Below are 63,292 nucleotides of genomic sequence, written 5' to 3' on the forward strand. Positions count from 1 at the left end.
TTGTGCCACAGCCATGACCCAAACTACAGCAGTGAAAATGCATGATCATTTAACCACTAGGCCACCAGGGAACACCTGAATATTTTAAAGAGTTTAATGCATTTTTTGTTTTTGTTTTTTTGCTTTTAAGGTCGCACCCATGGCATATGGAGATTCCCAGGCTAGGGGTCGAATCGGAGCTACAGCTGCCAGCCTATGCCACAGCCACAGCAGTGTGCGATCCAAGCTGAGTCTACGACCTACACCACAGCTCATGGCAACACCAGATCCGTAACCCACTGAGCAAGGCCAGGGATCGAACCTGTGTCCTCATGGTTACTAGTCAAATTCATTTCTGCTGGCCTCAACAGGAACCCTTTAGCAGATTTCTTTCTTTGTTGGGGAAGGGAGTGGGAGGACCTCATTGACATCACCTCAGAGCTATAGTGGAATGTAAATGCTTATACACATTTTGTGCAAATTACACACTCATCACCAACTTTCTGGAGAAACTAAGATTCAACACTTACATTTCTATTAAATCTTGGCTTTCATTTATTTGAGGTTTTTGTCATCAAAAACCTCATTGTGAAATGCAAAAACCATTGCCAAATACATAAATAGTTGTAGATTTATATCGTACAAAGAAACTTAAAAAAACCACTGTAGCAAAAGCCATCAGACTACTCTTTGTCACTGTGCATCTGGCTGGTACTCAAGTCTCCAGCAGAGGCAGCAGCTTGGAGCACTTCTCTAACCATCTGAGACAAGGAGGAATTGACTGCCTCTGGGTCCTCGTGTCCTAGCTCACTATAATTTTAGCAAGTGCCCTGAATGCTGTTCTTGAAAGGGAGGCATTAGTTAAGCTGCTGCTTCTAGAAAGAATAGAGAAAAGAGAGATGGTTCCTGGGGTCATCTTTCAGATATAAGCCCATCCAAGTGAGAGTGCCTTTCACCACACCCATGTTTACACACCAGCAGAAGAGATCATGACAGAAGCAGATGTACACCGTGGAGACCTACCCAACTTGGCCTGGTTTAGTCCCATGTAGCCATTAAAAATAATATTTTGGGAGTTCCCATCGTGGCTCAGTGGTTAACGAATCTGACTAGGAACCATGAGATTGCAGGTTCCATCCCTGGCCTTGCTCAGTGGGTTAAGGATCCGGCGTTGCCGTGAACTGTGGTATAGGTTGCAGATGCGGCTCGGATCCCATGTTGCTGTGACTGTGGTGTAGACCGGCGGCTACAGCTCCGATTGGACCACTAGCCTGGGAACCTCCATATGCTGGGGGAGAGGCCCAAGAAATGGCAAAAAGACAAAAAAAAAAAAAAAAAATATATATATATAGGTGGCTCAGCAAGTTAAGGATCTGGCATTATCACTGCAGGAGTTTGAGTTACTGCTGTGGTATGGGTTCCATCCTGACCTGGAGCCTGTGGGTGTGGCCAAAATATATTAAGTTACAAAATAAAAATCTTGGGAGTTCCTGTTGTGGGCCAGATATTAGAAGCCGACTAATATCTGTGTGGATGGGGGTTCAATCCCTGGGCTTGCTCGGGGGGAGGGGGTCAAGGATCTGGTGTTGCCATGAGCTGTGGTGTAGGTCGCAGATGTGGCTCAGGTTTGATGTTGCGTGGCTTTGGAGTAGGCCAGTGTCTACAGCAGCTCCGACTGGACCCCTAGCCTGGAAACGTCCATATGCTGCAGGTGCAGCCCTAAAAAGACCAAAAAAAAAAAAAAACAAAAAAACAAAAAACTCAGGCAAATGATAAACCAGAAAGGATAGAGGGAAAAGTGACATAAACTAGGCCACTCTAGGCCTGAGGGATGTTTGCTCATCTGTCAGGGATGTCACCCAGTCACAGCTACGTGTGAGCCTCGGTGTAACGAGGAAGCTGCTTTGGTAACATCTCACCACTTCAGCGAGGCTGAAATCTAGGAAAGTCCCATTCTCCAGCTGGTGATAATAATTACCTCTTATTGCATACATTATGTCACCATGCTCCTAGCAGTGATGGCTTTCTGCTGTTTCTGCTGACTTGGCCTGGCCACATCTGGTGTACACGGCCGGGCAAATAAAACCTAATACAGACACATCCCCACAATAAATGATAGCTGTCCTCAAGTAAGAGGGTTTGACGACACCTTATTATTTATTTAATTTTTTTTGGTTACACCGTTGGCATGTGGAAGTTCTTGGGTCTGGGGTTGAACCCACACTACGGCAGCAACCCAAGCCACTGCAGTGACAATGCCAGATCCTAAACCTGCTGAGCCATGAGGGAACTCCTTGATAGCACCTGTTAAGACAGACATTTGATAAAAAGGACATTTGATTCTTTTCAGGGGTGAAATCTTTTAGAAGAAAGAAAATGACGCTGTCCCACAACTTTCAAAGCTATCACAAATGCATTTGGTTTTTGGACTTTGTCACACACAGTTCATCCTAAATTCAACTGGTATTGGAGGGACCATCTGAATTAGCTAATTGGATTTATCCAAAGGAAAAATAAAACCTCCTGTATCTTTATGAGAAAGATAAAGATAAAGATCTTTATGAGAAAAATAAAACCTCCTGTATCTTTTGCTGCTTGGAGTTAGGCTCCTACCCTCCCATGGGAGCTGGAAGATGGGGCATCTTCCTTGGGGATGATATTTCAGAGCTGACTCCTGGATCCCTAAGGAAGACATTCCTGGGATGGAAAGCTGGCAGGAGGCTTAGTGAGTTTTTAAAAGGATTTATATACATTTTCAAGAGACAGACAGAAAACACATAATTACAGGTTTTCTAAAGTAAATGGTCCAAGAAGGAGTAGGGACTCTTATTCTCAACAGATGGAATTAAGTCTTTAAAAGTCTTCCTTGTTTTTTCATTTGTATTTATCCTTTCAGCTGTCTTACGCTGCACCGTAATTGCCACCTTACCTGAGCCATAGCAGCAATCAATGCCAGATCCTTAACCCACTGTGCCACCAGGAACTCCATAGGTGAGATACACTTGATTTAAGAATTGATGTTGGGAGATCCCATCGTGGCTCAGTGGTTAACGAACCTGACTAGGAACCATGAGGTTGCGGGTTCGATCCCTGGCCCCGCTCAGTGGGTTAAGGATCCAGCGTTGCCGTGAGCTGTGGTATAGGTTGCAGACGCGGCTCAGATCTCGTGTTGCTGTGGCTCTGGCGTAGGCTGGCGGCTACAGCTCCAATTTGACCCCTAGCCTGGGAACCTCCATATGCCGTGGGAGTGGCCTTAGAAAAGACAAAAAAAGACAAAAAAAAAAAAAAAAAAAAAGAATTGGTATACTGAAGTTACATGATGTGAAAAAAATTTTTAAGTTTTATAACATGAATATTTATTATACATAGGGGTCATTTCCAACCATGTTTGCCTCTCTTCCATTCCTTAAGGAGACCAGTTGTATCACCTAGAAAGTGTTTGGCTGCTGGTTACGAGGCCTAAAAGAACAGTGCCTTAATTATGATGGGGACATAATTTTCACTTTTTTTTTCTTTTCCTTTTTTTTTTTTTTTTTTTTTTGCTTTGTAGTGCTACACTTGTGGCATATGGAGGTTCCCATGCTAGGGGTCAAATCACAGCTACAGCTGCCAGCCTATGCCACAGCCACAGCCACAGCCATGCCATATCCGAGCTGCATCTGCGACCTATACCACAGCTCATGGCAACACCGGATCCTTAACCCACTGATAGAGGCCAGGGATCGAACCCGCAACCTCATGGTTCCCAGTCAGATTTGTTTCTGCTGTGCCCAGTTTTCACTCTAATAAAGTGACTTCCATTCTCTAGGCCACCCAGAGAGTGTTTGGATGCTCTGGCTGCTTTCAGTGTTCCAGGGTGTCACGAGACATGTTTCTACAATATTTTCTTAGCCTCTTTGCTGAAAACTCTATCTTGTCCTGCTTTACTTTACCCCATCTTCCTGCTTGAAAAACAGTCGCAGTGACGGTGAATGACTTAAGCTTAAGAACAAAGACCTATAGGCATAAGTTATTCATAGGGTCAGCTGAATGAGGACTTATTGTGTTGGTCTAGGCACACTGGACCTGTGCAGATTGGCACAGCACAGCATGATACGTCCTCTTAAGAATAAAAGAGGAGCCCCATAGCCCCAAGGAGTTTATGAGGGGTCGTTAGCTGGATACACATTGGCAAAGAAGAACCGAGGTGCAAACCTAGGCACACCGGGTTGCTGCAGATAGGCATGTCTGCAGAAGCACAATGGTGATTCTCTAGATGCTATGCATAGATAGCTGATGCCAAGCTTCCTCAAATGCTAATGATTGTTAAATGCCTAAAGGTCAGAGTAAAAGCTTAATCAGCACCCAGCTATGTGACTTTTAAAATAACTTAAAAAAACCTATATCCTGCACCTACAACCCCCTTCTCACTTGACGTAATCCTAAAAAACACAATAAAAGCAGTGTGGTTTCTTAAGGCGGTGCTCTTGAGACCGTGAGTGCCCCGGTTCCCACCTTTACTTAAGATAAATGTCTCTGTGTCTTGTTTTATGTTAACTTTTTTCCTTAAGTTTCCTTAAGTTTCACAGCACCCGTTCTTCAGCTCCATCCTGCTGAGCTGGTCTCGGCACCAGGGCCTCCTATTTGTGCTCTGCCACCTAGGTTTTTATTCCCAGGGTTGTACAGTGGCCACTGTGGATCCATTTGAAATATCTCATGTTACAGGCAGAAGGCGGGGAAAAGGGAAGGGGGAAGGGTGCCTGCCACTGAGCAAGTCCACTCAAAGAGCCTCCTGAAGGGCCCCCAAGGTATCTGCCTCCACATCATCCGGCCATCCTGGGCAGCAAGGCTGGGGTGGGAAGGTTCTTTCCACAGCTGAGCTGCTCTGCTATTACAGGGCTTCTGGGACAAAGAAGGACAGATGGAGGAGGTACTGGGGGCAATTAGTGGTTTGTGGTCCATGGTTCTTCCAGGTAGTCCAGGATATTTCAGATACTCTTCCCTGTCCTCCAGCCATCACCTCGGTGAAACTAATGTGTCTGGATCAAAGGTTTCAATAAATTCACTTTGGTTAGTTTTTGTGCTGTTCTTTACGTTTTTCATAGTGTTGCTCTAGGAGGAAACCTAGGGCTCATCAGAGTCGCTTCAGGGATTCCATAGATAAACATTTTTCTAGTAAAAGTCAAGACAACATTCTTGTGGAATACCTCTGTCATTTTTAGATCAGAAATTCTTGAGCATCTTGGTTCAAGGAGCTTTTAGGGGTTTCTGTAATTTTTTCACCATAGCCATAGACCGAAAGAAATACCTGCCAGTTCTTTTTATGAAGTAGTTAGGCCCAAATAATGTAATAAGCATTTATATTCTAATAACTCAGCAATAATTTGAAAAATACACGTTAAATTGAAAAGAACAGTAACATGTTATTCTATTCTTAGGTAACCACAGCCTGCTAATGGGCTATGTGCAGGAAGTCAAAGTTTGACAACACTATTCTCATTTCCTGTTTCACATGATTTTTCCACAATGCTTGCTTTTTTACCAAGCAAAAACCTAAAAATCCACCTTTATAAAGAATATGACATTATCTGAAAATACCACAGTATAATGTACTGTTGAGATGATTGAAATATCTCAAGCCACTGGTCCACAGGGTGTCAGAGAGAGGTCTAGCGTGGTTGGGTTTTTCTTGACATTTTAAATATTCCATGGCACCCTGTGAGCCTGCTCTGCACCCCAGGGAATCTTGCAGTGTTCAGGAACCATAGGTTTTATACATAGAAGTGCTGTGTGACATATTATCTGGGATGCTGCAGTGGCCCAAACAGCTTGTTGGCCTAAGAGGAGCAAACCCTGAAAGGGGAACATAGAAGAGAAATGAACAGGATGTGGCCTTGAATGCACTTGTGTGAAAATTCTATCTTTTATTTACTTTCCCGACACACATGATACTTTCTAATATAACCTTTTCTCAAGGTACTTTTATAGGAAGAGGAGTAGAATATAATACCCTAAAATGGGCCACTTTGGCATGTGTTATTTTGATAACAAAATGATAGGTGGTTGGCAGCTTGTTAAGCACAGAATGAAAACAAAGATAGTTCACTTTTTTCAAAGATTATTCCCATTAATAATAATTCATATTGGTAAAATTAATTTAACAGTTGAGTCCTTCACTTCACTCTCAGCTCTGGATAACTGATATTAATAATTATAATCAAGGATCTGTCACTGCCACATATTGACATATGACAAAGATCCTCCTGGACCAACTTTATTCAGGTCAACTCTGAACCCTCTTCCCAACCAGCTCTTGAACTTGGGACCTCAATGTCCATCTTTGTATCCCTTACTTTTTTCTTTTTTTTTAATTTTTAAATTTTTTTTTGGCTGCGCCTGTGGCATGTGGAAGTTCTCAGGCCAGAGATTGAACACACAGGTCACACCAGTGACCTGGGCCATGCAGTGACAATGCCAGATATTTAACCCTCTGAGCTACCAGGGAATTTAGGTTTTCTTTTTTTTTTTTTCTTTTTAGGGCCACACCTGCGGCTTATGGAAGTTCCCGGGCTAGGGGTTGAGTTGGAGATGCAGCTGCCAGCCTATGCCACAGCCACAGCAGTGCCAGTTCTGAGCCATGCCTGTGACCTGTGCTGCAATTCACAGTAACATTAGATTCTTAACCCACTGAGCAAGGTCAGCGATTGAACCTGAGTCCTCATGGATACTAGTCAGGTTTGCTACCGCTGAGCCATGATGGGAACTCTGAGCCTAGTTTTGTACTGAGATCTCTTTTCTCTTATTGCAATAGGTGCTGAGTAAAATCTGGTTTTAACACTTTAATTACAATTCAGCTTTGGTTTTCTTTAACACTTCATACAGTACATTCTTATTCTTTCTTTCTCTTTTTTTTTTTTTCCTGTCTTTTTGCCTTTGCTAAGGCCGCACCCACAGCATATGGAGGTTCCCAGGCTAGGGGTTGAATCGGAGCTGTAGCCACTGGCCTACACCAGAGCCACAGCAACTTGGGATCCGAGCCGCGTCTGCAAACTATACCACAGCTCACGGCAATGCCGGATCCTTAACCCACTGAGCAAGGCCAGGGGTCAAACCTGAAACCTCATGGTTCCTAGTTGGATTCGTTAACCACTGAGCCACGACGGGGACTCTAGTACATTCTTTTTCTGAAGCTCTCCTTTTGCTAGAATCCTTGCTACACTGTGTCCACCCTGTCCTTTTCTAATGGCAATATTACAAGGGGTAAAATCCAGGGGTTGGGTCTAGAAGGTTGAACTGCAGAACCATGTCTTCTACAGAGTGAGTTTTAACACACCAAGTTGGATAAAACTCAGTCCCTTAAGTGGGAAACATAATGTACATTTATACAGGTCACCATTGACCAGAACACAATTGTGACTTAGCTCAAGCAGAGCAGAGAGAGAAAGGGAGAGAGAAATTGGGTGTGGAGCTTGGAAACACAGGGTCTTTGTCTGATTTCCTGGCAGCTTAGTGGGTGTCGAATTCCTCTGATTACCATCTCAAGTTGGGAAGTGCACAGCTCAAAATCTGTAAAATAAGGTCAAAGTCTTGGAGGAGATAGGTTTTCTCTGAAAGTGAGGATTAAAGAGAAAATGAAGAAACATTTCTCTGTTTCTGTCAGATTTGATAAATTCATTATTTATCTTGCAATGATTTTTTTTTTTTTTTTGGCCATACCCATGGCAGGTGGATGTTCCCATGCCAGGGACTGAACTTGCGCCACAGCAGCAACCCAAGCCACTGTTGTGACAGTGCTGGATCCTTAACCTGCTGAGCCACACAGGAACTCCTACCTTGCAATAACAAAATGGTCTTACAGCTATTTATAAAACTATTTTTTTTCATATTTCCACAGGAAAAATAGCACTGTTATGGATCTGAACATCTGTAGCCTTTTTTAAATCAAAAAACAACTTTTATAACACATATTTTGGTACATAATTTTGTTAGGTAAACAACCATTGTCCAATTGTGGATGGCAGCTGTGCTCACCACTATACCACCAACACTATTCCATTGTCTAAATGTGGATATGAATTTATGTCCATCTAACTTTCTAGGTAGAATATGGAGATGTCCTGTTCTCACCAGTGTCATTCCTAATGTAACTTTTCCTATAGGTGATTCACTCACTTGGTACTAACTTTCAGTGACCCCTTTAAGACAATGCTTGCCATACCCTCTAACCCCCTTTATGCTCGATTCTCTCTGTGAACTGATATAAAATAGTACTATGTTTCACTGCCAATCCATATGGATTTATTTTTAGAGTGATGAAAATGTTATAGAATTAGATAGTGGCAATGCCTCCACAATGCTATGAATACATTAATCTAAATTTTACACTTTACCATATAGAGAAAATGTGTGTTTATGTAAGCTTCATTCAGACATAATATGTTGGCTGTGAGTTCAATGTTAATGAACCAGCAATGTATATTAAATACAGTGTTTTTGAAAAGAAACATTAAAAAAGTTTTTACACTTTGAATTTGTGACTATTATGATGTGCAAATTCTATCTCAATAAAATCAATTACTGTGTTTTGGTCAAAAGTGGCAGGTTAGCGACACATGCTTATTTTATCTACTCTTATCCAAAAAATTACTAAAATTATAGCAGCAAAACATTTTTAAAAGGGAAAGAATTTTAACAATTTTTTTTTGTCTTTTTTTTTTTTTTTTTTTTTTTGCTATTTCTTGGGCCGCTCCCGCGGCATATGAAGGTTCCCTGGCTAGGGGTCGAATCGGAGCTGTAGCCACCAGCCTATGCCAGAGCCACAGCAACGCGGAATCCGAGCCATGTCTGCAACCTACACCACAGCTCACGGCAACGCCGGATCCTTAACCCACTGAGCAAGGGCAGGGACCGAACCCGCAACCTCATGGTTCCTAGTCGGATTCGTTAACCACTGCGCCACGACAGGAACTCCGAATTTTAACAATTTTTACTCCCACATGGGCAGTACAGAATTTTTAAAAAGGTTTTAACCCATCCAAGAAAAGGAGACACCAAAAGATGAGTGATTATAACACAATTTTTGTCTGTTTGTTTGTTTTGGCCGTGCCTGCGGCATGTGGAAGTTCCTGGGCCAGGGACTGAACTGATACCACAGCAGTGACTGGAGCCACAGCAGTGACAATGCTGGATCCTTAACCTGCAGAACCATGTACAATTTGGGGAGATAGAAATGAGTGGAGGGCAGTAAATGACTTGGTTGACTGGAGGAAGTTCCATTTTAAGAGCTGGCAGGGTCATGCCAGAGAAAAGCATGTCAAAAGTATGTGTTGTCTCTACACTTGGGGCACCAGGCCTAGAAGAAAGCAGGGTAAGCCATGGAGGAAGATGCACATTCTGCTGGGATTTTCAGGTTCACTGAACCAACATGCCCTAGTTCCTGGAGGTTTATTATGGTGAAATTTCCAGACTCAGAAACTGTAGAGAGCCGGGTGACAGGCAGGGCTTAGAAAAGGGAACATCCACATACTCATATGAGCCCCTTGAGCACTCTGATCACAGCATGTCAACAGAAGATATTCAAACTCCCCTACCTTCCCTACCCTGCATGGCTGGAAAATAAATTGCCCTTTCCTGAAGATTAACTGAGGGGAAAATCCTCCAGCTACTTGGATTTTGAGGTCTGCCCAGGTGAAGGCCAGCCTGGCTGCCCTTTCCACCACACGTCAACGAGCCTTGGCTTCTCCTTGGAGCCACAGTCCTGTGACTCCCCCAGTGGCCAGGACTTCCAGAGCCCCTGCTCTGAACCACCTTACCTGACCCAGACCTCAAGAGTCTCAAGTTCATCCACTGCAGCACAAGCCAAGCCCTGGCCTCATGGTAGGAGTGAATCAGCCAGCATACATTCATAACTCCTTACTCAGAGGAAGAATATTTTGTTAGCCATGAAGTCAGAATACGGTGAGATTTATATTGGATTCTTGTAGTCTCATTAGTTTGCCTTTTCAAGGTTCCCTGAGTGATTCTCTTTTGCATGCAATGTGACATAAGCCTAAAAGGAAACTTGATGGCCATGGTGACATTTATACCTTACCATCACGCAGGGAGCTTTGGGAATTCGAGTGGCAATGCTGCTGTTGGTTGGATTAGTTTCAGGAGTGTCCTTATATCTTGCACATCATTAGTGTGTAGTTCTAAGTATACAAAATGAAGTTTTCCAGGGGCACTGGGTTATAGGATCCATGAAATGTAACAGAGGCACAGAGCTAGATGACTCAATGGTGTGACCCCAAATTTTAGGACAATGATAAGAAAACGCAAATGTCTACTATGTCTGCTACTGAAGCCAATATTATCACGTTAATTAAGTGAGATTCATTTACAGACATCATGTACAAAAAGAGATGTTTTTTAAAAGTTTTCATGGATTTGAATGCAGAGGGTAATTGTCACAGCATCTTCCCAATCCAATCTCTTGTTAAATTAAGTGTATGAGGACACGTGAATGTGAATGTTAGTCTTGGGTGTGTATTTGTGTGTGTGTAGGTATGTTAGGGAGGGAAGTGTGGAAGGGTGTTTAATCTGCATAGAGTATAGAAACAGAAGCCTAAAAATAGAGATTTGTCAGTTTGACTCCAACTCTGTTCACAGCTTGTGGTTTTGGCTTGTGGTGCATGGCATGGCACATGGCATGGTGAGATGAGACGGTTGCTATAGTTGGGTGGTGCATTGGTGGAAGCATGTGTGGTTTGGTGGGGTGAGCTGCTGTGTGGTGTGGTTGGATCTGGTATGTGGTTTAAGGGGGTACACTTGGTGTGGAATAAGCCTTAGTGAGGGGTTTGGCACAGAGCATTGATTATGTGGGATGTGGGAGGCCTGAGACCAGAATATGGGAGTGTGTGTATATGTATGTGGGTGTGTGTGAGACAAAGTTGTAGCCTAGCTTAGCTTTTGTTTAGATTTTCTTTGCCCTTTGTTTTGGTCTTTGTTTTTGTCTTTGTTTGGCCTTTGTTTTGTCTTTGTTTCATTCTTTGTTTAAACTTTCTTTGGCTTTTGTTTGGTCTTTCTTTGGCCTTTTGTTTAAACTTTGTGTGGGCTTTTTGTAGTCTTTGTGTAGCTTTTGTTTTTAAGTGGATCTTGGCTGAGAACGCATCAAAAACACCTTGTGTAATGCAAAATGTGAATATATAATCTGTCCCTATATATTCTGCACGCACTGAGGTAGCCTCAACCCCCCAGGGACCTAGTGCAGACGTGGAACCTGTTTCACACAACTGCGACCTGAAGGTAAGGGGATTCCATTGCATCTTACTTCACGTGGTGCTTCATCTCCAGGGGGCAAGTGTCTATTTTGTTTGGGCTCTTTTGTTACATCCCAGGGAAAGGAGGTAATAGCAGTCAGGATTGGGAGGAGGTAGACAGATGGAGGAAGAAAGCACAGAGGACACCAAGGTTATTCTGATGTGGGCAGAGGGCCCTCCTGGGAGGTTCTGGCTGGTATTTGGGATGGTCTGAGGCTGATGAGAATCGCCAAACCTTAACCCAGATTCTCTTGGGTTTAAATTCCTGTGTTACAGGAGCTAGATCAATAGCACTTGTTAGCTTCTTCTTCTTTTTTTTTTTTTCCTATTTCTTTTTTTATTGCTTGTCATAATTTGAAAATGAGTTTTTCCTCTTATCTAGGAAGAGCTGCTTCCTCCTACAGCTGGGTTGGGTGAGGTGTACTAGAGGGACAGCAAGGCCCAAGTCTGGTTAGAATTTTGCTCCCTGTAGACTAGCAAGCTTCAATGGAAAAATGCAAATGCTACTACATCTTGCACAGAATCTCCTAAAAATCAGTTTTTCAATGTTGTGGTTGGTAGAAAAAGGAATGAAAAAATTATGTGTCAGGGGAATAAACTAGCGAACTTGGCTAGAACATTAGGAGGAAAATCAGGGAAAGAATTTTGAAAGCTTTGTGAATAAAACAGGGAGGTGGAGAATAGACTGCTGTCAGATATGCAGCTATGCTAGTTTATGTTTATTTAGAATAACAGGATAATGCCTTGGTGAGTGGATTTAAAAAACTGTTTCAGATTTATGAAAAAGTCACGCATAGCATAAAAATTTCAGATGTACCTTTACCACATTTCCTTTATCACGCTCTCTCTGTGTACACACTTACATGTTATTTTTTTATTGAGCCATTTAAAGTTAAACTACAGGCACAATCCAAACCAGAAAATTAACATTGAGAAAATGCTATTATTCAATCCATTTATTTACAAATAAGGTGGTTGGTAAGTTTAGGTTCCAAATTGGTTGGTTTGCAAACCAAAGTCACCCTCACGGGGAAGTCATTTGCTATCTGTAAGAATTAGCTAGCTTAATCCTAGCAGTCTCTCCAAGATTAGCAAGGCTCTAGATGCCAGAGCATCAAGAATAGAGAAAATAAGAATATAATTAACACACAAGCAGAGACCACATTTGGAGTGAATGGGTATGACAAAGGAAAACAACATATACACTTGAGAGAGATGGCACTTGAGAGCCAGAATATCTGATATAGGTACGTTCAAAGAATGTGTCTATTTCTTATGCAAGTAAAAAAATTCATTACAAGGATAGAAAATCCATAAGTGGATTTTCAGTGATACACAGCAGTGAGTATAGTAGTTTTATAGTACTATGTAAAAAATGACAACAAACTTAGTGTCTTAAAACAATACTTATGTATTATCTCACAGTTCTGTAAATGAGACATCCAGTAGGGTCTCACAGGTTGAAATCAAGGTGTTGGCTGACTAAGGTCCTATCTTGGGCTCTGGTGGAGGATCTACACTCAAGCCTCCTCTGGGTGTTGGTTATTTCCTCATGGTTGTAGGACTCAGGTCTCTGGCTCCCTCTATCTTCAAGCTAGCAATGGTGGGTTGAGCTCTTTGCATGCTTCAAATCTCTTTGACTTCTTCCCTTGCCTTTCTCTTAATACAGCTGGAGAAAGTTTTTGATTTGTATGGCTCATGGGATTAGATTTGGCCCACCCAAATAATCCAGGATACTCTTGCTATTTTAAGGTCTTCGACCTTAATTATACATGCAAAGTTCCTTTTGCTGTGTGATAGTACATATTCACAGGTTTCAGGAACTAGGATTTGGAAATTGGTTGAGAGGACCACTTTGCCTCTCACAGGAGGTTTAGGATTAATAAATGTTGAGCACATTGGCTAAGGTGGTATTTGCCACATTTCTTCATTATAAAATGACTATTTTTCTTTTTAATTGATAACTATTTATTGGGGGAATATATTTTGAGACTATATCCCCTTTTTCTTTAAACTTTCATCTGCTAATTTTAGCACACATTAGTGAACGTTGCTTGCAGAAATTATTACTGTGCTGTTCGAATGGTGATTTTCTATTTCCTTCATTGCTTCTACATTTGTTAGTTGTAATTATTCTTTAAGGAAGACTGTCTCTGATACCTCATCTCTTTATTTACTCAGTTATTTATTTATATCAGTCTGAATCCAATGATATTTATTTTATTCTTTTGTTTATAATCCAATACCAGTGTCATTTATTTTCTTGCTCAGATGGCTCTGGTCTTTGGGAACTCTTTAAATTGGCTCCTGTGCCCTTTTGACATGTCCTTACCTTTTATTAACACTTTCCTTATTTTTTCTATCACTAAATTTGCTCCAAGACCAACCTGTATTTTCTCTGCTTTAGCCTGAAGTCTACCACTATTCCAAGGTGCCAGGGTTTCTTTTATTGGACAGTGTTATTTAGAAACCAAGATCTGGGTACTAAATGTATTCTTTGCTTTTGGGATGTCACTTCTAAGCCTTGTAAGTGAACAGAGATAAGAAACACACATATATATACTAATCTATATACACTCACATCTTTATTTATCTCTGTATCTCTGACTCCAAAACAGTACCAAAGGTTCATCCTAGTGTTCCTCTTTTCCTTGTTTGTAACTTCATTCCCTGACAGAAAGAAACTTGATTCTCATAGTCTACATATATTTACTTATTTGCTCAGTCCTAGTACACATATGAAGTAGTTTTAGAGCTGCTAATCTATAAACTTCTGTGAGTACTAGCAAAGGGTATATGTAACATTTGAGTATAGTTATTTTTGTCTTTAGCCTTATATTGTCCAGTTAAAATACTATTTTCCAAAGTTATTCAGGTCACATCTTTTCCCCCATTCCTTCAGTGGGGTTATGTAACTAATTTGTAATCCCGTTAGATTTATTTGCCACAGTCTGCATCCCATCTTTACTGCATCTTGACTGATTTTCTCCTTCCCTACATCCTGACTGATTTTCTCTTTGATTTTTAAGGACATTTTCTATTCTTTTTGAAATGCCTCATCTTGTCATGCATTCTGTTCATCTTTCCTTTAACATATCAATAATGTCATCTCTGAGTCTGCTCCTATTGACCACTTTTTCTCTTGATTTCAGTGTCCTTTTGCTAAATCTTCATGTGTCTTGTTATTTTATTGTATGCTGAACATTGTAGATAATAGATTTTAGAGGTTCTGGGTTAACTAATTACTGGAGGATCACCATGGTCCTGTCTAGGCTTGGTTTAGGCAGACCTATTTCACCTTTGCCCTTACTTCTAGGCATGGTTCCATCCTAGGGTGAGGTCTTTATGGGGTTTCAACTGAAAGCCCAAAGTGTTCACCAACATCTCACTGTTTCCCCCAGTAATGTGTAAGCTCTGATATTTCCAACTAGTTATCAACATCTTAGCAAATGTTTTTTCTTGGCCTCCCACAGTCTTATCCTGCAATTGCCCAACTTTGGAGTTAGCTAAGAATCTGAGAAAAATTGTGTATCTTCTTAGTAGATCCCTACTATTTGTTGCGCACCCCTCCAATACCTTCTGGATCTCTGTGGTCTTAGAAACCCCTAACTTTGATCTCTGTTTCTTCTCTCTGCTTGACTCTTTTCCCCGTACAACAGTTTGAAAAATATCTTTAGGGAGAAAACCAGGGTAAGTGTGGGGTTCCCTTCTCTATCTTTCTCTCAGGGATCATAGCCCTGCAATATTTGCTATCCACTGCCTGCAAACAATTCTTTTGTATATTTTGTTCAGCCTTTGTAGTTGTTTTCAGTGGAAATGTAAGTTCAATACTTGCTACTACAGCATGACTAAACAATTTTTTAAATAAGAAAGCTTGTAGAATCATATGATGTCAATCATTCTGTCAAGCAGATGGGAGAAGAGGAGTGTGCCAGTGATGTTCATCTGATTTATTAGAGAAATCTTACAGAGATTTACACAGTTAGAGTGGCCAATTACAACATTATTACTAGAAAAAGCATCAACTAAAACAACCAATCAGAATGACAGGTTTCTTTTGGAAGTCGTTTTTGTGTCTAGAATCTTCATAATTGCATAAGAACCCTTTGTTTAAGCAGCACTTCCAATATATGATATATGTTAAGAAAGAATGGAACAAATGGTATGAATAGTCACATAAATCTTTGGAGTGCGTGAGAAAACAATATTGATATTTTCTAGCAGTTCTCAGTTCTTTGATGCCTTATCAAAGTGGATTCCTTCACCAAGAGCAAAACACTGGAATTTCAGACATTAGTATTATAAGCAAGAATCAAGTCTGTAGAGCTCATGTTTACTAGGAGAAAGGGCTAAATATTTTTTACTTAATGATGGTGAATTAATTAGACTATACTGTTTTTCCTTTATAATTATAAGGTGGACTTTTAAAAGTTTGCATGGGATTTTGTGATTATATCCTCCTCCTACCCTCCAACTGACAGACAGTACCTAGATCAAACATTGTGATCTTTTCTAGGGCTGTGAGTGTGAAGCTCTGTGTATAAGACATTTGAGTTAACTACAACCTCAGTAATCAAAACACTAAATTAACCAGAATACATTCTACTGCTTCATTTTTAGGGAAAAAAGAAGCAAATGATACCAAGAAAAGCTCATAACAGAGATCTTTCAACAGAAGTGTTCGGATGAAAATACAGGTACAAGTGAATCTCATACTGTTTTGGATCAGCATCTAAATTATGGTATAATGATTGCTAGTATTCAGAATGTCAAAGTAGAATGAGGAATCAGCAAAAGACTGAACTACGAAACTTCCGATAAGAGTTAAATACTTTAAAACAACTATTCCAGGTGTCTTATAATATTCTGGGTTTTGGGAGTAGAAATATGGAAAAAACACTTCGGCATCGATCAGAGGAATTCTGACCCAAGTCACCATCTGCTCACCTTTGACAAACCCGCATACCACAGTGCAGAGTGAAGTGTAAAATGTGACCTTTACTCCCTGTATCCTCAGACTCTGTGCAGGAGATTCTTTCTATCTTGTTGTCTTAACTGAATCCAGCTGGTCTTCTGAGAACAAGGATTCATCTGTCTGCCTGTTAAATGCGGGCCGTTTTACACTCCAAGGAGTTCAGTTTGAGAGTGGGGTCAGTGTCCTCCCCACAGCCACTTTCAGGCCATTACTCCTTCACTCTCTAGTTATTCCTCCAAAATTGAAAGCTTGTGCTCCATTCCTTGTGTCAGTCTTCATCTGACTTCCCAGTCACTTCTCCTTCTTCACTGATAATTGTGTTACCAGACTCCCCACTCCCTCTCCACTTCAACTCCATCCATCAACTTGGATGACTGTAGCTTCCATGTGAATAACCTATTCACAACTCCAGTGTATTATTCACTCTGCCTCATCCATCCACTGTCATGCTGTGGAACTTAGCAATGCTTGAAATTACTCTATCTCTGAATGAAATAGTACAAACATCTAGCATCTCATTCATAACCTTCCTTTTTTTTCAACTTTAATTGTTGGGGTTTTTTGTTTGTTTGTTTTTGTATTGCTTTTTAGGGCCGCCCCAGTGGCATATGGAGGTTCCCAGGCTAGGGGCCTAATCAGAGCTATAGCTGCCAGCCTATGCCAGAGCCACAGCAATGCCAGATCCAAGCTGTGTCTGTGACCTACACCACAGCTCATGGCAATGCCGGATCCTTAACCCACTGAGAGAGGCCAGGGATTGAACCCACAACCTCATAGTTCCTAGTCAGATTTGTTTCTGCTGTGCCACGATGGGAACTCCTCAACTTTAATTGTTAAGTGCCCCGCTACAACTGTTCTTTCACTAGGTACTTCTGATTGACTTGCCCCTTCATCTCCCTATCCATTTATGAATACATTCACCCATGCATTCATCAATCACTCATTTCTACATTTGTCTTCCTATTATGGATAGATTCTAGGATTTATCACTTCAACTGTTCTCCTGCAAATTCTCTGGCAAATCCCGACCCTAGATGAACATATCTGTCTTCATGTCTCCACCCAGGCTTCTGAGAACAGTTGGAGCAAAACACAATGAAGCAGATTGGTGCCACTACAAATTAATGGTCGGTGACCTCAACTAGGCTATCAAAAATACCTGATAGCTTGGTCTTCAGATTTCTGCAAAATCTTTCAAACTCATTCTGTTCTTCTCAAGTCTCCAACTCTCTCTTTCTCAGCTGATAACCTTGCCTCCATTTAACTGGAAAATTGGTATTATTAGATGGGAACTTCATACAGCCGGTGTTTTTCCTCTTCCAACAAAAGACAACCCTTCTACATGTGTTCTGAACTCTATCTCTTCAGCTTTCCCTCAAGAACACTAACTGTTTTCTTTTGTATTTTATTTCAATCTCTTCCTTCCTATTAGACCCTTTCCACCAGCACTTAATGCATGGTCTCATCTGTCCCATTATAACAAAAACATCAACAAGTGAACCAATCACCACTTCCCCCCTCCAAAAAAAAAAAAAAAAAGAAAGAAAGAAAAAAGAAAGAAAGAAAGAGAGAAAGGACCCCTGGAAGTGACATTCTTCTCTAGCTACCACTAATTTCTTTCCATTTATTCTCAAATTTCTGGCCCAAGATGCCTATAGTTTTTCTTTCCAAATCTTCAGCCCCCTTTCCCTCCATAAACCCTCTGATCAACTGGTTTCAACCCCTTGGTGGAAACATTCTTGTTAAGTTCACTGATTATTTCCATATCCCTTCAGCTAATATACTCTTTATAGTCTGCATATCACACTGCCTCTCAAAATCATCCTCCAAAGTTGACCACTCCCTCTGTTGATACACTCCTTCCTCTGACTTCCATGATACCACATGCTCAGGTTTCCCTCCTTCCTCTCTGATTCTTTTCTTTACCCTTTGTCAATCACTGCTTCTCTATCCAATCTGCCAAATGGGAGTGCCCCAGACACTGTCATACTCTCTCCTCACTCTACGTTCTGTCATCTGGGCAATCCCATCCATATCCATGGCTTCGATCACCACCTATACTCCAACAACTTTCAAATTCTATCTCCTCCCCAGACTTCTCTGACTCTTCACTTCATGTCTTCATCTAGCTGCCCTCAAACACCTCAACCCAAATGCATCTGAAACTGAACTCATTATGTGACCTCTTCCCTCAAAGTTTCTCCTCTAGTAGATGCTTCCAACCACTTACCTACTTGCTCAACCTCTATACCCTCGAGTCACCTTTGACAACTCTTGCTTCTGTGAAGAGGTGAATGATTTCAATAAAATTTGGTAAGTACAAATTGCAGAATGGAACAAAGATAAGTGGCATTTCATCAAACTGAGGAAGTTTACCAGGGTCACTGCTATTGGCTGACTCAGATGGTGGCCTTGGACACAAAATGTGGGAAAAAGTGTGGTTGACAATGCTTATTTCAGCTTGTCTCTAGCCTGGTCTCTTTGTCTCCCTGAGATGGATGCCCTTGGAGAACCCAAGGCAGAACCCAACTCAGGTTAGAAGCTCTCACCATCCGCTAGCTGTCAGTGGAGCAATAAACCAGCCCATCAGGTAATTTCTCTTCTTTAGCCACCCCCATCCCCATCGCTAAGACCTTGGGCCAAATTAACATTTAAGTTGTTGTATTAGACAATGCAAATCTGGAAGGTTAATTTCCTTCTCCATCATTCGAAGGAATTAGAAAGGAGTGTGGAGTTCCTGCTGTGGGGCAGTGGGTTATGATCCGGCTTGTTTCTCATTCACTGAGTGGAAGGATCAGCAGAATCCTGAGGATTCAGACAGAAATCCTCTCTCAAAGAATTCAGCCTGAGATCACAGACATACAGCCACATTATTATAACATTACAGAGTGTGATGTGTTCACCAAAAGAAATATGTACAAATTATAGCCCAGGAGGGGAGGATCCTTTGGCAAAGTGAGACTTTGGCTGAGTTGTTGAGAATGAATAGGGGCTTACCACCCAAACATGATAGGGAAAAGGCATTCCAGGAAAAGGAGACAGTATGTTCAAAGGCACATCTTTCGATCATAGGATGATGTTTCTGTCCTCTAGCAGTGTGTAAGGGGGTAGGAGATAAAGGGGAAAGGTGGACAGGTACCAGATCATGGGGAGTCTTATGTGCCAAATTAACTAAGAAGAAAGGACTTTGCTCTGTCATGGGGGAGAGCCTCTGAAGATTTGAGTAGGGGAATGGATAAATGAGGAGACAGAGTCATGCTTTTGGTTCCTTCTTGGACCCTCTTGCCCCTGCCTGTAGAAAAGTATGGACTTATGAATTATTCATTTAAACACAGTTCTAGTGTAAGTCCACAGGATAAGCTAAAACGATGTATTATATAATTTTAGATGTAAAAAAATCCAGAACATTGTGCTTTTTAAATTGCATTCAGAAAATTACCGTACTTCTTACAAATTTATTTACCTCCACTATAATAAGAAAGGTTTTTACCTCTAAAACATTCTCTAAATACATTATCTTTGTGCAAGGATACCAACTTTGGGTCACACTTGTTCCCTTCCCTCAAATAGTCAGGGTTAGGTAGATTTTGTTCAACTAGACAGAGCTTTTGCATGAGATTGTGAAATAGTTGTTTCTGGCAGTGTAGTCCTTGGGCCACTTTCATTTGTCTTTGTCATCTGGAAACAAAGTAAAGGATCAAGGACTTTGTTTTGTCTTCCCAAATGAGTTGCCAACTTCAAGACCTCAGTATTCTCTTATGCTGTTAATTTTCATAGTCTCAGCAGTTCCCCAAATCAGTGCTGGATTTTGGCAACATGCTGCTCTTTGTGGAAAAGCACTCTGATTCAAAACAAATATCTGTATGAAATTTTCCATTACCAGGGGAACTGGTTTCCTAACAAGAATCTACTGTTCAACATTTGCTGTACTAATTTGTAAACATTTTGGTTGCCAAGGAGACAAATGAATAAATGAGGACAAATGGATAAAACCATCCTGAGAGACAGCATGTAGTAGTTATTGCATTTAATTGAAGCAAAGTTCACTTCCGACATTGTATTTTTTGCTGCTGTCAATTATCAACACGGAAGCCATTGTCTTTAACTGTGTAAATTCACTCCCAGAGGAAAGCTTTAGCCTCTGGCCTGAGAGGAATTAGCAAGGTTTTAGAAACTGTTCAAGATGTCTAAGGGAGATGGTGAATGTGGAGTGGATTTTCTCTCAGTGATAATGGTTTTCATAGCAAGATTTGTCATGCTGGGCAGCCTTGGGAAAGCTGTGGTAGGGGTAAATGAAGAAGTGGAAGCCTGCAGTGGAAACTTCGCAGCCAGGTTTTATTCAAGAGACAGCTTCTCAACAAAGCACTCAAGTGCATTCAGCAGCTTGGGCACTGACAGCCCAGGAAGGTGCTTTGAACCCTGAATGCACCAGTCCCTGTGCCCCTCCCCGCGCTCTGATTGGCTGCATTTTCCCCTCCTTCATGAATGTCATACCCCCACCCATTTTGGGGGGGGCTCAGAAGGAGTGTGAAATCGACAATCTCTTATTACAGTTATTTTCTCTTTCCTTGAGTCCTAGAGTTAAATGATTTCTGGCTTTTAAAGATTCCTCTCTATTGTTTACTTATTTAAAAAATTTGTAGTTTGTTTTTTTCCCAAACATTCTTATTATGAAATCTATAGTTTTATGTGTTTGTATGTTTTCTTCTCATGGCATAGGTCTTGTAACTTCTTGGTATCTTTTATTCTATAAAATCATAGTCTTTGATTTCCTTCCCTCATCCCCACATTTGCTGTGTTAGAAGCAAATGCTAAGATTAGGAATACAGACTAGTTTAGCTTGGCTGGAATCCTGGGGCTCCCATTTTCTCGTTCTAACTTCTCTGTGTCTTGGTTTTAATTAGTATAGTTTCTGATGAGTGTTGATGCTGTTGGGGTCTTCTGTCTACTTTCATTTTTATCTCCCTTTTGAGTAGTTTAACTATTTTCTGTTTTTTAAAAATGCCCCCTGTGTTATAAACTTTGCTTCTATACACAAATGTGTCTGCTTCCAGATTCCAATTTGTTCCATTGATCTATTGGTCTATTCCCAAGCCAGTATTCTACCTTCAACCCCCCCCCCCCTTTTTTGGCCATCCCATGGCAAATGGAATTCCTGGGCCAGGGATCAGATCCCAGCCACAGTTGTGATCTAAGCCACAGCTTCAGCAACCCCAGAACCTTTAACCTACCTTGCTGGGTGGGGATCGAACTTTTGTCCTGGTGCTGCAGAGATGTCACAGGGGGAACTCCTCTACTGTCTTAATTAGTATAGTTTATGATGAGTGTTGATACTTGGTTGAGCAAAACCCTACTCTAAATCAAAATTGTCTCAACTCATTTATAAGAACCATGAAATCATCATGAAAATCTGATGTTAATTGGAATTGAGTTAAATTTAGGGATTTGAGATAGACCTTAAAGAAAGTCTAAAAAAAAAAAAAAAAAAAAAAAGGAAGTTCCCATGTGGCACAGCAGGTTAAGGATCTGACATTGCCAAAGCTTGGCACAGGTCGCAACTGCAGTGCAATTTTGATCCCTGGCCTAGGAACTTCCACATGCCAGGGTACAGGAAAAAAAAGAAAGAAAGAAAGAAAAGAAAAACTTAAAGAAAGTCCAATGAGATTTCTGGACCCAAGATCAGTATATCAAAATCATTTCAATTGGTCAGGAAGATCCAATTCGAAAATGGAAAATAATTAAACAAAAGAAACCATTCAGGGTAGTTCCCATTGTGGCTCAGTAGTAACAAATCTGACTAGTATCCATGAGGATGCAGGTTTGATCCCTGGCCTTGCTCACTGGGTTAAGAACTCTGCATTGCTATGAGTCTACCTTGAGAAGGAACAGAGTAGGGTAAAGAATAGTCCTGACAGGGAGCTGAATTGGAATTGACTTTTTTTTTTTTTGCCTGCACCTGTAGCATGTGGAAGTTCCCAGACCAGGTATCGAACAAGAGCCACAGCAGTGACAACACCAAGCCCTTAACCATGGATCCACCAGGGAACCCCCTATAGCTGACTACTTATTAGCAAGAGAGTTTGTGCCAGAAGTGATGAAGTAGTACAAATTCAGAAGTTCTCCTGCCCTCTCCATTCTCCCTTCTTGTAGTATTGCATTAGTTATACAATTATAGAGTAATGAAGAGTTGTAATGGTGAGTTCCCTGGTGGCTCAGCAGGTTAAGCATCTAGCATTGTCACTGCTGTGATGCAGGTTCCCCAGCCTAGGAGCTTTGCATGCTGTGAAGGTGGCCAAGAAAAAAACTGTGTGTTTTTTTGTTTGTTTTTTATTTTTGATACATCTTAGCTGTTTCAATAAATCTGAAATTTCACGCGTTATTAACTGAAGAAATTTTCCCAAGTATATTTTAAATATCCCCTTCCTTTATCCATGTAACATATTAAGGGATCTTGTCCTCCTGTGGAATTTTGATATCTGAAGCTAGAACCTTGTTCTCACAGAGGGTTCAGGCCTGGGTAGTTAGGATAAAGTCTTGCTTCTTGCCCTTCCCATGTGGAGCTCTTTAGTCACAAGACAGGACAGGCCCTTTCTCACGGTTCCAAGGGATCTCGTAACAAGAGTTGGAGCATGCTCTGTTTTCCAAATTCTGACCTGCATCCACCCCTCTCTTGGCAGGGCCTGTACCCATTTCCACATCTCACTTCCTGTGATCCCATGCAGATGTCTCATGTCACCTTACTACCTGTACTGTCTTTCTTTCAGAGGGCCGCCCAGGACTAAGGGCTGTGGGCCGCTTCTGTTAAATGATTATTCCATGCCCCAGTCACCTTTTTAAAAAGATGATAGAAAAGAAGGGAGGATGTATGGAAGGAAGAAGATCCATTTTATGTTCAGGGTTCTCATTTCCAGCTGCAGACTCCTTAGGGGAGAGTGAGAGTGTGCTTAAAGATACCCCGACACGGGTGGGTCTGCAGAGATGCTAGCGCCATCTCTAGACTGTGTAGGGATGTCTTGATTCAAGTTTGCTAATTAATTTGCCTGAATTAGGAAAAGAAGAATTGGATTCACAACGTCTTATTTTTTTTTCCTAAGGAGCCCAGTTTTACAACTTTTGAGGTCAGTTAGAGAGGTCCTTTCCTGTGTTTCCTTTTTCACTGACGAGACTCTGTTGCCTGAGCTAGAGCAGGGGTCCCTGAGGGACATGGGACTGCTAAAGGGCCTCTGGGCACAGGCAGTAACAGGTCGAGGGCCCCTGCAGCCCATGTGAGAGGCACCCCTGGTTCATGCTCTCATTACTCAAGCGTCTATTGAACAGCTGTTCTGAATCAGGCATCGAACAAGGCTCAGAGGGCAGAATATTTAAGGAAACTATAGGATCCAGATGCTTCCCTAGAATTATGTACAGCACACATGACCAGGCACATAAGAGGGAGGAATGATTATTTCTCCTTGGGGGAACGGAAGGCTCTAGAAAGTCTCCCCAGGAAGTAAACTTGGCTTTGGGCTGAACCCCAGGGTGTTAGAAGCATTTCCTATGTGATTGTTGGGTGTAATTGAAGGAAGTAGGGGGGAAGGATCTTAAGGCTCAAGGTCCAAAGGCTTGAAATAATCCTGCCTCTTGGGGACCAGCAGAAGCTAGGGTGGGCTGGATGTACTCACCAGGGGACAGTCCCCCCTTCTTCTTCTCCTTCCCCTCCCCCTCCCTCCTCCTCTTCTCTTCTTCTCTTCTCTTCTCTTCTCCTTCTTCTTCTAAAATTGAAGTATAGCTGATGTAGGGGAGAGTCCCTTCTTGAATAAAAGCCTTTTTATTGAAAAAAGCCATCTTGTGAATTTTTGCCTTCATCTCCTTAGCCGGAATGTGATCACATGGGGAGTTGTAGATATTTAACTGGGTATACCATGCTGCCAACCAAAATCAGGGCATGTTATTGATGAAAGACAGAGTGGTTATTGAGTAGTCAGTGGCCATACTGGCCATTATGAGTTTTCTATTATTATTATTACTATTATTATTATTACTTTGCTTTTTAGGGCTGCACCTGCAGCATATGGAAGTTCCCAGGCTAGGGGTCAAATCAGAGCTGCAGCTGCTGGCCTATACCACAGCCACAGCAATGCAAAATCCGAGCCACATCTGCAACCTACACCACAGCTCACGGCAATGCTGGATCTTTAACCCACTGAATGAGGCCAGGGATCGAACCCGCAAACTCATGCTTCCTATTCAGAGTCTTTTCTGCTGTGCCACAATGGGAACTTCTCTATTATTATTATTACTATCATCATCTTACTATTATTGCTGCTACTACTACTACAACTGTGTGATTTTAGAGAATTTACATAATTTCTTCAGGTGTCAGTTTCCTCATCCCTAAGATGGGGACTGTAGATACTAGCTGGAGCAGGGAATTAGACATGACAGGTATAAAGCATCTGGAGCATAGTACATGCTCAATAAGTTGCGATGAGGGCTTCTCGTTCTCCCTTTGGTTCCTCTCCTTCACTTCCCTTTTCTCCTTCTTCAAATATCTGCCTCACTTTCCCTTCCTCTTTATAGTATATGAAGATGTCTGGAAACTCTGGAAGAGAATATATTTTACAGTTTCAAATTCAGTCATTTTTCTCTTCATTGTGCCAACTTATAATTATATTTGCTCTGCAATTAGATGGTATAGTTTGTGAAAACATCATGTAGTTTTTGGGTTTTTTTTGTCTTTTGTCTTTTTGGGGCCACACCTGTAGCATATGGAGGTTCCCAGGCTACATGTCGAATCTGAGCTGTAGCCCCCGGCCTATGCCAGAGCCGCAGCAACGCCAGACCTGAGCCATGTCTGCGACCTACACCACAGTTCCTGGCAATGCCGGATTCTTAACCCACTGAGAGAGGCCAGGAATCGAACCCACAACCTCATGGTTCCTAGTCAGATTCGTTTCCACTGCGCCATGATGGGAACTCCCAACAACATGTAGTTTTACAATGATTTTCTTTTAGCCACAAAAGTATTACGATGTCTTTACTTGGTTAATCATTTAATTAATGCTTGAATTAAATGCCACGTGAGATACATAAAGAGTATGTCTGATGAATTTAGGAGAATTAGACAGGTCACTGAATGAATTCTTAGTGAAAGGGAAATGGAATTTATGAAGCAAGTTATTTGTATTAGGTAGGACTAGGTTCTGTATCTACTTTATTAATACTATCAAAGGCCCTTTGAGTTGAACATTGTTATTATTCGTTAGTCCCCTCTGCTATGAACTGAATGCTTGTATCCTCCAAAATTCATATGTTGAAATCGAATCCCCAGTGTGATGGTGTTTGGAGGTGGGCCCTTTGGGACGTGATCAGGTTATGAGGGTAGAGATCTCATGAATGGGATTAGTGCCCTTATTACAGAGACCCCAGAGAGCGCCTTCACTCATTCTGCCAGTCACATATGCATCAGGAAGAGGGCCCTCACCAGACCCAGAATCTGCCAGCGCCTTCATCTCAGACTCCCCAGCCTTCAGACTGTGAGAAATCAATTACTGTTGTGCATAAGCTACCCAGTTTATGGTATTTTGTTGTAGCACCCAAACTGATGAAGACACCCTCTTTTAGATGATGAAACTTAGCATAATAATTCAGAATTTTATTTGACTGCTTGTGGCTGAAATAATAGTGGTTTAAACAAGGTGGAAGTTGGTTTATTTGTCCTGTAAAAGGTGTTCAGTGTTCAAGGGTCCAGGCCCAGAAACATTGTCATCAAGGAATCAGGCTCCTCTAGCTTTATGTTCCACGAAGTGGCTTTATGTACAAAATTGAGCCATGATCCAAAAATAAATTGCTAGATTGTAGTTTGTGCTCAAGAATAAATGGCTAGATTGTAGTTTGTGCCCAAGAATAAATTGCTAGCATGTAGTCTGTGCCCAAGAATAAATAATTGATAGATTGTAGTTTGTTCACATTTTTATCTTCCCCAATCCAACTTGTTTCTGGAAAAACACAATATTTCAAAGCACACATGGAACATTAAAAAATGCTGACCGTGAACCATGAAATTCAACCAATATCAAAGAGATATATACAGATCACTCTCTGACTAGAATGCCTTAAAATCAAATGTGAAAAAAAAAATCAAACGTAATAAAAATAACTTTGAACACTTGGAAAGTTTTCAACGACTTTTTACAAATAATTGATGAATCAAAGAAGAACTCATTCATATTTAAAGTGAAGAGAAAATGAAAAATTTATGGTAATATTGTGGTATGCAGCTAATGTTGTATGGGAAAGTTGTCATAAACGCATATGTGAGAAGCGTTTGACTCAAGAATACAGAAAAAGAAAAGAACATAAACCTAAAGAAAGTTGCAAAAAAGAAATAATTAATGCATTCAGAAATTAAAGGACTAGGAAAAAAAGAAGAGAAAAGATAAGAAAGAAAACCAAGAGGAGTTCCCATTGTGGCTCAGTGGTTAACAAACCCGACTAGCATCCATGAGGACCTGGGGTCGATCCCTGGTCTTGCTCAGTGGGTTAAGGATCTGGTGTTGCCGTGAGCTGTGGTGTAGATCACAGGCGCTCCTCGGATCTGGCGTTGCTGTGGCTGTGGTGCAGGCCAGTGGCAGCGGCCTCAGCTCAGAATTGACCCCTAGCCTGGGAACCTCCATTTGCTGCAGGTGTGGCCCTAAAAGACAAAAAAGAAAAAAAGAAAAGAAAGAAAGAAAGAAAATCAAGAGATTGTTTCTGAAAAGACTAATAAAGTGGATACAATCTGCGATCTGGCAAGATTAATCAAGAAAATGAGAGAAGATGCAAATATATAATATCAACCATAAAGGGGGCTATGACTATAAATTAATCACAGATTTTAAAAGCCATAAGAAAATGCTATAAGCAATGTTATATCACTATCTATAAAACTTAAAAGAATGAATGATTTTTCCAAGTATATAAACTTGGAAATTCCATAAGTTATGGTCTGACTTTTTATTAACTACATATTTACATGTAAATATTCTCAAGGCAAAAAACATTCAACTATTTTACAAGTGGTTAACTATGGGACAAGAATGAGGAATTTTAATTATTTTCATTCATCCAAGTGTTCTAATTCTCAATAGTGAATACAGGTCTTAAAATTTTATGAAAATATGTTTAATTGAGGCACTTCGCTATACAGCAGAAATTAACACAACATTGTAAATCAACTATACTTCAATAAATTGTTTTTTTCAAAACCACGTAAAGACTGGTGGGGGAGAGATGGAGGAAGCACCTGTGGGTCCCTCCCCTCAGGACCCTGATTGAGTTTACATTTTCTCCCCACCCCCCTTGAATCTTCCTACTCTGGCAGGAGGTCCTGGGATTGTCCTGCTGTCTCTAAACTCCATCCTCTACCATTTTTTCTTCAGGGAGCTCTTTCCCCACCTTTCAGTCTTTTTCACCCTGGGACAGAGACCCACACATTCCCTGCAGTCTTATCCCACCCCTGGGCCCATCTCCAGTCCCCCGAAGTCCAGGCTGGACCAATCACCTGGATGCCTGCTCCTCAGAGAGGAGGGCAGAGCACAGGGACCTCAGACAGTATTGAGCCTGGTCAGACAGCACCAGAGGCTGGAGTCACACAGACCTGGGTTCACATTCCCATCAGCCTCTTATTGGCCTTTTGAACTTGCACATGTTCCTTAGCCTCTCTCATCTTTAGTGTGTTGATGATAATGCCATATTATAAAAATGAGATAAAGTCAATAAAATAACCATCATATAATAGGGTCTCAGTGAATGTGAATAATAGTTATTTGCCAATAGTTTTGACTAATTTACTAGGTATTGTGGGAAAGGATGGCTCGTGTGTATATTGCTGTGGCTTAGCATGTGGACCTTAGCATTCCTAAACTGGGGCATGGTGTGGGATAGATTTGTTGGGAAGTAGATATAGCCATTTAATCACATACCCCAACTAAAGATAATATTTCTGCTCCCAGGGGCCATAGTAACTAGTGCCTTTTCACAGACTATAAACATTTTGCCAAAGGAAATGGGGAAATGCTATTTTAAAGCTGGGTGACTTTTCATCTGGTTGTCTGAGAAGAATGTTCCAGGGTTCCAGGGAAGACAACTGCTTTCCCATTAGAAACACCCAAGTGGTGAGGTTGCCCCCTGCTGGACATAATGGGTGAAGGCAGACAGTGAGGGGAGCTGTCAATAATTTGAGAACATTCCCCCCTGGGGAAGGGATGGTGAGTGGGAGTCAAGAGAGGTGCAGAGTGACCCACGCATCATGTCAGGAAGGTGGAAATTGAGAATTCAGTCAGAGCAGGAGTTCAGAGTCACAGGAGACAAAATCTCCCGTTTTATTCCATCTCAGTTATTCTTTTTTTCCTTCCGCCCTGCTTTCCTCCCTCCCTCTCTTTCTTTCTCTCTTTCTTTCTTTCTCCCTTTCTTTCTCTTTCTTTCTTTCTTTCTTTCTTTCTTTCTTTCTTTCTTTCTTTCTTTCTTTCTTTCTTTCTTTCTTTCTTTCTTTCTTTCTTTCTTTCTGTCTCTCTCTCTCTTTCTTTCTTTCCTTCTCTCCTTCTTTCCTTCCTTCCTTCCTTTCTCTCTCTCTCTCTCTCTCTCTCTTCTTTCTTTCTTTCCTTTTTAGGGCCGCACCTGTGGCATATGGAAGGAAGTTCCCTGGCTAGGAGTCAAATCAGAGCTACAGCTGCCGGCCTACGCCACAGCCACAGCCACAGCAGATCTGAGCCTCACCTGCAAGCTACACCACAGCTCACGGTGATGCAAGATCCTTAACCTACTGAGTGAAGCCAGGGATCGAACACACATCCTCATGGATACTAGTCGGATTCATTTCCGCTGTGCCACAGTGGAAACTACCCATGTCAGTTATTCTTAAAAATTTGGGGCAAGTTGTAGATTTTCTTTTATGTGTGATGAGTGTCAGAGCCATTTGTGGGAGATGACCCCCAAAAGGCTGGAGGAATTGGGGATGTCCGAGTTGTCTGTGAAAAGCTGAGTAACATCATCTCTGTGCTAGGAGCCTAAAGAGTGTGTAATTTCATTATATCCCAGGGAGAAGAAACTTGATCTGAACTTTACTACATGTGTAGGGTTTGGTAGGGATTTGGCAGATCTTTAGGTTCATAATTACAGTGACTCAGACCCTAGAAACTGACTTTAGGTTTCACTGGTTTATAAATGCTTATTTACACAATTTTTTTTTTTTTTTTTGGATACGGCTGACCATCTTCTGCTCATACAAATTTGGAAATTTCTCTTCCAAGAGGCTGCTTACTCCTCTCACCTCCCTGGCTGCCCCTGTTGCTCCTTCCTCCCTGGTCCCTCTTCTTGGGGCTGGAAGGCTCCCGGGAGCCTTCCTAGGCCTGGCTCCTCACTCCGCTCACACCCATCACATCCACTCCCAAGGCTGTGCTGGTCCATGAGGTGAAGGACTCTGGCATGTGGAGGCTGTGAGTGCCGTGAACTCATGATATCCCAGAGCGATGAGATGATCACCCTCCCCCTCATCTACTTAGACTTCTGCTCGGCAGATGGCATGACTGGGTTCCCACTCCCAAGGGCTTGCTCCTTCACAGTGATGATGGGTAACTCCCGTACTGCCTCATCACCTGTGTCCTGGCACCATCACTTCTTTCACACCACACTGGACTGGGTGGGCTCTCGGGGGGGACTACAGTTCACCCTTCTGTATCTTTGTTTAGGAATCAAACATTCCCATCGCTCCACAAACCCTTATGTCTGATTGTCCAAATCTCAGGTCCAGATGAAATGCTTCTACCCATGATGTTTTACCTGCTTCCCTAGCTCAATGTCTTGCCCTGCCTTTGGGGACTCTCCATGCCACTGTATCAGCACCTTCTCATTCCAAGCATGCCTTCCTTGCATTGCACTTACTGACATCTCTGCAACATTCTTCATCTATACTGTAAGCTCACTCTCAGCAGGATATTTATCTGATCCACCCCCTTAACCTCCCCAGAGACTTGTACTGTTGGGCTCAATAGATGTCTTTTGTGGCCAATAGCACACTATGAGTGAGCATCCTTGCCTGTCATTCCAGCTGGTGGATACGTTTCTTGAAGACTAGACTAAGCATGGTTCAGCTTTGCATCCACTATAGAGGCTAGCACTGTGCCTGGCACAACCTAAGAATATGATAATTCCTGAATCGAATGGTTGAAGGTGACCCCATTCTTCATTTAGTATTTACTGTACCTTGAAGAACTGTAACATGAAAAGTTAGATGGAAAAAGCAGATGAGCCTGTAAGAGGAACTGAGAAGGAAGGGCCAGAGATGGAGGAGAGAATCTAGGGGAATGTGGAGTGACAGGACAGGGAAGAGTTGACAAGGAGAGAGAGAGAGATCGAATAAGAAGACAGCTGCTTTAACAGCATGGCATCTCTGGGGAGGTGTGAGAACCATTTTGGGAGGACAGGAACACAAGCCAGATTGGAGTGCACTGGGGAGGAGATGTAGAGATGGAAAAAAGGACTTTTGCTAACTTCTCAAGAATATTGCCTATAAACATCAGGAGTTATAGGGAGGAAAAGACACATGGAGGTAAGATCCAGAGAGGATTCTCCCTCTCTTTTTTCTTTTTGGGCCACACAAGTGGCGTATGAAAGTTCCCAGGCTAGGGGTTGAATCAGAGCTACAGCTACTAGCCTACACCACAGCCATAGGAATGCCAGATGGGAGCTGTGTCTGCGACCTACACCACAGCTCACGGCAATGCTGGATCTTTAACCCACTGAGTGAAGCCAGGGATTGAGCCCACATCCTCATGGATGCTGGTTGGGGTCATTTCTGCTGCACCACAATGGAAACTCCCAGGATTCTCTTTTAAAATGGGATATTCGTGAGTATGATTTAGGGGCTTCTGAAATGGGGAAGACTTTTCTAACCAAAATTTAAAACTCTAAGTAAGAGGAAATGAAATTACATAAAAATTATTTTTTGCATAATAAAAGCAGATGAAGTACTGGGCAAGAACATTTGCAACATGTTTAACAAGTGTAAACATAATTTGAACTGTACACACTGAGGTGCCAAAGAATGTATTTTCTTTTTATAACTACACTCAGCTGGCTCCTCAGTCCTCACATCTCTCTGTAGCAGAAGACGAGTCCATCAGAAAACAAAAAAAAATTATACAACATTGTAAGTCAACTATACTTCAATTAAAAAAAACCCAACCAAACGAAAATCAAAGATCTCCTCAGAGTAACTTAGTTGTTTTTAATGTATTCATCCTTAAAACCCAGATCACCTACTCTATCTTCAAAGACTCTATTCTTTTCCCTGCTTTCCTTGGACTTTGTACAGACTTCTATGGTGTCTTGTAAATTACACACTGCAGAGTCTATGTGTTGAACTTGACCTTGAGTTTGTTGAAAGCAGGAATGTTCTCAGTGTCTAGTATATGTGATCACCTGTGTATATTTGTAGACTTTTGCTTATTAATAATCCTTTAAGTCCCCTGTGTGCTTCAGTGTTTTGGAGTGTTAGGTGAGACTATATCAGCACATGGCACATTCCTACAAAGGATGTTGTAGTAATTAATCCCTCTTTGGAATTTTTTTCAAGACTCAAAATTCCCTTTAGTCTCTCCTCCTTCTTTTTTAACTGAGGTAGACAGTCAAATGCATGAAAATTAAGTGCACAGCTCTCTAAATTTGTACATACAGATACATGAGGGCAGTCAGCTATCAGATCAGGATGCAGAACATTTCCTGCCCCCAGCAGGCTCCCTCCTGCCTCTTCTTAGTTAGACTGCACCTTCTCCAAATATAACTATGTTCTGATTTCTAGCACCATAAACTACACTAGTTTTGCCTGGTTTTGAACCACATATAGATTGAATCATATAGCCTGTATCCTTTTGTCTGGCTTCTTTTGTTCAGCTTTATCTTTGTGAGAGTCAAACCTGCTGTCGTATGTGCATAGTCTATTCTGGTGTTGTATTTCATTGTGTGGAGAGTAGTGATTATGCTTTTAAGAACAAATGATTCTTCTTTTAAGAACAAATGCTTCTTCTTCTTCTTCTTTCTTTCTTTTTTTTTTTTTTTTTAAGAGAAATGGCCTACCCTAAACCTAGAATGTCATTTTGCCACGGATGTGTCTGGCTTTGTAATATTTTTCCTGTCCTAAATGGGTGGTTAAAACATGAAGGGAAAAAAGAGTACATTTTCATAAAACATGACTTAAAAATACACAAATGAAAATTAATAGACACTTCCCCTGTATTGCCTAGGTACAAACTTTAGGCTACAGGAGTTCCCTGGTGGACTAGTGGTTAAAGATCTGGTTTTGTCATGGTTGTGGCCCAGATCTCTGCTGTGGTGCAGGTTCAATCCCTGGCCTGAGAACTTCTGCAAGTCATGGGTGTGGCCAAAAAATAAAAATTAGAAATAAATAAATAAGTACATAAAGGTAGGCTACAGAAATGTATTTTACGACATGGGGAATAGAGCCAATATTTGTCATAACTATAAATGGAGTGCAACCTTGAAAAAGTATAAACAAAAAATTTTTTTAAAAGAAAAAAATAAACAAATGCTTAAGTTAGTTCCTTTCCATAGTGTTGGACAGCAAATTGATCTAGATTAAGGGTGGAGGATAGCCCTGGATTTTTTTTTTAATGGTTTTTATTTTTTCCATTATAGTTGGTTTACAGTGTTCTCAGTTTTCTACTGTACAGCAAAGTGACCCAGTCACACACATATGCATTGCTTTTCTCACATTATCCTCCATCATGTTCCATTCCCTGGATGTTAATTTGGAATATGGGAGTAGCAGGGAGCGGGTTCCTGGAGTAGAAAGCTCCCTCACCTGATGTGTTGTTGTTTTTTTTTTTTGTCGCCCCACCTCTCCCCGCACCACTGATTTTCAGTGAGATGAGTCAGAAAGTAGCTAAGGAGGGCCCCAGACTCTCCAAGAACCAGAAGTTCTCCGAGCACTTCAGCATACATTGCTGCCCGCCATTCACCTTCCTCAACTCCAAACGCGAGATTGTGGATCGCAAATACAGCATTTGTAAAAGTGGCTGCTTCTACCAGAAGAAAGAGGAGGACTGGATCTGCTGTGCCTGCCAGAAGACCAGGTGAGTGGTCTACACTGTCCACCAGCGCCTGGGCTGGACGCTGGTCTTTGTCTCTCAGCTCGAATCCCCCTTCCTGCTCTACTTTGTGATGCTGGGGCTGGGGACCTGCCAATCGCGCTTCCCCCAATCGCGACCGTCGGCTCCCTGTTAGGCTCCGCCATTGGAAGATGCAGGAGGGAGATTGGAAGGTGGGAGGGGGAGCAGGGCCTGCCTACCGGTTTCCAGCTCCTGTCAGCATCCCTTAAGCAGCAGAGGAGAGCCGCTGCTCCAGCCTCCAGCTTCTTTTGGCCCTCTCAGAACCAGCCGCCGTGCAACGTCCCCTCAGAGGCCCAAGCGCCAGCCAGCTGCACCCCCCGCGGTGGTCAGAGCACCAGCCAAGCCACGGTCCCCTCCAAGGTCTGAACGTCAGCCACGCCCCCGCCCAGAAGCCCGACCTCCACCAGCCAAGCAGCGCCCCGCTCAGAAGCCCAAGCAGCCGCCGCGCAGCAGCCCAAACAGAGGGCCAGGCACCAGTCGTGGGGGGTCCCCCATCAAAGCTACTAGGTTCTGGTAACACCATCTCTTCCCTTTTGTTCCCTAGCCCTAAGGTTAGTAGCTGCTTCCTGTGTTAACTAACAACCGGTTGTCTCAATGGCCCTCCTTCAGCCTTACCAAACCTATGTACCCAATTCCCTGCATTAAATCCCCTCATTTGAAACACCTAGTGTGGCTTCTGTTTCCTCATAGACACTGTTGGTACAGTACTTCAGACGGCAGTGCTGGTTGCTTCCTTTGTCTAGAAGGACTGGAAGTGATTAATCTATCAATTCAAAGTATGGACTGGGTAACAGATTGAATAAATGAGGCCCTCAATGCCATGTCTCAGAGAGAGAAGGAATGGTGATGCTAAGAGTATCAGTGTATATGCAAAAGGAAAGGTTCAGCCAACTCATCCATCCCTCCTCCCAATACCCTTCATCTGATGTTAACCTCAGTGGCAAGATCATTCACTCATTCAGTCATTCAACAGACTTGATCGCATCCTATAGAGTTCCACATACCATGCTGGGGGATGGGAACATGATCAGAACAAGTCAGGTTGTTTGCTATTCACCAGGACCAAACAAGAGTATAGTTGCTCACAGTGTAGGGTTAAGTACTCCAATACACTCACAATCAGTATGTCCATTAGGCTATGGGCTCTGCCTGTCTGGGGCTTCACAGAGGTTAGGTTAGAATAAGTAGAGGATAAAAGGGGGTGATACGTGTAGAGAGAATAGGCAAGCCAGAGAACCCATGTTCATCTGCTCCATCTTAGGTAGGTCAGATTTTTAAAAAATTATATTTATTTATTTTTATGGCTGCACCTGCACCATGTGGAAGTTCCCGGGCTAGAGGCTGAACTGGAGCTGCAGCTGAGGCCTATGCCAAAGCCACGGCAACGCTGAATCCTTAATCCACCGAGGCCAGGGATCTAACTCACATCTTTACAGAGACAATGTTGGGTCCTCAATCCACTGAGTCACAATAGGAACTACACTTTTCAAAATGACTTTATTTTTCAGAGCAGTTTTAGGTTCATAGCAAAGTTGAGCATGAGATACAGAGGTTTCCCATATACTCCCTGTCCACACACATGGCAGGCCAACTGTTTAGTCCTTTTAGTATTTGGAAATGAACCCATTTTATAAGTTAATAATGAGTGTTAATTGTGTTTGAGGTTCTCATATCTATTCTGATGCCCAGAACCTGCATAGCACCTATGTGTATGTTCATGTCCCACGATGTTTACAGGTTTAGTCTGCAGAAGAATCAACTAGGGAGCATGTTAAAATGCTCCCAGAAAATCAAATTCCTTGGGCCAATGATGAGGTCTGAGGATCTGCATTTTCAACAAGCAACCACCTCACCTCCAGTGTAATTATGTGAGGTTAATTTGTGAAGTTATGGTCTACCAGTCACTAAAACTGTAATAGGGGAGTTCCCATTGTGGCTCAGTGGAAACAAATCTGACTAGTGTCCATGAGGATGCAGGTTTGATCCCTGGCTTTGTTCAGTGATTTAAGGATCCGGTATTGCTGTGGCTGTGGGGCCGGCTACAGCTCCAATTTGGTCCATAGCATGAGAACCTCCATATGCCACAGGTGTGGCCCTAAAAAAGACAAAAAAGAAAAAAAAGTAATAGGAAATTGTATATCAGGTTGCCTAATCATTCATTTATGCCTAAGGGCCTGAGTAATAAGGGCCTAGGACAGGTAAGTTTTGACATATGGAGGTAGTTAGGAAATGTGCAGAGCAGAGGAAATGAATTGCATATGAGGCATGTCATCTGTGGTGGTGCCTTCAAGCCCATTGTCTCATGTGAGTTGTGTATTGGCAGTTTGGTTGGCTGAGAGTTGAACCAGGACACAGAAAGGAGATGGAAGACAGTGAAAGCCAATTTCATCTGAGCCATAGATTTGTTGGAACTCAACCTTGCTGGTTTTATTCATCTAAACTGGAGAGTATTTTAGTGTTGGTGTATTTTGACTTCCTCTCTTAACTGTTCTTGGTGGGAGTCATGGGGAGGTGCCTCCAGAGGCTGCTAATGCCTCTTCAGCCCTCATGCCTCTTCAGCCGTTATCTCTTCCTTAGGACGAGGGAGCCTGAAGACTCCTTCTTAATGCCCCACAACATCACAGATGCACCATCTGAGCCTGTCCTGTGATATCCATTTTTTCTTTCTCAGATTTCCAAAGGTCCTAAGGTAATGCATTAGAGCCATCACTTCACTGTGCCGTTTGCTGTATGCATACATACTCTGTTGACACTGACTGACTATCCCAAATCAAAGGGTGGGAGAAAGGTTAATGGGAAAAAATTCACTCCTAAGCAGAGCTACTAAATTATACAGGAAGAAAGAGTCAAAAAAGTTTTCCTGAAACAGGCTTGTTTTCTGAAATGGTGCCATTTTTGAGGTCTGATCTTTAGAGGAGATGAGTTTGACAAAGCCCTTTTGGGACTTTACTAGTTCTCTTGGATAGATCTTTAAAAAAACAGAGAATATTTAAATCTTAGGATCCAATAGGCACGAATCCTTGCATCCTGATTGAACATGGCAGCATTCTCTTATTTGAAGGGAGGAAACCCTGGCATCTTCCTCTTAGTTTGTTTTACTCTCAGTTCTTCAAGATTTTAGGATTTCACAGATTTCCTTGCCTTTAGGGTTAATACATGTTTTATGAGATAAGACTCTTCTGGTTTCTCGGTGCTCCACCTCTGGGAGCTTGGATCTGTGGTTTTCTGAAAACGGCTGTCATTGTGGCTGTGAGTGACTGATTTGAGGCCAGTCACATATATGTGGGAAGTGCTGTGTGTGTCTTTGACACGTTCCTCCACAGCATGTCTTGTACAAACCAAGTCCTGCGCACTAGAAGCCTGGAGGACCAACCTATTTCTACATACATTTTCAAGCCTAGTCCTCAAGACCATGTGCATAGCACCACACCAAGCTCTGGACAATCAGGAGAGATGATGTACACCCCTGGTCCAGCTGCTCAGATGGTATTTGTGAGTCGCCCATCTTTTGGTGATGCTGCTATTCTCCTCAGTAACAACACTGAGCTAGCCCACATTCAGTGGTCCCACCTGCTTGATCCTTCTTCTTCTCCTTCAGCCACGTCTTTATTCTCTTATCTCACTTCAGCAGATGAAAAAATCAAAACCCAGGAAAGACAGCTGACTGTTGGAAGGTAAAGTTTCCACGTGGCTCTTGGTTCTCTATAGAATCTGATCTTTTGGAGACAGAGGAGGATCTGGGTTTGAGTCTCAAATTGAAGCCAGCCAGGTTTGGTGTTTCTATCTGCCCACGATCCTGGGCTAAGCATGGCTGTGAATTTCTCCTAAAGTTGAGCAAAAGAAACCCAACTGAAGGACTGCATGCCGGTTTCGTTGGTAACAGAGTGTAAAGCACTCTCCTTTCCCCTTGCATTGTAGAAGATTCATATTTGTATGAAGTTTTGGGTTTATTTGGAATGATCAAAACTGCCAAAGAACAAAGCAATTATAAACACTTACTTACTTGACACGCTAGGATTTACTTCAGAAAGACGGCCAGCCTGTGAGCAGTTCTTGTGAAGGGTCCAAGAGAGTGTCCTGACAGAACCAGGCATCGGGGCCAGCTTTTAAGGTTTGGGCTGTTGGGTAGGGGTAGCCTGCCTGCTTTTCAGGTCTGCAGGCCCCCACTTGTTCCAGATACTATGATATGACTTGTTCTGCTTTAGTCTTTCCTGGTGCCAAGGCATACATTATGCATTTTCTCCTTCCATAAAACCAGGGAGCATTCTCTCTTTCTTTGTGCAGAATTGGGTCAACTAACCCTTTTAGTCCCCTTGAACTTTCCCTCTTAATCTTTATGAGTCATTCCTTTTCTGCCAACATTTTACCTTGGCATCCGATAGGTTCTATTCTGAGCCCTCAGCTTGAGTGACTTTGCCTTCTTTCATGGGTTTAACCATGAGTGGCATGGTGATGACTTTCAAATCTTACATAGCCCTGGTGTTAAACTCATATATGTTTAACGCAGATCAACACAGATGTTGTCAAACTCAACTCGTCTCTTTTGACTTCTTTCCCATGAACACCAACTCTTTTTCTTATTAACACTTTCAGCAAGGAGTTTCTGTAGTGGAACAGTGTGTTAAGGATCCAGCTTGTCTCTGTGGAGGTGCTGGTTCAATCCTTGGCCTGGTGCACTGGTTAAGAAACCTGTATTGCTGCAGCTGTGGTGCAGGTGGATTGGATCAGGGAGCTTCCATATGCTGTGGTGTGGCCAAAAAAGGAAAAAAAAATCTCAGCCAAGAGCACCTCACCCCTCTAATCACCCCCATGAAGCACAACCCTGACCTCCAACCTCTTACCACATGGCTGCCGATTTTACTTTCTAGAATTTTTTTTTTTTTTTTATACTATAACTTAAAGTATGTTAAGAGCTGATGGAAAGGGTGTGGAAGTAAGGGTGAGACTGGAAAGAAAGGAGAGGGTATGGAGAGCATTGCAGAGAAAGTAGAGTAAGGCTCTTTCATGGTATGTGAGGAGAGACTGGCCACTGATGCAAAGCCATTTGGTTTTGCAAAGTAGAGAGAGATCCATTAGTGGGTGTTAAGATGAAGGCAATTCATACCCTGAGGATGAGAGAGCTGGAGGTTTGAGAAGGTTAGGGTAGGCTTGGAATACTGGACAAGCTGTGAGCACTGCTGAGGGCTTGCTGAGCTCTGCTTAATGGAGCTGCATAGGAACCATCTGTTCTGAGAAGTTTGTTCTCCAGTGAGGGAAATAAATTGCCATCTCTGAGATCGCCGGTGGAAGCATCCAACTCCACACCGGCAGGCTGCTTTTCTTCCAGCTTGTTTGTTAAGAGTCCCCACAGCAGCTGTTCTTAAACCTTACCAGGTGCCTCTGGTACTCTGACCCCCATTTTTTTCCTTCTCCATCCATTATACTCCTTTTTTTCCCCTGGAAGTTTGATTTTAAAATATTTAAATTATTATTTTTATTATAAATTACTCCATTTATTTAAATTTAAAAAATCAAAACAGTTTACTCATTTCTCCCACTTCCCACTCCTGCCTCTGCAACCACCAATATGTTCTCTATCTATGGGCTTGTTTTTCATTCGTGTGTTTGTTTTTTTAGATTCCAGATATAGAAGAGGTCCTATGATGTTTATCTTTCTCTGACTTATGTTACTTATCATAATGCTGTTAAGGTCCATCCATGTTGCTGCAAATCCAAGTTTCATTCTTTTTTATGAATGAATAACAGTCCATTGTATGTATCAGTTTATTTATTCACTTATCCACTGATGGACAATTGTTTCCATATCCTGGCTATTGTAAATAATGTTGCAATGAACATGAGGGTGAATATCTTTTCAAGTTAGTGTTTTTGTTCTCTTTGGATAAATACCCAGGAGTGGAATTGCTGGATCATATGGAAGTTCTACTTTTAATTTTTTGAGGACCCTCCATACTGTTTACCATAGTGGTTGCACCAATTTACATTTCGATCAACAGTACACAAGGATTTTCTTTTCTCTGTATATTCACCAACACTTGTTATTTTTTGTCATTTTAATGATAGGCATTCTAACAAGTATAAAGTGATATCTCAGTGTGGTTTCGATTTGAATTTCCCTGATGATTAGTAATGTCGAGTATCTTTTCAGGTACCAGTTAACCATCTGTGTGTTTTCTCGGACATGTCTATTCAGACTCCTTTCTTCACTTCCTCCCTTTCCAAATTAGAAGCCACAGCCCAACATTTTAAACTCTCTCAAAAATAACCTACACTTCCCTACCCTTTGAAAATATGTCTCAAATTCTTGGGAAAAACTCCATCTTTGTATGGATCCATTCATCTACCTTCACCATGTCTGTTGAGTTTTACTGGGGAAGAAACACAGCAGGGCAGTAGTAGTTGGGTAAAAGCAGGATCGTGGTCATTATATCATTAAGCCCTGTTTCTTTTGGGAAGTCGTATTTCAGTTACCTGCATTCAGATAAAGCCATGGACCATGATAGGAAAAGCACCATGTATGTTTGTGTAATACACAAAACACACACACAAACACACACTCCATGTATATCAGGTTTATGTGCGTGCAATAGAATTCAACCTTTTCAGCAAACAGTTCTATGCACAGACTTGTGTAACAACCACCATAATCACAATATAGAATATTTTCATCACCTTTCAAATGTCCTTCATACTTCCTCTTTGAAGTCAATCCCAAACCCCTGACAACTACTGATCTGTTTTCTGTACCTGTAGTTTGGTTTTATCTAGAATGTCCATAAACGGAATCATACAGTATGGACCCTTTGAGGCTTGGTTTCTTTCACTTACCATAATACAAGTGAGATAGATCCATGTTGTGGTTGCATGGATCAGTAGCTCTTTCATTTTTTATTGCTGAGTAGTATTCCTTTGTATGCATGAACCTATAACAATTTTCCATTCATGAGTTGAAGGATATATAGGTTGTTTCGTTTTTGGTGATTATGAATAAAGCTGCTGTAAACATTCATGTTACTGTAAGTTTTCTTTTCTCTTTAGTAAATTACTAAAACTGACATTGCTGGGACATATGGTAGGTGTATGTGTGAATGTATAAGAAACTGCTAAATAGTTTTTGAAAGTGGTTGGATCATTTTTTATTCCCACTAGGAATGTGAGATGCTCTGTGTTCTTGTCAGCACTTAGTAGCGTCAGCTTTTAAAATTTTATCCACTCTAACATGTGTATTGTGGTAATACACTATAGGTTTTTTTTTGTTTGTTTGTTTGTTTTGTTCTTTTTTGTTGTTGACTTTTTTTTTTTTCTTTTTAGGTCTGCACTCGTGGCATATGGAGTTTCCCAGGCTAGGGGTCGAACTGGAGCTACAGCTGCCAGCCACAGCCACAGCAACACTGGATCTGAGCCACATCTGTGACCTACACCACAGCTCATGGCAACGCTGGATCCTTAACCCACTGAGCAAGGCCAGGGATCAAACCTGCAACCTCATAGTTCCTAATCAGATTTGTTTCCACTGTGCACAATGGGAACTCCCACACTGTAATGTAGTTTTAATTTTACACTTTCTGTTGACTAATGATGTTCTTTTAATGAGCTTATATAACATCCTCCAAAAGACATTTATTGGTGAAATGTGTGCTCAATATTTTGCCCACTTAAAAAAGTGGGTTATGTCCTTCAAATTGTGTTTTGAGAGTTTAAAAATATATATCTGGATACAAATCCCTTATCAAATATATAATTTAAAAATACTTTCTCCCAGTCTGTGATATGCTTTCTCATTTTCTTAACAGAGTCTTGTGAAAACCAAAGTTTTAAACTTTGGCAAAGTCCACAATTTACCAATTTTTTTCCTTTATAGATCATGCTTTTTGTATTATAAGAATTCTTTGCTTAACCCAAAATTATATGGATTTTCCCCTATGTTTTCCCAAATAAATTTAAAAATTTACGTTTCACATTTATGTTATAATCTGTTTTGAGTTAATTTTTTTCGTAAATTGTGGGAGATATGGATTGAGGTTCATTTTTTTTTTTTTTGCCTATGGATATTCAATAGTTCCAACACAATTTGTTGAAGATATTCTCCACTGAATTAATTTTGCAATTTTGTCAAAAGTCAGTTGACCATAATGTGCATGTTCATTTCTGGACTTTCTATTATGTTCCATTAATTTCTGTATCTTTTTTTTTTTTTTTTTTTTTTTTGCCATTTCTAGGGCCACTCCCAGGCATATGGAGGCTCCAAGGCTAGGGGTCAAATCGGAGCTGTAGCTGCCAGCCTACACCACAGCCACAGCAACACGGGATCCGAACCGCATCTGCAACCTACACCACAGCACACAGGCAACGCCAGATCCTTAACCCACTTAGCAAGGCCAGGGATCGAACCCACAACCCACAACCTTAGTCAGATTCATTAACCACTGAGCCATGATGGGAACTCCATCTGTATCTTTTCTTTCACCAACTTGATTACAATAGCCTTATAGTAAGTGTTAAAATCAGTTTAGTGTAAATTCTCCAACACTTTTTTATTTTTGAAATTGTTTTTTGGCTATTTTAGTTCCTTCACTTTTCCATAGAAATTTTAGTGTCAGTGTGTGAATTTCTACAGCACATCCTGGTAAGACTGAATGAGATTGTATTAAGTTTATAAGTCAACTTGGGGAGAACTATACATGGCATATCTCCCCATTCATTTAGGTCCTCTTTGTTTTGTCATGTTCAGCATATAGATCTCGTGCATATTCTGTTTGCTTTACACTTAAGCACTTCATGCTTTTAGGTATGATTAAAAATAGTACTTTTTTCAATTTCAGTTGTTCATTGCCAATATATAAAAAAATATATATAATTGATTTTTATATACTAATAGTGTATCCTATGCTCTTGCCAAACTCACTTATTCTAGCTTTTGTTTGGGGGGTAGACTCTGGGATTTTCTACATTGACAATCATGTTTTCTGTAAGTAGAGACAGTTTTATTTTTTTCCTTTTTGATCTGTATGCCTAGATTTTGTATATGATTTAAACTATTTCACTTAGAACATTTTTTCTTTCTTTCTTTCTTTCTTTTTTCTTTTTTTCTTTTTGCCATTTCTTGGGCTGCTCCCGAGGCATATGGAAGTTCCCAGGCTAGGGGTCCAATTGGAGCTGTAGCTGCTGGCCTATGCCAGAGCCACAGCAACGCGGGATGTGAGCCACGTCTGCAGCCTACACCAGGGTTCACGGCAACGCTGGATCCTTAACCCACGAGTAAGGCCAGGGAACGAACCCGCAACGTCATGGTTCCTAGTCAGATTCTAACCACTGAGCCATGACGGGAACTCCTAGAACATTTTCTTCTTCTTTTTTTTTTTTTTCCCCCCGGAGCTGTAGCCACCAGCCTACGCCAGAGCCACAGCAACGCAGGATCCAGCCACGTCTGCAACCTACACCACAGCTAACGGCAACGCCAGATCGTTAACCCACTGAGCAAGGGCAGGGACGGAACCCACAACCTCATGGTTCCTAGTCAGATTCGTTAACCACTGCGCCACGACGGGAACTCCCTAGAACATTTTCTTTTGAGAAAAATATTTTCACAAGATTAAGTCCTTGCCAAATTGGCTTTCTGAATCATTAAAAGGATTTGGATCCCAAAGGCCTGAGCCCAACCAGATAATGTACTTAGGTTGAGTCGTAGGTTCCTATCTGTTTTTCCTCAAATCCTTATTTCAGGACATGGGTCATCTTTCTGCATTGATTGACATACTCTATCATCAAACCAGAGAATGGGCATGAATGAGCTTTGGACTTAAGAATCAAAGAGGTTCCCATTACCACTATGATTTTTTTTAAAACATTTTATTAATGATTTAAATTTTTTTTTTCACTATAGCTAGTTTACAGTGACCACTACAATTCTTAATTTGGGTAATTGCCAAGATCACCAGGTACTGAGGTCCCCTTAATGCTTATGAGAGATGAAACTTTTGGTGTTGGATTTATATGATGGACTTAATTCTAGTCTACATTTAGGGCCAACCTCTTCTTGAAGAGGACACATACCCTGAAGAACAGTCATGTGATGGTTGTCCATGTGTGGATCGAAACTCATGCCTCCTCCTTCCCCAACCCGACATGGGCCTGAGTTGTTTCTTTTGCTCTATGTAGACCGTCTATAATTTTCACCCTTCAAAGCTGTGCTACCAGAAGATGATTTTATATAGGTTTGAGTTTTGCATAATAGCGACTTGTTATTTTCCTATTTTGAGTTGGTCCGTGAGGATGACGTGCAGGGTAATTCATGTAGTCAGGGGACCCTGCCATTATTGTCAGTGGTAAGCAGCCTTGAAATAGCCCTTAGACTTAAGAGCCTTCACACTGAGCAGAGGCCACCTCCTCCATGGGCTCAGCTGGTACCCTCACTGCTACATTTGACACCCCGAGGTCCAGCTACCTTGCTGGAGTGTGTGTGAGTCAGGAGCAGGGTCTCTATCTTACTATTATATTCCCAAGGTCCAACTCAGGGCTTGGCTGCTCTTACTGACTGAATGAGGCCTATAAATATACCTAGAAGTCAGTTGGGCCCAGTGTGGAGGGCAAGTGATCTAGCATCAGGTTTGAGGCTGAGCACTGCTGCCTGTCCAAGTCACTTATTCTCTTAAAGCTGTGTTTTCCCATCTGTGAAATGTCGCTATAATCTACCTCATTTGTTATCATTGTGGAGTGCTTAGTTCATCATCTTCTACTCAGAGTAAATGGATGTTAGTAGAATTGTTATTTAATAGATACACTGTGTCATTTGATCCTAACTACCAGCAGATCCTCCCTCCCCAATTCAGTTGCTTCCCCTGGTTGAATAGGAGTTCAGAGGTATTGCTGCACAATTTGGCCATCCCCAGTGGCATCAATGTGGCCACCGGGGGAAGGGGTGTGCCACCGAATATTTAGGTGCTCATATTATCTAAGATGCCAAATGACCTATTTACAGTGGTAACTGCACAGAGTGATAGCCAGGCTACATGAGCTTCCATGCTAGTGTCAGCATCCAGGGTTTTATATTTAGCAGGATTTACAGGAAGTGCTAATATGAACAGGCTGGCCCAAGTCTGGAGGTCATGGAAGCAATCCAGAAAACAGAAAGATACTCTCTCCCCAAATTCTAAGGGATATGTTCCAACCTTCCAGGCAACAATTCACCCTGCAAGTTTCGATATAGAGTATCTCTTCATTTATTCTTCCTGGTATCCTCAATCCTTTCTGAAGGACACCAGCATTGTTAGCTTGACATAACGTTGGGGTTTGGAGTATGCTCTCGTTAGCACTTGAATATGAATTTTATTTCTAAATTTTTAAACTCCCCAAATTACAGGAAAAGCTGTGATTCCCATAAATTCAGTCTCTAGTGTAAAAGTGTACATTCCTGATGCATGTATTTTGGTGTTCTTTTCTTTTTTTCTTTATTTTTTAAACTAAGAACTTGGGTGATGTTCTAAAAGCATTTGACGATGGCCTCATTTTGAAGATGGTCATGTAAATTTTTTGCTGTCTAAATAATTTAATCCTTCAGTTAGAGAATAAGCTCTTGAGCAATATTATTTTGGGGCCACATATGTAAAATGTTTTTTTTTTTTTTTTTTTTTTTTTTTTTTTTACTGGGTGTTGTGAATATTCTTTTTGAAAAATAGATTCCCCATCAAAATAAGAACATGTCAATATGGCCACAGTTTTATAATGTGAAAGAACACCCCTACATGTATATGTATGTACGTTCTTGTGTTCATGCCTATGGGCAGTAAAACCAGTTTTTTCTAGGTGTGTGGGTATTTTGATTTCCTGTGTGTTTTTCTGTATTTCAAAATGTCTGTAATGATTAAATAGAAAAGCAATAATTACTGTATCTAAAAAGAGAAGCTCTTCTATTTTTTGAATTTTTATTTTATTTTTATGTTTTGTTTTTAGGGCTGCACCTGCAGCATATGGAGGTTCCCAGGCTAGGGGCTGAATCAGAGCTATGGCTGCCAGTCTATACCACAGCCACAGCAATGCAGGATTCAAGCCGCGTCTGTGACCTACACCACAGCTCATGGCAACGCTGGATTCTTAACCCACTGAGCAAGGCCAGGGATTGAACCTGCAACCTCATGGTTACTAGTCGAATTCGTTGCTGCTGCACCACAATAGGAACTCCAAAGAGAAGCTCTTTTAAAGAAGCTCTGGCCAGGAAAAAATATGATTATATTATTTGGCCAGATACTTCCAGAATTAAGAAATTAAAGAGAGATTTTTAAGGCTGAATTTACCAGAAATGTAATAACCTCAAATGTAGTCTATAAATTTACAGTTCTATTGACGGAGTGAGGAGAAAGAGTACATCATTAGCAACACTGTGGATTTTTATGTTTTTCTTTGTAAATCAGATTGAAAAGGAAGAGCAAGCCCACCCCTCGGAAGAAGTGATGGAGGAGTTTCAGGTGAATGGACGGCCTCAGCTCTCAGTCTCTCTGCTTCTGGACCCACATGCCCTTGGACAGGTTATCTGGCTTTGAATATGATGCAGGGGCAGACACCTGCTGATGCAGCAACTGCCAATGCCCACAGTCTCCATGTCATGGGGGCTGCTGGGCAGCCAGCCTGGAGGTGAGAGGGGGTACTTCTGTGTGTTATGCTCCAGGTGGGGGCGAGGGGGGGTCCTCCTAGAAGCATCACTCAGTCTCCAGAGCTCTGTGCATGGCTCCTTTGGTCTCAGCTACAGTCCCTTCTCCCCCCAGTGCGCACTGGTGTCCAGGATCTTTGGCTCAGGATGGCCCCAGTGTCAGTCCATGCATTGTCCTCCAACCTCTAGCCCCTTCTGCCCCTGGCATCCTGTTGCCTAGTCAGACTTTTGACCTCAACCTCCTTCTTTGTAATTAATCCTCTACCTGGGTTCCCCTCTCCCCCTGTGTCCTTTGATTTCCATTTCACCAATCAGTTCCCGGTACCAACTCACAGTCAGAGACACCACTGACTTTGGGGGAAATTCAAGTTCTTTAATAAGCTATTAGGCTACCAAATGGTCTGGAGATGCAAGGAGATTCCCAGGGAGGGTAGGAGTTGTCTAAATCCACAGGTCAGATGCAGCCCATGTGCTGTGTCAGAAGCTGAGAGAAAAGTCATGAGAAAGGTGCTCCCTCCCACTCCCCAGGTCCCCATCTCCAACCTCATCCTGGAATCTATGAATGTTTCTTCCTGATCTGCCTAGGTGACAGCAAAACACTCAAGGCACTGCCTTTGAGCCTTGTCTAACCCATCTGGACAGTCTCAACTCCAGAACTAATTGCTTTGCAAAATGTGTGACTCCGGGCAAGCAACCTGGGCTCATGCACAATGCCCTCCCCACCTCCCCTCTCCTGAGGGCTCCTGGAGACAAGTACGGCTCCCTGTAGGACAGAGCCACTGCCCTCCCACCCTCTCCACCTCAGGACGCAGGTGGGCACTTTCACAGGACCAGAAGGGGTGCTCAGAGAGTTGCTGTTTTTGGGTTATAGCCCCTCAAATTCCTGGGAAGGGCTGAGGCCTGGTCCCCTGACCCCCACCCCATTGGCCCTGGCTAGGACCCTCTACATACTGTGCAGGAATCAGGAAAACTAGGAGACGAACTTGGCCTTGGGGAGAGGAGAATTAAGTGTGGGAAGAGGTGAGTTAGGGGAGGTAGGTAGTCTTAAGACTTCTCTCCCTGTGTCTGAGGCTGTTCCGAGGCATGTGGCAGTCTGACTCCAATTACAATGCAGCGAGATTGAAGGAGACTTCTTACCTCTTTCTTTCTGATTTTCTCCCACTATCTGTAGCCCTAGACTCTTGAAAAGGACTTTGACCTCAAGCATGGGCTCTCTATCAGGGCCATGGGAACTAACCCCCCTCCTAACTCCACTGTGGTTGTACCACAGCCCCTACACACATACACATGCTGGGGGCGGGGCAGGGTTGTCCCCAGGTTAAATGGAGGACCCTTAGATCACTTTTCAGTCCTGTGAAATGTAGTCTGCACATGCATGTGTGAGAGTGCGTGTTGTGTGTGTGTGTGTGTGTGTGTGTGTGTGTGTGTTGAGAAACTTGGCTTTGGGAGAATACCTCTGGGCTCATTTTCTCTCCCAGACGCAATTGCTGAAGAGCCCCTCCAAGTCCATGCCCCTCGAGGACCCTGGCCACTGAAGCTGATCATGAAAGAAGACTGAATTCCAACATGTTCCCTTCAGGGGCTGACCTTGACTTAGGGTTCCATTGTGTGCCCAGCAGTGGCGGTGCAGGAGCCCCTCCTGGGCTATTTTCTGTACTCAGCTCAGAGCTGAGGGAGAGGGTGGAGGGGATCCATCTTTCTTCAGGCTCCACTATGGTCCATTCCAGAAGTCATTCAAACTTGTTTTAAGCTGGCTGATTTGCTTATTGGCTTCAAAAGTTGGAATTGAAGGGTGAAGGATGCAGGCAACAGATCCTTCCCCCACTCCTCCTCCACCCCTCCGATCCTTCTACTCAGGAGGCCCGGGGGGTGGGGGGAAGTGGAGCCAAACCCTAACCCAAAAGGTATTGAGGCTCACTGTTCTTCCAGACTTAGTCTACTTTACTTGTGACTCAGAAGCCCTTTCCCTACCCAGCAAGACCACACTCTCTTGCTTCCTTCTCTTTTCTCTTTTTGTACCTGTAAACAATATATTGTCGTATCTATTCAATGCTTGTGCCCACCTCAGGGCTCTGTTCTTGCTGTTCATTCTGCCTTGATGTTCTGGCCCAAGATCTTTGCTCTAATGCCTTAAGCTCCATTATCATCTCAGAGAGGCTTTCCTTGGAAATTCAGTGTGGTTTCCATAGCTACTCTCTATCCCATCACTCTAGCACTTATCACCCTCTGGAATTACCTTGTTCATTTATTTACTTATTTATTGCTTGGGTCCCCTCCTCTTCCTCATGTAAACTTCATGACTGCCAACACCTGTTTACTGCTACACTTTAAGTTCCCAGCACTAGTTAAGAGCTCAATAAATGCTTGTTGACCGCATGGATGTTTGCTTGTTATTTTAAAAATGAGGATAATTTTCCAAAAGTTTAGATACTTTTGAGAAGTCAAAGGTATCTATTTAGCAACAAGGAACTTTGTAGGGTGACTTTGCAGGGCATCCTCTGTGGGAATAAATGGGAGGTGAGGATAGGAATTCATGAAGGTAGTTGCAACTCCCTCAACTAAGCTGGATCATGAAGGGAAGCAGAGGATGGGGCAATAGCTGGAGTTTTCCATGAACTCAGCTGACACTTGGGCATGTCAGATGTTGCTGGGAAGGAGGCAGCAGAAGGTGTAAGAAGAAGGAGGAGGAGTTAACTGATGGAATCAGGAACTGAGGGCGATTTTGGGAGGAATCCAGGGCAAAGGTGAGGAGATCAGGCACAGAGCAGGGATCCCTTCTCACTGGAACAAAGGAAGGAGGGAAGGAGAGCATAGATTCTGGTGGGTTTGCAGGGTCAGTGGCAGGAGCTTGAAGCAATTCCTATTTGTGGCTTTGATTTTCTTTTGAAGAGGGAGGTAAAGTGGCCATTCATAAATGGGGGGTGGAGGGGGTGATGCTTGGGGTTGGAGATATGAGGACAGTGGAGAAGATTATAAAGAAATCAGTTTATCTAAGGTCTTTGAAATCTTCCTAGATAAACCTTTCTTCCAGATGAAAGTCATTAATTAATTAATTTACAGTGCAAGGTCTATTTTCCCCCTAAAACGTTACCTACAATTTCACATTTAGATGTAAATCTAAGATCTAAAGCTGAGACCCATGCGATCTCAAGAGGGAAGGTATGAGTTGGAGGGAAAAAGGCAGAGTCTAATCTCCTCAAGGAATACAGAATCACAAGGAAGCTTTCACTATGGGAAGCTGCAAAAATGCTGACAGATCACAGTGAGATGGGACTGTGCTGTGAGACAGTAATTTGCTTAGTGTCCACCTGGGCTGCTGTTCTAACACCAGAGAAATGTGAAAACTCAGGACTGGAGGGCTGCTTGCCTGACCCCATAGCACATGTCTCAGCTCTATTAACAGCATCACTAAAAGGCACTTACTATTTCTGCTTAAATAGAATGAAGTATTATTATTGACAAACATGATGTTGTTGATCCAAGAGTGGGGTGTACATTTGTAACTTGGAGAGATTTTGCATACTTACTCTTCTTATTGGTAACACAGGTACACACTTGCAAGAAGGCTGTTAAGGATAGTGATAGAACTTTCTTTTTATTGAAGATCAACTATTTATGTTTATAAATGGGAAAAGTTGGTTATGATCTCCATGACCACTGAAACCATAATTTTGACCTTATGGCTATTATGTTATGACCTAGAAGTTGCCAAATGAGCTTGGTGTAGCCCTGGTGTAGAGAGGTCCCCTTAAATGATGAGAGGGAGGTGGAGCCAACAGGGACCAGGCCATCTCCATGTCAGTTACTGCAGCCTTTAGGGTTTATGGTGACTTCTAATTTTTAGATAAAGGGTCCCATTGTGCTGAACAAGTTGGCAATACCTACTTTCATGCCTGAGAGCAAATATTGATAGAATACATATGTTAGTAATTTTCTAAATGGTTTCTTGAATTGAAGAATATATTTAGAGTGTTTCTTTAACTGAAGAGTGCAGCAACAGAATGACAATGGAAGAGTGCCTCACATCATAGGTCTGGGTTAGTCGACGGGTATTTCAGTGACTACTAAATCTGCCTAAGTAACAGTTCACCTACCACCAAGTTGAGTGTTTTGACTTTTGAACAAGGTCTATCCAAACTATGGATGAGCAGAAGAACATAGATGAGCAAATAGTCCTCATGATTATTCATACACTTTTCCTTTTAAGCAAACAGATGTAAAAACATTATATTCAACGTGGATTGTGTTCAAACACATCTCTGTTGCACATGCTACATTAATTATATAAACCGTGTTAATAGTACATAAAATTGAGGAGAGTGGAGAAAATGAAAGACAACAGCTCAAGTTATTTATATATATAATATAGCTATTATATTATACATTATATATGTTTATATATTATATATTGTGTATGTATATATATATTAGCAAATCAAATATCTATCAGATTTGGGTCATTTGGTTCAAAAACATCTCTTAACAATGAAACTAAGTTCTAAAATAGAACTTAATCTAATTACTAAAGTAACAGTCACATTGGATTTTGGAGCAGTTGAACCATCCTAAAGGTCATAGCTTGAGGTTGGAAGCTTTGGGGAGCCAGTAGTGATATCTGGAGAAGCTCCTCTCTGGAACCCAAAGGCTATATGTATTTTTTAGAGACAGAAAGATGGACAATCTCATGCAATTAGGGTCAAGAAAGAAGATGGATTCTTGGGAATGTCTGGGTCCATGTTTGAGAAGGTGGCTGATGGCAGTTGAAGAATTTTATGTGTTGAGTTAATGACAGATGTTCCTGATAAAAACAGGAAGTTACTGACTTTAGCATTAGCCAAAGCAGCCCTCCCTGAAGAAAGTAAGAGCTCCTGGGGCCATTACTTTGTTAATGAAGCCACATCAGGGCCAATATAAGAGGCAGATGTTTTATCACATACTGAAAATATTCCCTTGGCCCAGGTGGTGGTCCTTGTGCAGTCCCATGCTGAGCTCTAGGCAAATCTATTTGATTAATGATGAAGTGGAGATATCCCTATGGTGTCTACCATCAATGAAGGTGGGGCAGTCTGTCATTCAGAGGGTGTGGGATTCAATAGACATTTTGGCAATTTTTTATAGTTAAGTCATGTTTGCATGCAGAACAGAGGTAGTTTTTCCTGACCTGTCATAGGTCCCTCCACCTAGGTGGCAGCCCAGGCACAAGGAATTCACTTTTAGGCATGCCTCTTCCATAGCAAGGAAGAGGGGATGGGCACAGTGAAGCAGAGTGCCCTCGTCTTCATGAGGAATGTGCCAAGGCAGCCAGCTTGGCTCCCAGGGCCTCTCAGTGATGGGAGTTAACTTAGTGATCTTGCTGGATTTGGCTTATTTCTGAGCTCTCTGAAGTACACTCATCTTTGGCTTTGCCATCTGCAATTTCTGTCTCCGGAAGGGAACATCTCTCTTCTCTCCAGGAAGAAATCTTGATGCATCAAAAAGAAAAAGCTTGGTGTCTTGGGCATTTTTTTTCCCTGCATATGGTGAGCCAACAGATTTTACATAATCTATTTTCCCTATAATTCATCCTCCATTTCTTGAATTCTCTGTGAACATTCCCTTCTGCAGCTGACAGCTTCTGTTCTTTCTCTTCTGGTTTATAAACTTTCTGAGTCAGACCCTTTAACAGAATCTTAGTTTTTTGCTGATGGAGATCATTAAGGATCTTTACTGCCAGCTGCAAGATTTTGCATTTATTTTCAACTAGAGATTTTGCTGCAAGCAGTGAAAAAAAAGGGGGAATCATTTTCCAACTTTTTTCTTCCAGCTGATGCCTTGCTGACACCTCATTATTTGGCTTGGAATGTAAATAGTTTCTGTTTTCTTCAACTCTTGTTAATGTGGATTTTGGTACCCAACTTTTCTGATTTTTCATCTTCTTACTGTGGTAATCTTCCAACCTAATCTTTACTTTTAAAATGATCCTGCTCATTTCCTTCCCTGTGATTTTTCTCCTCTGATGCAAAGATCATGATTAAGTTGTTTCAGCTGCAGAGCATATTCATGGAGAACTTCAACTCCATTATTTTTCTATGTCACAGTTCTTCCTGAGACTTGATATCTTATCTGGTTTGCTCACTGATCCCAGTGGGCAGGGCTGGGAGGGCAGAAGGGGACCATAGCCTTCTCTATACTCTGCCCCCCCTCCAACTCTCACCTCTTACTCTTCTCCTAGCTCCTGTCTTCCTCCTATCTCTTTCCCTCACTCGTCTGTTTTCCTACAGCTTAAATTCACAGAAGATCTTGGTATTTAGATCTCTAGCAGAGCTGCTAACAACTTTATGCACTTTTATTGCTCTGGGTTTCACACTGTCTTCACTATCTTCTCCAGATCTTGTTCCCAGCTGCCAACTCAGATTATGCCCAAACCAGAATCACTTTGATTCATGCAGGTCTCCACTGTCATGTGACCAAGAATGACCCTAAGAGGGGTGCTGACCAACATCCAGGTGCATTCTGGCTCCAGGTCTCTCCAATCCCAATTTTCTTCACTTCCCCAAATGGCCTGGTGCAGATCTGCTGTGCAGATCTGCTCTCTGGACTGTGCATGGCTATATCATTGTAGAATCTACTTCATTAACTTGCTTTCACCTACAGTTTTAATTTGCTGCTACTTGCATTACCTTAAGTCTCCAAAAGTGCTCAAATACTAGTTCTCAGGTGATACCTTCCCTTTTCTTCTAGTGTATGTGAGCTCTTGAGATCCTAATAGGAGAATCTGTGGAGTCCAAAGGAAGAGACTTAGGAGCATTTAGCACCAGACATGTGTTTGTGTGGGTGGGTGGGGGGTTCTTCCCTTTATGTGGCGTCTTTCCTTCTGCTGCATCATGTGCTCTGGGAGAGGTTATTCCTTCTTCCATCCCCTGATTCCCTGTCTTCCTCGTGAGCAAAATCATATGCAGATGAGAGGTACAGGGCTCCTGGCAGGGGTAAACCCTGCGGTACTCCTTGCCCAAACAGAATAAGGTTTGGTTGGCATGACATTCCAATTTTTTCTCTCTTTCAACTTGTGAAACTCAAGTTGCTGTGAACATGAAAATGCTTTAGTGTACATATATCACCCAACAGGACTTCATAAATCCACTTCTTAAGGCAGCTCTGTTTTCTGAACACTTCTAACCCCTCCCAGGATATAACTGAATTAAAACAATGTTATATAGTGGCTTTCTCATACAAGGAATGCATTATGCCAATGAACTTGTTTAACCCAGGGTAAAAATCAGGCATGTATATGTGTGTGTGTGTGTGTGTGTGTGTGTGCGCGCGCGCGTGCGTGCGCACGCACAGGTGTGTTTTCTTTCTTAATAGATAAATCATTTGGTCTCAAAATCTGAGCCCCCATTTAAAATTTTTAGGAGATTACCTTTGCTCTCCACCGATTTTTTTTTTAGGAGCATTCCTTCCCCATGGAACCCTGGTGCACTAAACACTTTTATAGTGATATCTAAAAGATCAAAACAAAAGAGTCTGTCCTCAAGTTCATGGACAAGTCTGCTCATCACTAGAGTCACTGGCTAAGAAAGTCAATATTTTCTGAATTAATAAATAATCAAGTTATATTAAAGAAAAATTATTTAGAGATATACTGAGTATTATGTAATTAAAGACTCAGAAATGAAAATCCCAGCCATCAGGCAGAGAGCCCAAACAACAGCATAAGATGCTCAAGCTCACACAACTACTCCAGAGGCTAGCTGAGCACAACTAAAAGAATGCAACCATCTCCTCCGTCCATATGGGGCTGGATGCCTAGACACACAGCTGTATTTAGTGTAGCCTAAACTAAATGTTGGCGAGTGCTCCCTTTATTGGCTGATGGTCTTGCAGGTGGGAGGGTGTGGGCATGGGTCTGGGCCAAGGGCATGGGATCAGGGCAGCTCTCACACTCTCAGCAGAAGTGGAAGTGTCCATGGCAGCTATCACTTTACCATTGTTAGGAGAGCTGGTTCTGAATGAAGGATATGAAAATCCCTGTGGTCAGACCCCTGTTTGAGTGTTACTGGTTATGGGAACTTGAATAAAATGAAGCTCTTTAGGCTTCATTTTTATAGGTGAGGACAATTAAATAGCTAATGAGCATAGAGCTGGCACATAGAAAGCACTCAGTAAAATGGAAATATGATGCTCATTCTCATATGCACAGTTCTCGTCACCATTTGTATTTACCTCTTGCACTTATTTGTATACTTTCCACTTGTTTCCACCACTAGAATGCAAGATTGAGGACCATGGTTTCACATCCCTGTGTTGTCTCTTGTCCCCCTTGATTATATGATCTGGACAAATGTCATTTTCTAGGTTTATGGGAACAGCTTTGAAAACATGGTCTTGAATCCCCTTCTGACCCCTTTTTAAACATCCATATCCACCATGCTATTGACTTTGCAGAGTATGGATTTGGTATACTTGCCACTCTGCTACGATGAACAGTCTTTACCTAGAGATGTGCCATCTTTGCAATTCCTTTTTGAAAGATGATAATAATAGAGTTCCCTCAGTGGTTAATGAACCCAACTAGCAACCATGAGGACGTGGGTTCAATCCCTGGCCTCTCTAAGTGGGTTAAGGATCCGGCATTGCTGTGAGCTGTGGTGTAGGTCGCAGACGCGGCTCAGATTCCTCATTGCTGTGGCTGTGCTGTAAGCTGGCAGCTACAGCTCTGATTGGACCCCTAGCCTGGGAACTGCTATATGCTGCAGGTGCAGCCCTAAAAAGACAAAAGACAAAAAAAAAAAAAAAAAAGAAAGAAAAAAGATAATAATAATGATGAAAAGCATCATCATGAAAAATAAGTATACCATTTCTTAAGAGGTATGCAGTAACAGCTTTTACCCAAAAGGTTCTATATGCTGTAAGACTCTTCCTCCTAAAAACTTTCAGGTTGCTCTCGTCCTCCAGCTCATTTACTCAGAGGTTACATCTGTGACTTAGACAAAAATGTGATTATTTTACATGCCCTACCCTAGTCAGGAATAAAGCATTTCATTTGAGGGGCTGTGGCCAGAGACGCTATGGCAGAGTAAGACTAATGTGAGCTATTGTCATCTGCTCAGAGCAAAGATGAATGTAGAGTCCTTCCTCTGTTGCAGGCCCTCTGCCTTCATAAGTCAGAGTAGATGATATGATGTCAGATCCCCACATGGATCTTTTGCTGCTATTCCACAGAGTAACTCTTATGACCAAGGTGCTTGATTTTACTTAAGCCAACCAAGAGCTGGCTTTCAGAAAATAATGATCTATTAAATGTAATTCTTTGATTTTTCAAATGATTTTTCCTCTGCTCTGAGAAATATTTATATGAGTATTCCTATTTAGGCTTTATATTTATAAAGTAAGATTTATATTTATAAATTAATATTTATAAAGTAAGATTTCATTTGAATATGTTAACCTCTCAGTATATTATTTATTTATTTATTTATTTATTTGTCTTTTTTTGCCATTTCTTGGGCCACTCCCATGGCATATGGAAGTTCCCAGGCTAGGGGTCGAATTGGAGCTATAGCTGCTGGCCTACAGCACAGCCACAGCAACGTGGGATCCAAGCCGCATCCGCAACCTACACCAAAGCTCAAGGCAACGCTGGATCCTTAACCCACTGAGCAAGGCCAGGGATCGAACCCACAACCTCATGGTTCCTAGTTGGATTCATTAACCACTGAGCCACAATGGGAACTCCCAACTTCTCAGTATATTATACATGTGAATTTTTTTTTAAATTATCTGACCACTTTTTAGCCATCTAGAACTCCAGGAATGTGGTGATCAAGTAGAGTACTGAACACAGTACTGCTTATTGACAGTATAAGCCAGTCTGCTTACTGACATAGAACAAGGCCTGGAGCCATACTGGGCTGAGAAAAGGATAGGCTGGTCCCATCCTTTGGACCTAGATCCATGCATACCCCATGGCTGAGCAAACTGAACAAAGCTCCCCAAGGTGGGGCGAGCTTGAGGAATATGAACGATCTGGTTAACCAAAGCATGTTCCCTTGCCAAGTGGTGTATATAATCCTGGGATAGAACCAAAGGGTTCGGACAAGGGAAGGGACCCATCATGTGACCAGAAGGCATGAAGTTCTAGGATGTGCCCAGCTTCAGACACCTACCCAGCCCTTCAGTCACGGAGCTATATCTGTTTCTGAAGAAGGTGGTAAAGGTCAGTTGAGGATGCAAGACACAACCACTGGGAGAATAATATAGAGTTCTAGCTTGATGGTTTTTTCCCCCCCTCACAGCATTTTGAAGATAGTGTCCTGTCATTTTCAGACTTCTATAATTGCCAATGGGAAATATGTTGTCAGTCTGCTTGTTCTTCCATTGTAAGTAAATTGTATTTTCCCTTTGGTTACTTTTAAAGTTTTTCTCTTTGTCTTCGGTGTTCTGAAGTTTCACTATGATGCCACTAAGTATGGATTTATTTTTATTTATTTTGCTCAGGACTCAAATTTCTTCAATCTGAAGATATGCATCTTTCTTCAAGGATGTGCAAAAAAAGATATTGTACAACCATCATAATGGCAAAAATTAAAACTTATCAAGTGTTGGCAAGGATATGGGAAAAATTCTCATATGCTACCAATGAGAATTTATAAATGATTACAACATTTTGGGGTGCCATCTGGGGGTACTAGCAAAACAGGATAACCTAAGATCAAGCAATTATAATTTTAGGCACCAATCCTGAGAAAACTTGCATTCATAGAAAAAGGAGATACATGCACATCTGTTCAGTGAAGCATTGTTTGCCATTGGGAAAAAAAGAGAAAGAAATTAATCAAAATGTTCAATAGGAGGATATATGAATCTTTAACGTAATTTTCAAAAATAAAATCCTGAACAGCAGTTAAAACAAATGAATCAGATATACTCACACAAGGTAGGCAAATTTGGAAGACAAAATGAGAAATACAATAAAGTAAAAAGTAGATGATAAATGCAACACAATTCCCTATGGATAAATTTTAACCACCCACAATACTATAATTGCCCAATATGTAGAAACCATGAGATTTCACATTTTCTACAATGCACTAAAATAAAAAAAAAGGAAACAGGATAAAAGGCAATCCAAGAAATATTTATCCTCTTGGAAATCAAAAAGAAGATCTAAAATAATTCCTGGTTTGAAGAAATAACAGAAATTAAAAGCTACATAGAAATGGTCAACAGTATTAGCCAGACACAGATGTGTTCGAGGAGCTAAGGGAGACTAATGATCAGTCCGGGGTCTCTCCAAGGTTACAAGTCTTAAGCAAAGATACTTGTTCTGAGTCCATTTTTTTCCTGGGTTTTCCTGTGGCTTCTGCTGGTTTCTGACATGGGGAAAAGGGGGGAAGAGTTAGAATGTACCCCTCTCTCCATCTCTCCCAACCTTCCTTTAGTAACAAGTAGGAAAGCACAATAGAAGATAAAAGAACGTAGTAGAATGTAGAGGGATGTAACATGGGCAATGTTAGGTGGACAGAAGTTCAGAGCAAAGGAGAAGGCATGGGGGCAGTGTTGTCTACGGGCTGGGGTCGAAATGCACAGGCAGACACCTGATGCACCAACAAGGTCATGGATTTCTGTCCTTGAGTGAGGGCAGCCAGACCCAGCCAAGCTCAAAGGGCAAGTGAGGATACAAGAGCAACACCAGAGGAAGTCCTGCTCAAGGTGTAGGGCTGGGGTGAGAGGGAGTGCCAGGAGAAGTGGGGAAGCATGCTCGATTCAGCTGAGCTTTAGCTCAGAAAACCATGCTCCTGGAAAGAGGAAGCTGGCCAAGTACTGTTCCAAGGCAGCGGGAGGGCGAAGCCAGAGCATCCTGCTTCTTTACGTGGGGAGGCCAGTTCTCTGTGGAAGTGGCAATACAAAGGCAGGGGAATTGAACTACTCAGAACCTTCAGGGAGAAATATTTCCTGCCCAAATTCAGGTGCTAAACAAACAACAAAATGAGAACCTCTACTATGAAGAGTTTCCAACCATGAGATATCTGAGGACATTACATTCCTGGGAATAAAGCCAGGGGTGCCATGACAGACAACTAGAAAGAACAACTTAGTGGGCCAGCCCCACTCCAGTAAGACCCAAGGAGGAAACTTCATATTCCTTTAGACTGTTTTAGCTTTTGGCAAAGCCAGACCCCATGCTCCAAGCTTGCTGGGTTCTATCCTCCATATCATCCAGAAGATACACTGTTACTGCAGAAGGTGACACTGAGGAGAGAGCGCGGTGTATATTTATTCATGTAAAAAAAACCCTGGGTATAAGCACAGCAATGTTAATAACTAGAAATTACTGAATTTTCTATGTTGTCTGTTGTGGAAATAAAGCCCTCTGGGGATGGATCAAAAATATCTGGAAATTACTTGAAACTGGTGAATAACTAAATGGAATGATAACTAAAATGTACTGTAATCCAATTGTATTTTTTGTCCTTTAAGGGTTGTTTCCAGGGAGCACTATGCAGTGAATGTTACAAAAATGACATAAAACTCCAAAAGCTACTCTATGTAAATTTCTTGAGTGGGAATTCTCATGATGTTTGGCATATTACTCTGATAATTGTATATGTCAATTGGTTTTATGTTCTGACATTTTGACCGCTTTGGGGAAAAATGAGGTGTATACCCAGAGTTTTCCTGGCAAATGCTTAAAAACTGGCCCTCTGGGTGGAAAATCCTGATTGATGGTGTTTGCCAATTTCCATGGTGTAAATACTACTTCCACTCTGGCTGACTGCAAGCTATGAATGTGCTATCATTGAGTGCAGAACTGGGAAAGGATGTGCAATGTGGACACTTGTGAGTCCATACAAGCCACTGTATATACCCAGGAGCCTGTGTGAAACTACAGTTTTTTACTAAAAATATTGCCCCATAAATATACAAAGGTACCAGTGGAAGAAAAAATATAAAGGGAAAATAAATTCAAATTGGAAGTTCAAATGGAGAAAATAACAGGATTTTTTCAACTTTGTCTATATGCTACATTTTATTATTATATGTTTAAAAGAAAACAAAGTATCTATGTGTCATCTCCAGGTTCTGAACTCTTAGTTTCTTTGGTGTTCCCTGAGATGGAGGCTAGGGTTTCTTTCCTTTCAGATATTGGTGCTAAGATGATGCTGTCCAAAGAATTGATGGGACCTGCTCACTGTGAAGCCAGTTTCAGGATGGCTGAGCTGAGGTGGTGACAGAAGAAAAGATGAGGAGCCTTCTGAATTTGGGGAGGCAACACTTATATTTATATGTGTGGTTTGGTATGATAATATATTGCTTTAAAAGTTAATGCTAATGGAAACAAGAAAAAAGCAGTTGTTCAAAAATTGAAAAAAATGGATTAATAAACTCTTCTATTAGAGCAAGGCAAGAGGAACTTATTAAAACTGAGGTGAATTAGAAATATCAATAAGAATCCACGGGCATGTTTTTAAAGGAGGTTTATTTGTTCCATCCCTACAGTGATTTATGCCGTTGGATATTTTTGCTGCCATCTGCCTAGTTCCAGTTGGAATGTGGGACAAGCTTATTTGTAGAATTAGTGCTTATGGTTTCTAAAACTATTCTCCACTGCAAGGAACAAATGTCCTTGGAAGATAGTTGATTCCATATTTCTGGGCAGGGGAGAAAAAAACCAGGATTCATTTGTAAATTCTAGACATTGAAAGAAAGCAAGGTGGCATAGGGTATCAGAGAGTCATAAATCCATAATGATGCAAAAGAGAAGATAAAACAGAATTGCCTGAAAAACAGTCTCTGAAATTGTTTACTGAAAAGGCTGTATTATTGATTAATAAAAATCATATGAGTTCTACTCCTAAGTTTTCATAAGCAACAGGGTGCAAATGAAGGATGCTGTCTTTTCCTATAAGGAGATGAACCTGTAGCAGGACAGTCACTGGACAATATCAAAGTTCCAAAGATCTCCGTGAAATGTGACTTATTTAATAGAAGAGGATGCAAGTGGATTGGAGGGAACTGGGATTTTGGGTGAGTTAGGGGTGACCTTTAGGAGTTATTTCTCTTATCTTTCCAGCAATGAATTACAATCTTCCCTAAGTATTACCAGCAGTGGTTGCATAGCAGATAGAGGCATCCTCTGAAAACTAAGTTTTTGTTTTGTTTTGTTTTGTTGGGGTGCACGCGAGGCATGTGGAAGCTACCAGGCCAGGGATCGAACCTGTGCCACAGCAGTGACAATACCATAACCTTAACCCTCTGCACCACCAAAGAATACCAAAAACTAAGTTTTATCAACTAGCCAGCACACATGCACTATTGCAGGTTATGGTGTGTTGCTTATGGTTATTCATCCAGTAATGATTCACTATATGTGCAAGGGCTTTATATCCTATTTCTATATTATTTTTATTAGCACATGGCTGTGCACCTCAGATGGCAAATCAGAAGCAGCTTTTCTACCCACAGTAGACCTCACCATGCTTACCACAAGAAGAAAAAAATCATGTAGATGTCTGAAACTGTTAAGTGGGCCTTACCAAACAGGAAGCTGAGAGGGCAGTATTAGACAAAAGGCATGTTAGTGAAGTATCAAAGTGAGTTAGAAAGTAGAAGCAAAAAAGATAAAGGGAAAATTGTTCCACAAAAATGGAAATTTTAACTGAACTTCTTATTCTAAGGAGATTTTAAAATTAAAGTATAGGAAATAAGTGAAAAATAGAGAGTAGAATGATAAGGGGTAAGCTTGGTCATAAGTAGATGAGGAAAAAACATGCTCACACTAAACACCAAAAGTACAAAAATCAAGTGGAAAAACAGGTCAGTATAAGGCCATTTGTTTTGTGATAAAACCAGTGAAGAAAAGGACATTTAGACAGGATTTGGTGTTTGTGACAACATCTGGCTCTTTGCAAAATCCTTATCTTAGACACATACTATGGTTTACACGAAATCAGAAGGAAACCAACTACCAACAGGTTTATCATCAACAAAGGAGAGCATGGTGTCAACCACAAAAAGAGGAGGTCAAACCCTTCCCCTAAAGGAGGTGGGGGGGCTGTTTTGGACAAGATGTCAGTACCCTGTAGAACTGCCCGGTGAGCGGCGTGAAGGAGTATTGTATGGAAATGGAGTGGGGTTAAACCGAAGAAGGAAGAAAGGAGAGGAGGGCTTTTGGTTTTGTTTAAATATGTAAGTCCAAGGATGGGTGTTGGTGAGACTCTGAGCACCGTCCACAGTCAGACTGTGTCAATCATGTGGGACTGGCAGATTTGCCTTCTTAGTTTCCTCTTCTCTCCCATGGGTGTCACTGTGAGAACCCATCCAGGAGCTTGTGAATCAAATTGGATTCATCGTGATGGAGAAAGTCTAATGCTCTAAACAAACTGCCCTCGTTGCTAACATCCCTGCAGGAAAGATGAGCCCTCTGGAGAGAGGGTAAAAAAGGAAGCTGTGAACACGTGAGCATCAACCTTGTCCTGGCTCTTTAAATCACTTAACACAATTTGTGGCCACTGGGGTGATACTACTCTGGACCCCGCTGGACACCTCTTGCTTGGATATATGTAAAAATACAGAAGGCTCTATCTCCAGACCTTCGGTAAGGAGAAGCAACAGGGGCCTTGTCAGCTTGGAGAGAAGGGAAGCAGACTTTACTGAGAATTGCTTAGGAAGTCTGGTGTGTCAACCTCTCCATAACCACTCAGAAAATCAGGGGTATTTTGTTGGGGATTGGAAGTTGTTTGGGAGTATTAATATATGTTGTCCCATTTCGAAAGTCACAAGCTGGTGCGTCCATAGTCAAAATAATATTCCACATACAAATTCTCTCAAATTTACCCTTACTCTCCCTACTCCCCTTGCTTTGCCTCCTTACTCAGACTGGATGGATTTTTATCCTGTAGTTTTGGGATGCTGTCCTGCTTCCATCTGAACTCTGTGTGGCCCAATCCAGATTTCCCTCCAGGTACTGGGCTTCTTTTTTTTTCTCTTCTCTTTCTTTCTTTCCTTTCTTTCTTTCTCTCTCTCTCTCTCTCTTTTTTTTTTTTTTTTTCTTTTTAGGGCTGCATCTGTGACATATGGAAGTTTCCAGGCTACGGGTCTAATTGGAGCTGCATCTGCCAGCCTACACCACAGCCACAGCAACACCAGACCTGAGCTGCATCTGCAAACTACACCACAGATCACAGCAACACCCTATATTTAACCCACTGAGCAAGGCCAGGGATCGAACCTCTCCTCATGGATACTAGTCGGGTTTGTTACCACTGAGCCACAACAAGAAGTCCAGTGGCTTCTTTTTGATACTGAGAATCTGGGCCCTCTCCTGCTTCTGGCTTTGCTCCTTTACCTGAATTCTGTTACCTATGGGCCTCCGTGCTCCCTCTTGAGATACAAACACACCATACTGATCGTCTCTCTCTGTTCTCTTACATACCAAGAGCATTTGCTCCAATTAATTCTTCACTAACATTATTTTTACCCAGAATGGATCCCATGGTTTCTCATAAGAGCCAGTAACATTTTGGAGTCAGCAGTGTCCTCACAGAGGAGATGGCATCTGAGTCTGTAGGACAATGAAAGTCGTACAATGACTCCTTTACTCCAGATTCGTTGGACAAGTACAGACATGAGAGTTTATCTAGTGCCACACATCTAACTTACAGGTGAAAAAACGAGTCCCAGAGAGGACGAATGATTCGCCCTATACTTCTCAGAGAAGCTGTGCTAAAAGTCACACACCCAGATTCAGTGTTCAAAAAAAAAAAAACACTCCATCAAGAGCAATTTAGTGACATCATTCTAGAGGCTGTGAGGACAGATTCGAGCAGGGAGAGACTGGCAGGAAAAACATATAGGAGGCTGTTTAAAAGTCGAGGAAATAGTTGATGAAGGAGTGGACTCTAATGTCAAAAAAGGAGACTCAGAGTCATTTGCCTCACCAGCCCCATCTGCTCATCCCTATACTTCCCAGGGACCAGACGTTCCAGCTGAGGTAACACTGTATATGGTTGTACAGAGGTAGGAAAGCCTCCAAATGATGCAGCATGAATGGAGATTAGGAAGCCTTATAGAGGCAGAGCAGCAGATAAGTCCACCTCCAAGGAATGAGGATTTCCTTGCAAAGCCTGGAAATGTTCACTGTACCCAAGAACTCAGCATGTGGCAAAGTTCCAGAAGAGGATCCAACACAGAGTGGAAATATTGAAAGCCCAGTAATAAAAGGAGTACAAACAAACACATTCACTCATAGCTTCCAATGGACAACACGATGGAAGCCATGAGGAGACCCTGGAGC

General features: G+C 41.8%; 1 protein-coding gene across 10 annotated transcripts; it reads left to right on the plus strand.

Annotated features, from left to right (window-relative positions):
• On the plus strand, positions 11,088 to 59,848 carry MOBP (myelin-associated oligodendrocyte basic protein). 10 transcript variants are annotated; one of them, XM_013981487.2, is made up of 7 exons: positions 11,088 to 11,241; positions 15,876 to 15,952; positions 33,129 to 33,338; positions 33,636 to 33,925; positions 45,782 to 46,001; positions 56,292 to 56,375; positions 56,494 to 59,848. In XM_013981487.2, exons 3-4 carry the CDS (start codon positions 33,133 to 33,135, stop codon positions 33,889 to 33,891), a joined length of 462 nt encoding a protein of 153 aa, XP_013836941.1. In that variant the 5' UTR covers positions 11,088 to 11,241; positions 15,876 to 15,952; positions 33,129 to 33,132; the 3' UTR covers positions 33,892 to 33,925; positions 45,782 to 46,001; positions 56,292 to 56,375; positions 56,494 to 59,848. The 10 variants fall into 10 exon arrangements, 9 of the variants coding, with proteins under 9 accessions (XP_013836941.1, XP_013836942.1, XP_013836943.1 ...); XM_013981488.2 differs by having other exon boundaries at positions 33,636 to 33,887; XM_013981489.2 differs by having other exon boundaries at positions 33,636 to 33,887; positions 56,323 to 56,375.

This window comes from Sus scrofa, chromosome 13 (genome assembly GCF_000003025.6).
Source record: "Sus scrofa isolate TJ Tabasco breed Duroc chromosome 13, Sscrofa11.1, whole genome shotgun sequence".
In the NCBI taxonomy this organism is placed as follows: Eukaryota; Metazoa; Chordata; class Mammalia; order Artiodactyla; family Suidae; genus Sus; species Sus scrofa.

What these genes read in the sequence shown, in the direction of transcription:
- MOBP (XM_013981482.2), top strand. Translation starts at nt 33,133, where the DNA reads ATGAGTCAGAAAGTAGCTAAGGAGGGCCCCAGACTCTCCAAGAACCAG. An exon ending in TGTGCCTGCCAGAAGACCAG is followed by an intron (nt 33,339 to 33,635) that starts GTGAGTGGTCTA and finishes TGGCCCTCTCAG; the next exon opens with AACCAGCCGCCGTGCAACGT. An exon ending in TCCCCCATCAAAGCTACTAG is followed by an intron (nt 33,882 to 45,781) that starts GTTCTGGTAACA and finishes TTTGTAAATCAG; the next exon opens with ATTGAAAAGGAAGAGCAAGC.